The sequence below is a fragment of the Eleutherodactylus coqui genome, chromosome 3, assembly GCF_035609145.1.
Source record: "Eleutherodactylus coqui strain aEleCoq1 chromosome 3, aEleCoq1.hap1, whole genome shotgun sequence".
Taxonomy (NCBI): domain Eukaryota; kingdom Metazoa; phylum Chordata; class Amphibia; order Anura; family Eleutherodactylidae; genus Eleutherodactylus; species Eleutherodactylus coqui.
The window spans coordinates 227,062,145-227,132,983 of record NC_089839.1 but is presented as its reverse complement, the minus strand read 5'-3'; the positions used below and the strand labels follow the sequence as shown (position 1 = coordinate 227,132,983).

The 70,839-nt window shown below is 44.7% G+C and overlaps 1 protein-coding gene and 1 pseudogene across 1 annotated transcript; one reads left to right on the top strand and one right to left on the bottom strand.

The window, feature by feature from the left end:
* Positions 1-43,326: 43,326 nt before the first annotated feature.
* On the bottom strand, positions 43,327-44,779 carry LOC136620277 (palmitoyl-protein thioesterase ABHD10, mitochondrial pseudogene; annotated as a pseudogene).
* Positions 44,780-52,345: 7,566 nt separating this feature from the next.
* On the top strand, positions 52,346-62,957 carry LOC136620276 (thioredoxin reductase 3-like). Its single transcript, XM_066594978.1, has 6 exons — positions 52,346-52,408; positions 56,833-56,910; positions 58,328-58,388; positions 58,702-58,811; positions 60,036-60,143; positions 62,910-62,957. The coding sequence occupies exons 1-6, from the start codon at positions 52,346-52,348 to the stop codon at positions 62,955-62,957; spliced, it is 468 nt and encodes a 155-aa protein (XP_066451075.1).
* Positions 62,958-70,839: the final 7,882 nt, after the last annotated feature.

The following is a 70,839-nucleotide window of genomic DNA, read 5'->3' as shown; positions in this document are numbered from 1 at the left end:
AGGTATCACTATATTAGAATGACTCCTACTATCCTCTGTAGATTAGGAAAATTATTCAGTTAGCATTTTAAAGGGAGTCTGTCGGCTGGAACAAGCTGTCCAGACCACAGGCATCATGTTATAGGACAGGAGCAGCTGAGCAGACTCGTACTGAATCCTTCCCCATAAAACCACATATAACTTGTATTTTATTCATTTATCTGTTCTTCCTGAGATGCAGTCCAGTGGCTGGAGCTATCGGTGATTGACAGTTGTTTGTGTATGACTATATGCAGGGGTAGCTGTCAATCACTGATGGGACCGCCCACTGGACTGTTCAGCTCAGAATGGTCAGAGAAATGAAGGAAGCACAAGTTATACTGAATCTTTCCCCATAAAACTATATATCACTGCTCAGCAGCTCCTGCTCCATAACATCATGGCTGCAGAAGGGACAGCCACGTCCAGTGTCAGAGGGTTACAAGGAGTCTAACGACACAGGCTCTTCATTTATATACTGTATGCCTGGTACTTAAGGCAACAGGTTCTATAGTTGCATCCTGTACATGGTATGGGGTCATAGGCTGTATATCGTATGCAGCAGGAGCTGGCTGTGCCTGAAAGCCATCCTCCAGCCGGACCACTACAACTCTGAAAACGCAGATCCCTATGGTTAACCCCTTATATGCCACAATCAATGTTGATTGCAGCATGTAAATGGTTCACAGGAGCAGTGCACTCTCTCTCTGTGCCTACTTGGGACCACCATGATGTCATCATGAATACCATTGCCTGGCAACCATGGCATATGATTAACATTGGCAAAGCCGGGTCTATAAGCTAGTTAATTTGGTACCAGTGTTTACCTGTTGTTCCTACAGAAAATTTCATGAAGTCGTGGTTACTTCAGAGGAATCAAGGAATAAAATACGTATACACATAAAGGACCGTTAGACTCGATGCAGGCTGCATGTACCGATGTTCCTCTGTAGAATGTGCCACCCCTCCAACTCTCCTCACTTTTTACCTTTTAAAGGTAACGCCCTTTTTTTAATTCAAATTTACCCCCAGACTGGAGGATGCAGCCCCTTAGTGTGGCATGGTCCATCCTTGCAGTCAATGGCTGCTTCCTTATGTAGTTTACAGCCTTTCAGTATATACACATATTCCCAGTATCTACACATGGAGGTGTGAGGTAGATTCTCCTCTGTATAAACACATAGAGGGGAGGTAAATTCTCAGTATACAAATAATTTCCCTAGGCTTTATGGTTTCTGAGAAAAGAACTGTTATGTGTCGTGGATTTTCAATTGAATATTTAGGTAGCAACCCCTTTTCCTATTAAAACGTAAAGAATGGTCATAGCAAACTTCATGTCTGTGTGGTACAGATGTTTGCTATTAGTGACATTACATAGGCAGGTGCTTACTTTTTCACTTAAAATTGAATAATCAAGTTGTGACTCCTTTTGTTTAAGTCCTAAATAGGAAAGTAATGGTGCCAATTTTCAAGTTTGTATGACACAGGGATATAATGATAATACAATGCAGTATAAGATTGTGGGTTCAGGTACCCTACACGTATATTGAAAAAACTTTTTTGCCAATGTAAAAAATAAACATGTTTTGAATTGCCACATCTGTAATGACCTGTACAATAAGGTGAACACTGCAGTCTGCATGGCAGAAGCGAATGGGGAACCACCTAAACGGAGCCAAAATGATTACTTTGTCTCTCAGAACACAATAAAAGTGAAATACAAAGCCATGTGTGCCCCAAAACACTGTCAATAAAAATAACACAAAAAAAACCCAAAAAACCACTGTGCTATGTCCATGGGAAAATTAAGCTACACCCTTAAGCGTGAAAGAAGGAATGGGTGGTGAGCTTCTAATGTAAGAATTTTGGCAGCGTTACTTGGCTTACGTGAATGGAATAAAAACTTGTAATGAAGATCATAAATTTATGCCAATAGAAATGTTAATTTAAAAGTTATCAGAAAGGGGATTATCAAGTTTTAGGGAGTACCTATCAGACCATAATCCCACATTTCTGGAGGCATGGACAGAGTGCTAATAGTAATATTAGAATAAAGTTACAGCGCACGATGGTTGGAGACAAACATAAAAAAAAAAAATATGGCCTGCAAAAATCCAGTGAAGACAGTCCCACCCACATACAATGCTTAAAACAACCCACCTTCATAAGTAAAGAAGGGTGGGCTCCAAACACCACCCCCTTGATGAAGACCAGTGCAGGAAGCATGGTCCCTGGAGTAGAGACTGCCCCCCCTCCCTTCCTCTGCTCATTCATGAAGAGAAGGAATAAGGGGTCACGCCCAAAATAACCTCTACCAGAGATGAGCACATGCCCGAGCCAGTCATGCCTGCCTCCATAACCTCCATCTTGTTTTGCTCCATGAAGATAATGATGAATGAGTATAACAAGATTTTTATCTGCTGTGCCCCTAGAAACCTATGGCCAGAGTAAATGTATGGTGCCATTCTGTGACCTTTCTGGGTGAGAATGGAGCTGAATATTCCGTAATAACATGACAACTACCACCTTTTTCACGCAGAACAGCCCAGTTTGTGAGAGCTACTGGACAAGGTAGGAAGCATCACTTTATCATACCACAGCAATGCAACTTGGGAAACAAAAAAGTCACTCATCAATTCCTGTATCCACCTAACTGTCCGATACCAAAATTGGGACAGGATATGATGAGAAAACTACAGGCCCAAGTGTCCTTTGAACGAGGGGGACAGATGCCTTTACAACTTAAAACGATGTTCCAACTCCCACACACATCCTTTCACTCACAGTGCCTCAGCAGAAAGAATGGAGATTGTTTGCTGTCATTCATGAGCCAGATCACTCAAGTCCCACCCCGGACCTAGTAAGCTGCTAGGAGTATGGGTGGAAAATGATCTACCAGGACTAGCTCAGAATTGTAGGACAGCTTGTGGCTGCTGCTTCTACAGTGATCTCTGTTGCTACTGATCTCCAGTCTGCTGTAGCTATTTGCAACTTGTGTACCTTCCAGGTTCTCTGTTACCTACTCTTACACTCAATCTCTGTTCCTGTTTGGTATGACCCGTTCTGGTGTTAGGGTCGAGACAGGGTTAGTCAGGGCCCAGGTTCTAGCTCTGGGCCGTTCTTGTTAAGACTATGACCCAGCTCTCTGTTAGGCAGGGATTTCATATTCCTCACCAGTGCAGGGCTAGCTCAGTCCTAGTTTCCATCTTGTACCAAGCTAGAAGAAACCTAGAAGAATAGAGTATCGCCCAGTCCAGGATCACAGAGCAGTGAATCAAGCTGTGGTTACTTGCATCAAACAGTGCCCAATCCGTACACACTGCTTGGACTGATACCAGGAGAAGCTACTCACTTTATTGTGCTGAATTTGAAAGATGCTTTCTTCACCGCCATGCTGACAAAGGACGGTCAGCTTGTCTTTGCCTTCCAATGGGAAGATTTAAGAACTAGAGAAAAGTACCGTTTGCCCCAAGAGGTCAAGAACTCACCCGTACTGTTTGGTGAAGCGCTTGCTATTGACCTAACAAGAATTCCCAGCCAGGCAATGTATTGCTACAGTATGTTGAGGACCTCCTGATAACTGAATCTACCTCTGAACGAAGTCTACAGAACACCTAAGACAGTACTTTGTCATCTCTATGAAGCCAGATACAAAGTCTCAAGGAAGAAGTCAGATCTTTCAAGCAACTGTCACATACCTGAGATTTCATATCTCACAAGGGAAGGGACAACTAAGAGTTGAAAGTAGTCTGTCTACAATATCCCTGTTCCAACCACCAGAAGAAAAAGTCAGAGAATTCCTTGGAGTTGCTGGATTCTGCAGAATATGGATACCTGGCCTTGCTGAAATGGCCAAACCCTTTTATGAAGTCACAAAGGGAGGTGAAGATGCTTCTTCTGCTGGAAGCAGGAACATACAAGGGCCTATGACAACATCAAGCAAGCTCCTCTAAAAGCACCCTCACTGGCCTTGCCTAATCTGGAGAAACCACTTCTGTATGTTCATGAGAAGAAACTGGTGATTGGCATTCTCACCCATTATAAGGGGAACAGATAGGGCAATCTGCCATAAAGACCGGGATCGTCGAACAGTGTGTTGTCTTCCTGGCGCTCGAGTTTGACACATTGCGGATCGGATTGACAGATTACTGGGAGGAGCTGGTGAGGATCCAGCGGTCATGGTGCATGTTGGCACCAATGAACAAATTAGAGGTCAATGGAGGGCCCTCAAAAATGATTTCAGGGATCTAGGGTCCAAGCTTACGGCGAGGACCTCCACGTTCGTTTTCTCGAAAATACTACCTGCACCTAAAGCCACACTAGAAAGGCAGCAGGATCTTAGAGAGGGGAACAAATGGCTTTGAAGTTGGTGTATGAAGGAGGGATTTGGGTTCTTGGAGAACTGGGCTGACTTTGCTGTTGGCTACAGGCTCTACCATAGGGACGGGCTCCATCTTAATGGGGAGGGTGCAGCTGTGCTGGGTGAGAAGATGGGTAGAGGAGTGTTTTAAACTAGGGACTGGGGGGAGGGCAAAATGAGAAATAGTGGGGTAGCCAGTGTAGCTAGCGACCTGGGTCTAAGCAAGGGGAAGGGGGGTCAAGCAGGGGATGGGGTTAGTACAGTTAGAACTGTTAGATCAGCCATTCATACGAATAGCAACAAAACGAATTTAAAGAACAAAAAAAAAACGATATAAATTGTATGACCATGAATGCAAGAAGTCTGATCGGTAAAGTGGGTGAGCTTGAAGCGAGAATGAATGATGAAAATTATTATATAGTCGGAAACATTATGAATAACGGAAACATTGCTGGATGATAAGTGCGATTGGATGGCGAATTTACAAGGGTACAATCTCTTCAGAAAAGACCGACGGAACCAGAAAGGGGGAGGGATATGTCTGTACGTTAAATCGTACTTAAAGCTAAGACTACGGGAGGATATAGGGGTAAGAGAAGAACGGGTGGAATCTCTGTGGGTAGAAATAAAGGGAGAAAAAAAATAACAAAATCTTGATAGGGGTTTTCTAAAGACCACCAAAAGTAGCAGAAGAAACTGAAAACTTACTATTAAGGCAGATAGAAGAGGTGTCAAACCGCAATGAAGTAATTATCATGCGGGACTTTAATTATCCAGCTATAACATGGGAGAACAAAACCTGCAAATCTCATAGGGGTGATAAGTTCTTGAGAGTAATTCAAGGTAATTACCTGAACCAACTTGTGCAGGAACCAACGAGAGGGAGGGCCATTCTGGACCTAGTACTAACTAACAAACCGGACCGAATAAAGGGGCACAGGTTGATCGGCACTTGGGGAACAGTGACCACAATATAATCAACTTCCAGCTGTCATTCAATAAGAAGCCTTATCAGGGAGCGACAAATAAACTAAACTTTGGTAAAGCAAAATTTGATCAGCTTAGATCTACTATCGGTAACATTAAATGGGACAACACCCTTAAAAATATCAGTACAGAGGATAAATGGGAAAAGTTTAAAAGGATCCTAATCACCTCATGTGAGCAGTTGACTCCCTTTAAAAATAAAAGAACTTCGATTAAAAGGAAACCAATGTGGCTCGACAAGAGGGGCAATAAACGAAAAAAAGAAAGCGTTCAAACTACTAAAGCAAAAGGGCAGCGAAGAAGCGCTAAAATCGTACAGGGAATCGTACAGGGAAAAAAACAAAATATGCAAAGATAGGATCAAAATTGCCAAGGAGGAGGCAGAAAGACTGATCGCCAAAGAGAGCAAAAACAACCCGAAACTATTTTTCAACTATATTAACAGCAAAAGGATTTGCAGGGAGAGCACTGCCCCTTTAACAAATGATGCAGGAGAAATCATTGACGATGATGGAGGGAAAGCAAATCTATTAAATAGTTTCTTTTCAAGCGTATTCACAAACGAAAAGTAAATGCCACACGAGATGCAGGGGAATAAAAGGAACCCCTCACAAAATATGTCATACCTAACGCAAGAGGAAGTGCGGAACCGATTGAAGAAGATTAAAATCGATAAATCGCCAGGCCCAGATGGAATACACCCAAGGATACTAAGGGAACTAAGTGAGGAGATAGCTAGGCCGCTATATCTAATATTTCTAGACACCATCAAGACTGGTGTTGTACCATTGGATTGGCGCATTGCCAACGTAGTTCCAATTTACAAAAAAGGGGACCAAAAGTGAGCCTGGTAACTACAGGCCGGTAAGTCTCACTTTAGTAACGGGAAAAATTTACAAGGGGTTTCTGAGAGACGCCATCGACGAGTACCTCAAGAAGAACAACGGAATAACTCCTCACCAGCATGGATTCATGAAGGTCGCTCATGTCAGACAAATCTGATCAGTTTCTACGATGAAGTAAGCTCTAGGCTGGACCTGGGAGAATCTATTGATCTTTGATATCTGGACTTCTCTAAAGCATTTGACACCGTGCCTCATAATAGGCTAATATACAAAATGAGACCGCTCGGATTGAGCTGGGGGTACTAGTGGATTGTAGACTAAACTGGAGTAACCAATGCCAGTCAGCTGCTGCAAAGGCAAATAAAGTCTTGGGGTGCATTAAAAGAAGTATAGGGCGAAGGACGAGAACATTATCCTTCCATTATATAAGGCACTAGTCAGGCCCCACATGGAATACTGCGCACAGTTCTGGTCACCGGTGCTCAGGAAAGATGTTACAGTATTGAAGGGGGTTCAAAGAAGAGCAACTAAACTAATAAACGGAATGAGGGATTGGAATACCCAGAGGCTATCCAAATTGGGATTATTTACTCTAGAAAAAAGACGGCTAAGGGGTGATCAAATAATTATGTATAAATACATGAGGGGACAATACAATGATCTTTCCCATGATCTGCTTATACCCAGGACTATGACGGTAACGAGGGCATCCGCTACGTTTAGAGGAAAGCAGGTTTCATCACCAACATAGAAAGGGGTTCTTTACTAAAAGAGCAGTTAGACTGTGGAACTCTCTGCCTGAGGAAGTGGTGATGGCAAAATCAATAGAGGACTTTAAAAGGGGACTTGATATCTTTCTGGAGAGGAAGGATATTATAGGTTATAACTCTTAGGTTAATTGTTAATCCGGGTATACAGGCAGGTAGAAACTATTAGGGGTTGATCCAGGGAACAGTCTGATTGCCATTAGGGAGTCGGGAAGGAATTTTTTCCCCAAAAGGGTAATTTGGCTTCTGCTCTTGGGGTTTTTTGCCTTCCTCTGGATCAACAACACAGGAGGATAGACAGGCTGAACTAGATGGACATTGTCTTCATTCAGCCTTACGAACTATGTTACTATGTTACCCAGATGATGGGATCATGGCATCAACTTGTTGTTCTCCAAGAAACTTGATAATGTAGCCATGGGATGGCCTCCCTCCCTGATAAGACTGGCAGCAACAGTGGCCTTGGTTACGGAAACTGACAAGCTAACCCTGGATCAAGATCTTACAGTATGGGTGCCACCTTCTCTCCGAACTCTGATGGATGCCAAAGGCCACCACTGGCTAACAGATGCTCGCATGATCAAGTATCAAGGCCTCCTATGTGAAAACCCAAGACTAAAATTGGAAGTATGTACTACTCTAAATCCAGCAACTCTGTTGCCCACCAGAAATGAAACCCATGACTTTAACTGCTGTGGATGATGGATTAAGTCTTTAGCAGCCATTCTGATCTACGGGTCACACCTCTTGAATCCTCTGAGGTCAAATAGTACACAGATGGTAGCAGCTTCATGCATGAAGGCATATGCTATGTTGAATATGCTGTGGTCACCCTACAGACTACTACAAAAGCAGAATCGCTGCGCCAGGGAACTTCTGCTCAACAGCCAGAACTTATTGCATTTATCAGAGCCCTGCAGCTGGGGTGAAAGTCAATATCTTCACTGAATCAAAATTTGCCTTCCCCACACTCCATGTTCATGGGGCTCTGAGAAGAGAAAAAGAGTCTGATCCCTTCAGCGGGTCAAGAAGTGAAGCACACTCCTTTCATTTCGGAACTGTCAGAAGAGGCGTGGGTCATTCACTGTGAAGAAAAACAGAAAGGAGACTCACTCGTTGCACAGGGAAACCGAGGCAGATGCTGATGCCAAGCGAGCTGCCACTCTCCTGAAATGCCGAAAGTTCTGTCAAGCTACAAGCCTTTTTCCTGGTTCCCCTCAGCAACTGGAACTCCTGCTACAATTGAAGTGAACAGGAATGGCTAAAGATGGAAGATGGAAAATACACTCCTGAGGGCTGCTTCATCCTCTTGGATGGAAGAAGTGTGGTCCCAACAGCATTAGCAACGGAGATCGTCAAGAAAGTGCATGAGGACACGCTATAGGTCTACCACTATAGAAGATCTAATCCAAAATGTGCTGTATATCCCAGGAGGAGGCGGGAGCTCAGAGCACTGTTCCCGACTCTTCCAACTTCCTCCCCCTGCAGAGAGGGACGCCGTATATCGTCTGGGCGTAAAAACCCAGCCGATATACGGTCGTCTGAATGCACCCTAAGGCTGTTAGAGCCTTTTGTATAATCACTCTGGTTTTTGGGATGATGAATGCACTACGGTCTGTGCGCACATAGAATGACCATTTCCTGAGGAGATCCTGAGTTGTTCTATCAAGTATCATATTTCAATGGGACTTTGAATGCAGCGATGCTAAAAAAAAATAATTTCTGAAAAACAGGGTTTTCATTGTTCAAAAGTGGATAAGAAACCTAAATAGTTTTTTCCCCCTCTGTGTTGGGATGATTATGACATTACCAAAATTGTCACTTATGCTGCATAAGTTTAAAAAAAAATGTAAAGAACAGAGCTAATGCTTTCTTCCCCTCCCCCTCCCTCTAAAAAAAGCTACATACATTATATGTACCCAACAATGGTACCAATAAAAACTACAGCTCACCACACAAAAAAGCAAGGCCTCATATGGCCGTGTCTACGGCAAAATAAAAACATTGTGACTTTTGAAAAGTGGAGATTGAAAATACCCCAAAAAACATTTACGCACTTGGGTCTAAAATAGGCTGTTATCACTAAAGGGTTAAAGAGAATCTGTTGTGCGACGATTTTGTATGTTACATCAACATTACTATCCTGCAGCCAAGTGGAAGCCATCTAAACAAATGTCTTTTTTTTTTTTATATAGCCAAATGGCCCCAGTTACTTCTGCAAATCGATCTTGGATATTTTCTGTGTCGTGTTTGAATGACACTGGAAGAGTCATAGTTTCTGCAGAGGAGTTGCAGCAATCCAGACTGACAAATCCCTAAAAGAGGGACTGCATACTAAATGTACTGATGCCGGTGAAATTCTGCGCATGCGCTGTCAGCTTTGTATCCACGCAAGTGCAGAAATTTCTTTATACTGCTTCTGGCGTCAAGTGCGGTGAAGCAGCCTTCAGGCGTAAGTTGTCATCTTGTGTGCTGCCAGCTTTCTTACGCATGAGAGGTCAGTGAGGCTAGGCGGAGTACAAGAAAAAATATTAGAGCTTATGCTGCCACAAACCCGGACAGCACATGTGCCGCCAATAATAGTTTTAGGGATGCAGCAGGCCAGAGTGCCGGGACTCCTCTCCAGAAAATATGACTTTTCAGGTTTATTAGCATACAGCGCAGGAAATACTCAAGATCGATTTGCAAAGGCAATTGGAGTCATTTGGTGATTTAGAAAACTAAAAAGCAGTTGGTTCAGATGGCTTCCACTTGCCTGCAGGGTAGTAATGTTGGTTTGTGTGAGTTAAGTCAAGACAGGTATACACAAAGCTTCCTCACATGGGGGGGGGGGGGAAGAATAGCACCAATCTTACACCCCTGATCACCCTAAACTAGGAGAGATGCACCTACTCTCCTCCTCTACAGTCTGTAGTCTACATGGATAATGGAGTGGAATAACACCTGACTGCAGAATCAAACGGCGTAGGCTATTTGTAGTTTGTCATCATGGAGACGCACAGACCTTTAGAGGAGCTTTATGCACGAAGTAGTACATTTTTAACTAAGACATAAAGGAAATGAAGCAACTTTGCCGTTATTACGAGATGCAATGGAGAAATAATGGTTGCAAAAGTCTACTTACGTAAACGGACTATAAACTTCATACAACGCCTTAAAGCTGCTGGCCAGGGTTAGAAAAACATGGCTGTTTTCTTCCAAACACAGTACCACCCCTGTCCATGGGTTATGCCAGGTATTGCAGCTTCGATCCCATTCGATTCAATGAAGCCGAGCTACACTACCACACACAACCCTATGGACAAGGGTGGCGCTGTGTTTGGAAGAAAGCCGCTTTGTTTTGTTCTTGCTGGATAGCATCTTAAGGCCACGACTGTCCTTCAGCCAGGTAACAGTTTTTCCTGCCATATCCTATTTGGCTATGGATGCCTGTTACTGTAATAGAAAAGTCAGGGCTTCCCTTCAGTGCCCAGTATACCACCCCACTTCGTTACCTTCACAATAGGATGTGTATTACAGGGCTATCATTTGCATTCATGTCCATATATACTATAGATCTCATTACAGGCTGCTACTATGATCATTCATGGGAGACTCCACATTGGAAAGACAGGAGGTTGTGTAGCAGCACTGTGGGGGAGGAAGGGAGGGCTGAAGGTTCATAGCTTTCTAAGTGGCTGTGCATCTTTTCTACCTCATCCTGCTGAGTTCTCCTTTTTTGTGAGTGTTGCTGGATTATGCTTCTTCTACTTTAGCCATTTATTGAATGGCTGTGATTGGTTCATCGAGTGCTGGCTTTGATTGGCTAAGGCGTTGCTCCTGAACCAATCAGAGCAATCACATGCTGGAGGCAGGGAATTCAAGCCCTATCACCAACAAGAGATGCTCCGTCGGCATTGAGGCCTGCTGGAGCACTGCAGCCTAGCAGTAGAGACCCGAACGGCAACTGCTAAGTGTGTATTAGTTTTGTTTTTTGTCATGTAGTGTACCTAGGGCTTATTTTTGGGTAGGGCTTGTATTGCAGTGCTTTCCCGAAAATGAGGGTAGGCCTTATTATCAGGAAAATGCGGTAGTAATAATGTAAGATTATGTAAGGATCATCTGAACATGAAGTGTAATATGCTGCTGTACTCCAAGCACTGAGGATCAGCAGGAGTGTGCAATAATGAGCAATATCCAACTGTGGACAGTTTTACAATAGTTATAGTCTTGTACATGGAGGGCGGTATTATAGAAGTTGCATTGTTGCACATTTATGACCAATCCTGACAATAAGTCACTAATAGAGATGAGCGAGCACCAAAATGCTCGGGTGCTCATTGCTCGAGTCGAACTTTCTGCGATGCTCGAGGGTTCGTTTCGAGTAACGAACCCCATTGAAGTCAATGGGCGACTCGAGCATTTTTGTATATCGCCGATGCTCGCTAAGGTTTTCATTGGTGAAAATCTGCAAAACCCAAGAAAGTGATGGAAACGACACAGAAACGGATAGGGCAGGTGAGGGGCAACATGCTGGGCTGCATTTCAGGTTCCCAGGTCCCACTATTAAGCCACAATAGCGGCAAGAGTGGGCTTCCCCCCCCCCCCCCTAACAATTTTTACTTCGGACAAACCCTCATTAGCAAGGCACACCTTACCTAAGCACCACACTACCTCCAACTAAGCACAAGCACTGCCTGTGGGACACACCGCTGCCTCTTCTCCTGGGTTACATGCTGCCCAACCCCCTCGCACGACCCAGCGTCCACAGCGCACACCAAAGTGTCCCTGCGCAGCCTTCAGCTGCCCTCATGCCACACGCTGGCTGCATAGCCACACCACCCTCATGTCTATTTATAAGTGTGTCCGCGATCAGGAGGAACCGGAGGCACACACTGCAGAGGGTTGGCAGGGCCAGGTAGCGACCCTCTTTAAATGGGGCAGGGCGATAGCCCACAATGCTGTACAGAAGCAATAAGAAATCCAATCCTGTGCCACCTCCGTCAGGAGCTGCAAACGTGGGCATAGCAATGGGGAATCCATGTGCCACACAGTATTCATTCTGTCAAGGTGTCGCATAGCTCAATCGACACTGCAAGGGGAAAGCCGTCTGCGCTCTGCCCCCTACCCAAGTCAGTCAGTGTCTTTGTGCCAGACAGGTCAAACACCGCGATGGGAACTAAGTTTGCACCAACAGCATAGTTGGGTCCTAGGAAACCCAAGACATGAACAAAAAATTGATCTGAGCGGCCAAACATGGCAGACTTGCACCGCGCCCACGACATAGGCCTCGGCCCACAGCTTCAGCAATCCTACGCAGGAAGCGGACTTTCACTGCACCCAGGACATAGGCCTCTGCACAAACCCTCAGCAATCGCTGACCTACAGCGGACTCCAATGCTAGCGTAGCTGTGCACGTCTCATTAGCGCTGTATTGCTCCTGTAGTTTGTCCCAATGCAGTGCCCCGGATAGTAGAGCTAACGTCAGATTAAATACAGGTGGGCTTCGGCCCACACTGCATGCCCCAGTCAGACTGTTTTTTTTTATAAATAGTCACAGGCAGGTACAACTCCGCAATGGGAATTCCGTGTGCACCCACAGCATGGGTGGCTCCCTGGAACCCACCGGCGGTACATAAATACATCCCATTGCAGTGCCGTGGACAGCAGAGCTAACGTCAGATTAAATACAGGTGGGCTTCGGCCCACACTGCATGCCCCAGTCAGACTGGGGTTCTTTATAAGTAGACACAGGCAGGTACAACTCGGTGTGGACCGACAGCATGGGTGGGTCCCAGGAAGCCACCGGCATTACATAAAGAAATCCCATTGCATTGCCCCGCACAGCTGAGGTAACGTCAGATTAAATACAGGTGGGCTTCGGCCCACACTGTATGCCCCAGTCAGACTGGGTTTTTTTATAAGTATACACAGGCAGGTACAACTCCCTAATGTGAAGTCCGTGTGGACCCACAGGATGGGTGGCTCCCTGGAACCCACCGGCGGTACATAAATATATCCTATTGCAGTGCCCTGGACAGCAGAGCTAACGTCAGATTAAATACAGGTGGGCTTCGGCCCGCAGTGCATGCCCTAGTCAGACTGGGTTATTTTTTTTCTTGGGCCATGTTCGTGGAACACCGCGATGGGAACACTTAGTGCACCCATAGTATGAACCGACCCCTGTAATAATCCTGTAGCTAAGGTATACGCACACCCCACTAACAATTATGTTGCAGAAGTCTAGGGAGACCCTATTAACACTTCTGTAATTACAGTAAAGACGGACCCCAGTAACATTTCAGTAGCTGCAGTATAGGCAGAGCACAGTATCAGTTACATTTCAGTAGTAACGGTATCGACAGACCCCTGTAACATTTCAGTTGTATAAGTATAGACAGACCCCAGTAACAGTTCAGTAGTATAAGTCTAGACAGACCCCAGTAACATTTCAGTTGCAGCAGTGTAGACAACCCCAGTAACATTTCAGTTCCAGCAGTGCGGACAGACCCCAGTAACATTTCAGTAGTATCATTAGGGACAGGCCCCAGTAACATTTCATTTACAGCAGTATTGACAGACCCCAGGAACATTTCAGTTCCAGCAGTGCGGACAGACCCCAGTAACATTTCAGTAGTAGTAACAGTATAGACACACCCCTTTAACATTTCCGTTGCAGCAGTGTAGGCTGAGCCCAGTAACATTTCATGTGCAGCAGTATTGACAGAGTGCAGTAACTTTTCAGTAGTAATAACAGTATAGACAGACCCCAGTAACATTTACGTTGAAGCAGTATGGGCAAAGCTGCAGATTCACATTTCCTTTTCAGCAGTGTAGGGAGAGCATATTTTTTAACATTTCAGTAGTGGCAGTATACTCAGACCCCAGTAACATTAATGTAGAAGCAGTATGGACAAAGCAGCAGATTCACAATTCCCTTGCAGCTGTGTAGGGAGAGTACAGCATTTGTAACATTTCAGTAGTAGCAGTATAGTCAGACCCCAGTAACATTAACGTAGAAGCAGTATGGACAAAACAGCAGATTCACAATTCCCTTGCAGCTGTGTAGGGAGAGTACAGCATTTGTAACATTTCAGTAGTAGCAGTATAGTCAGACCCCAGTAACATTAACATAGAAGCAGTATGGACAAAGCAGCAGAAAAACATTTCCCTGGCAGCAGTGTAGGGAGAGCATATTATTTGTAGCATTTCAGTAGTAGCAGTATAGACAGGCCCCAGTAACATTTACGTAGAAGCAGTATGGGCAAAGCAGCAGAAAAACATTTCCCTGGCAGCAGTGTAGGGAGAGCATAGTATTTGCAACATTTCAGTAGTTGCCGTATAGACAGGCCCCAGTAACATTTACATAGAAGCAGTATGGGCAAAGCAGCAGAAAAACATTTCCCTGGCAGCAGTGTAGGGAGAGCATAGTATTTGCAACATTTCAGTAGTAGCAGTATAGACAGGCCCCAGTAACATTTACGTAGAAGCAGTATGGTCAAAGCAGCAGAAAAACATTTCCCTGGCAGCAGTGTAGGGAGAGCATAGTATTTGCAACATTTCAGTAGTAGCAGTATAGACAGGCCCCAGTAACATTTACGTAGAAGCAGTATGGTCAAAGCAGCAGAAAAACATTTCCCTGGCAGCAGTGTAGGGAGAGCATAGTATTTGCAACATTTCAATAGTAGCAGTATAGACAGACCCCAGTAACATTTACGTAGAAGCAGTATGGTTAAAGCAGCAGAAAAACATTTCCCTGGCAGCAGTATAGGGAGAGCATAGTATTTGCAACATTTCAGTAGTAGCAGTATAGACAGACCCCAGTAACATTTACGTAGAAGCAGTATGGTCAAAGCAGCAGAAAAACATTTCCCTGGCAGCAGTGTAGGGAGAGAATAGTATTTGCAACATTTCAGTAGTAGCAATATAGACAGGCCCCAGTAACATTTACGTAGAAGCAGTATGGGCAGAGCCCAGTATTAGTAAAATTACAGTAGTAACAGTATACACCAACCAAGGTAACATTTCAGGAGCAGAAGTATCGGCAGACCGAAGTAACATTTCTGTTGCTGAAGTATAGTCAGACCCCTGTAGCATTACTGTGGCAGAAGTATAGGTAGGCAGAACAGAGTTACATTTCTGTAGCAAAAGTGTAGGCCAACCCCAGACACAGTGGTGTACCATGAGTGCAGGCGAAGCCCATAAAAATTACTTGGATTACATTGTAGGCGAGGGCCCGAAAAATTGGTGTACAACAGTACAAATGTACCCCACAAAAAATTGCCCATGCCCAACCCAGAGGGCAGGTGAAACCCATTAATCGCTTTGCGTACTGTGGCTTAATTTTTAACTAGGCCTGGAGGCAGCCCAGTCAAAATAAAAATTGGTTCAGGTGGAAGTTTCAATGCTTTAATGAGAATTTAAACAGATAAATATTATTTAGAAAAGTTATATGAGCCTTTTGGCCCACAGAAAAATTGTCCGTTCACGGTGATTACGTGAGGTTTCAGGAGGAGGAGCCGGAGGAGGAGGACGAATATCATACACAGATTGACAAAGGTCTTTAGGTAGCGCTGCTGTCCGCTGGTGGAAAAGAGAAGTCTGGAGAAATCCAGGCTTTGTTCATCTTTATGAGTGTAAGCCTGTCGGCACTGTCAATGGACAGGCGGGTACGCTTGTCCGTGATGATTCCCCCAGCTGCACTAAACACCCTCTCTGACAAGACGCTAGCCGCAGGGCAAGCCAACACCTCCAGGGCATACAGCGCGAGTTCGGGCCACGTGTCCAGATTTGACATCCAGTAGTTGTACGGAGCAGAGGCGTCATGGAGGACGGTGGTACGATCGGCTACGTACTCCCTCACCATCTTCTTACTGTGCTCCCTCCGACTCAGCCTGGACTGGGGAGGTGTGACACAGTCTTGCTGGGGAGCCATAAAGCTGGCAAAGGCCTTGGAGAGTGTTCCCCTGCCTGCACTGAACATGCTGCCTGATCTCCGCGCCTCCCCTTCTACTTGGCCCTCGAAACTGCGCCTTCTGCCACTAGCGCTGTCAGATGGGAAGTTTACCATCAGTTTGTCCACCAGGGCCCTGTGGTATTGCATCACTCTCAAACCCCTTTCCTCTTCGGGAATGAGAGTGGAAAGGTTATCCTTATACCGTGGGTCAAGCAGTGTGTACACCCAGTAATCCGTAGTGGCTAGAATGAGTCTAACGCGAGGGTCACGAGAAAGGCATGCTAGCATAATGTCAGCCATGTGTGCCAGGGTACCTGGACACAACATATGGCTGTCCTCACTAGGAAGATCACTTTGAGGATCCTCCTCCTCCTCCTCAGGCCATACACGCCGAATGGATGAGAGGCAAGCAGCATTGGGTACCCTCTGCAGTGGGCCCAGCTTTCTCTTCCTCCTCAGGCTGCTCCCCCTCCTCCTCCTCCTCCACGCGCTGAGATATAGACATGAGAGTGCTCTGACTATCCAGCAACATACTGTCTTCCCCCGCCTCCGTTTCCGACCGCAAAGCATCAGCCTTTATGCTTTGCAGGGAACTTCTCAACAGGCATAGCAGAGAAATGGTGACGCTAATGATTGCAGCATCGCCGCTCACCATCAGGGTAGACTCCTCAAAGTTTCCAAGGACCTAGCAGATATCTGCCATCCAGGCCCACTCCTCTGTAAAGAATTGAGGAGGCTGACTCCCACTGCGCCGCCCATGTTGGAGTTGGTATTCCACTATAGCTCTACACTGCTCATTCAGCCGGGACAACATGCGGAGCGTAGAGTTCCACCGTGTGGGCATGTCGCAAAGCAGTCGGTGCACTGGCAGATTAAACCGATGTTGCAGGGTCCACAGGGTGGCAGCGTCCGTGTTGGACTTGCAGAAATGTGCGCTGACCCGGCGCACCTTGCCGAGGAGGTCTGACAAGTGTGGGTAGCCTTTCAGAAACCGCTGAACCACCAAGTTAAAGACGTGGGCCAGGCATGGCACGTGCGTGAGGCTGCCGAGCTGCAGAGCCGCCGAGCCGCCACCAGGTTACGGCCATTGTCACACACGACCATGCCCAGTTGCAGGCTCAGTGGCGAAAGCCAGCGGTCGGTCTGCTCTGTCAGACCGTGCAACAGTTCGTGGGCCGTGTGCCTCTTCTCTCCTAAGCTGAGTAGTTTCAGCACGGCCTGCTGACGCTTGCCCACCGCTGTGCTGCCGCGCCGCGCGACACCGACTGCTGGCGACGTGCTGCTGCTGACACGTCTTGATTGCGAGGTAGAGGTTGCGTTGGAGGAGAAGGAAGGTTTAGTGGAGGTGGCATACACCGCCGCAGAAACCAGCAACGATCTGGGGCCCGCAATTCTGGGGGTGGGAAGGACATGAGCGGTCCCAGGCTCTGACTCGGTCCCAGCCTCCACTAAATTCACCCAATGTGCCATCAGGGAGATATAGTTGCCCTGCCCGCCTGTGCTTGTCCCATGTCCGTTGTTAAGTGGACCTTGCCAGTAACTGAGTTGGTGAGGGCGCGTACAATGTTGCGTGAGACGTGGTCGTGCAGGGCTGCGACGGCACACCATGAAAAATAGTGGCGACTGGGGACAGAGTAGCGCAGGGCTGCCGCCGCCATCATGTTTTTGAAAGCCTCAGTTACCACAAGCCTGTAGGGGAGCATCTCCAGGCTGATGAATTTGGCTATGTGGACATTTAAAGCTTGAGCGTGCGGGTGCATGGGGGCGTATTTGCGCTTGGGCTCCAACGATTCTCTTAGCAACAGCTGGACGCTGCGGTGAGAGACATTGCTGGATGGGGCTGAGGAGAGCGGAGGTGAGGGTGTGGGTCCAGGTCAGGAGACAGTCGTGCCTGTGTCGTGAGAGGTGGGTTGGATCTCAGTGGCCGGTTTGTGCCCAGGGGGAGAGGCAGTGGCGCAAGCCGGAGGCGGTGAACGGCCTTCGTCCCACCTTGTGGGGTGCTTGGCCATCATATGCCTGCGCATGCTGGTGGTGGTGAGGCTGGTGGTGGTGGCTCCCCGGCTGATCTTGGCACGACAAAGGTTCCACACCACTGTTCGCCGGTCGTCCGCGGTCTCAGTGAAAAACTGCCACACCTTGGAGCACATTGGCCTCTGCAGGGTGGCTTGGCGTGAGGGGGTGCTTTGGGAAACAGCTGGTGGATTATTCGCTCTGGCCCTGCCTCTACCCCTGGCCACCCCACTGCCTCTTCCAACCTGTCCTGCGGCTGCAATTGCCTCCCCCCCTGAAGATGTGTCCTCAGTAGGCTTATCACACCAGAAGGGGTCAGTCACCTCATCGTCCAGCGGCCCTTCCTCCGAATCCTCTGTGCGCTCCTCCCTCGGACTTTCCGCCCTTACTACTACCTGAGTGATAGACAACTGTGTCTCATCTTCATCGTCCTCCTCAGCCACTGAAAGCTCTTGAGACAGTTGCCGGAAGTCCCCAGCCTCATCCCCTGGACCCCGGGAACTTTCCAAAGGTTGGGCATCGGTCACGACAAACTCCTCCGGTGGGAGAGGAACCATTGTTGCCCAATCTGGGCAGGGGCCCGAGAACAGTTCCTGGGAGTCAGCCTGCTCCTCAGAATGTGTCATTTTCATGAAGTGAGGAAGCTGGGAGGAAGGAGGAGCAGCAGCCAGAGGATTCAGAGTTGCAGCAGTGGACAGCGTAGAAGACAGGGTGGTCGATAGATTGCTGGATGCACTTTCTGCCATCCATGACAGGACCTGCTCACACTGCTCGGTTTTTAATAAAGGTCTACGACGTGGGCCCAAAAATTGTGATATGAAGCTGGGGACCCCAGAAACTGTCCTCTCTCCTACTCCCGCAGCAGCCGGCTGTGATTCGCCTGGACCAGGAACTCGGCCTATACCCACACCCTAACTTGGAACTCCGCGTCCTCGCCCGCGTCCCCGTCCTCTACCCCTACCCCTCAGCATGCTAGATTAAGCAGAGACAGAGCGGTAAAAATGTTTGGATGGACGTGAAGTCCCACAGGCCACGCAGGCAAATGCACTGGGTGACCGCCAGCCGTAAAAAGGATTTTTTTTTTTAAATGTCCTTTTTTTTTGATGCAATGTAGGCTGAGGCTATACAGTGTGTATTGCACTTTCAATCTATGGGTGTCAGACACACCGTGCACTTGTGTAAAAAATTTGAGGTTTCTTGGCGTAGACTTGGAGGCAGACAGCGCAGACGTTGCACTAACTCCAGACACAAAATATTTAAATGAAGGCTGCACTTAGGCCTTGCTGTGCACCAGCAGTTTGGATGGACGTGAAGTCCCACAGGCCACGCAGGCAAATGCACTGGGTGACCGTCAGCCGTAAAAAGGATTTATTTTTAAAATTTCCTTTTTTTTCGATGCAATGCAGGCTGAGGCTATGCAATCTATAGGCATCTGACACACAGTACACTTCTGAGACAGCACACGTGTAACACAGAGCGGTGTAAAAAATTTGTGGTTTCTTGGCGTAGACGTAGAGGCAGACAGTGCTGACGTTACACTAACTGCGGACCAAAAATGTTTACATGAAGGTTGCACGCTGGCTCTGCTGTGCAATACTGAGGTACTACAACTCCCAGCAACCACGGAGTTCAATGCACACAGTCACAGGTAGCCCTAAGAAGGACCGTTGGGGTTCTTGTAGAAAGGATTCTACACTACCACTGTCCCTGCCTGACCAATACTGCCCCTATACTCAAGTACAGCCTGCAGCCTGAAAATGCTATAGCCTGCACGCCCGATATACATTAAAAAAAAAATGTGCAAAACTGCTCACAGCAGCCACTACAGTAATGCACTAGGTGAGCTGTGGCCCTAAGAAGGACCGTTGTGGTTCTTGAAGACGCTAACACTGTCCCTATAGCAGCAGCAGCACTGTCCCTGATCTCTCTTAGTGTGTGTCTGTGGCGAGCCGCGGGCGGGGCTGATTTAAATACTCGGGGGTCACTTGATCTCGCCAGCCTCTCACTGCAGGGGGGTGGGATAGGGCTGGAACTTCACAGGAGGAAGTTGTAATGCCTTCCCTGTGTTTCTACTGGCCAGAGAAGGGCACAAATTTCTCAGGGAAGGAAATGTAATTGAGTCGAGTGCCGCGTGGTGCTCGTCTCGACTAACGAGCGTCTCGAACACCCTAATACTCGAACGAGTATCAAGCTCGGACGAGTGCGCTCACTCATCTCTAGTCACTAACAATTTTTTTTAGAAATGGAAAACCACTTTGGGGTCGCTTTTATCAGTGCGTTATATACTGTGTATTACATAACAAGGTGTGTTCTTGCTAAGGCTCAGACCGCATTCTTTTTAAGTCTTTTGTTGGCAGTATTCATTGTTAGGATTCCTAGCATATGGGCGTACAGTTGCATTTATTTCCCATAGGGTACCACTGTAGTACAATCTGTGGCACTTCCCTCTATCGGTGAATAAAACGTACGCCGACAACTACTAACTTGATGGAGGTCAAAAGTAAGTCTCTATTAAATGAATGAAATTCTAGGGATACGTTAGGTTAGACGCCGGGAGCTTTTCCTAGTGAAGCCGCCAAATGTTAACTCACACGCATCATGTGTTCCGTCTAACGATCACGGTAAAACCTTCTCTTGGTTGGGCAGGGGATGTAACTGCATGCAGTGTATTTATACTTGGATGCATTTGGAGTTGTTCTATAAACTACTTAAAAACTACGGAACACGCAAACGACTCCCGCAGAGTGACATAAATCGGAGAAAACAAAACCGCCCTGAAGATGACGGGAGAGAAGCTGCACACTGCTGGCACTGGCTGTCATTCTAATGACTGGTAATTACCCCGGTATATATGTATGTATACGGATCTATTCAGTGCAGGTTCTGTGCAGCAGTGTAAACATCTCTCTACAAAATTACAACATCAAGAAGATGTGAGCAGGAACAATGGAGAGAAGATTAGTGAGATGAGCATTCAGATTAGAGCTCCTTCCCACACACAGGTGCGCCACCAGCTCAGACAGAATGACTGATTCATGGCCGCCATTAGTGCTGCTGAAGGCAAGGAGCCTTATGCTTAACACTAAGGAACTGATGGCAGACACTGTAAAATGTATAAAGAGCAACTCTGCTCGCTACTCACTACATGAGCCAGAAATCTGTCCTCGGTGACAAGTTACTGACCCCTGAATGTCAATTCCATAATCCTCAGGGCAGAGCGGAGATATCATAGTCACTGTTCCCCGGGGAAGATTTTGCTGCTGAATAGTTTACTCTGTATGATCGGCCAAATGGGGGAAGGTTGATGAGAACTGCTCAGAACAATTCTTGGATTAAAAAGTAAATTTTTGACATCCATAGACAGGAAGGATATTTACACTAATATAATGCCAAACCTATGTAGAAGAATATAACTACTATAATACTGCCCCCTAAGCACAAGAATAGAACTACTATAATACTGCTCTCTATGTGCAAGAATAGTGTAGTGGCCCAGCGGGTGCTACAGAGCACTCACCACACATTTGTCCTGTCTATGTGCCATAAAAGGATATAGAAGGTGCCATCTGTAGGAGAGACCCTGTGTCTCCCCGTATTCTCTAAGCCTAGAGCTTAACACTGATGTCAGCTGGTCTCTAATTGGCTGACAGTGAGGTTCAATTTCACTGGTGCAGAGCCCAAGGGTGGTAAAGCTACAACACCAGTCCCTATGTAAGAGTGGGAGGAGGCAGACTCCTCAACCAGGTGTGAGAGAGGGGAGGTTGCAGTTCAGTCGTATCAGAAAGGAGGAGTTACCCATACTAGAGCAAGCCAGCAGTTCAGCACATTCCTTTTGAAGGTCGAGCGAGGTGTAAACCCGTTCCCTTTGCACCCCATAGCGGAGGAAAGAAGAACCTTTCTGAGGTCCATCTTCATCAAACAGTGAGTCATAGCTACCCGGTGAATTCAAAGCCAGGATTAGTCATTCAGCCACTTGTCCCTTTGCTTCATCTACAATCCACTTTGATACAAATCAATCCTACATCTAAAAACAGCTAGTGGGTAAATTGTCTAAAGAAAGCAGTTCAGGAATAAAGGAAAGGAGAGAGCGTTGAAGTCAGGTCTTTATCTAAATCAATATCTCTGTATCTTCTCATCATGTGCAATTGCCTGCCTGTACTGTATCTTTGTGTATCTGTTCCAAGTGCTTATTCACAGTATTGTAAACCAAGTTGTACTTCAAATAACAAAGTTAAACACTCTCAGATTGCTAAACTATTACTGACTCGACTCTGTTATTTCTTCAGCATACCACCCTGAGGGTCCAGACGGAGTGTTGGCATCACTATGACAAAACTAGGCCTCTGGCCATACATACTACGGTAAGTTCTTTGGAGCGTTGCAACCCCTAAATCTTGGCATCCTACGAACAGGATAGTTCCTTCTGTGCCTTAAAATTACAAAATTCTAAATGTTGGTTGTGGGAGACAACTCCGCTGGCAACCTGCCAGCCATCAAAGACCCTGCAGATGTTGCTACGCCCAGTCATTGCAGAATCAGCCCCTGTAGCTACTAGCAACTCTAGCTTTGAGCTAACCATGCCCTATTTCCTAGGAGCGCCATGGCTACCCAAGTACAGTGGGAAGCGTCATACCCTTAAAGAATTTAGGGGGGAAATGGGAGCAGTATTCCAATTGTATTCATTTGCAATGGAACAAAAGGTAGAAATTCTCATGGGCCAGCTAGATGGTCCCACTGCCAGAGAGGTTAAAATATGGCTGCGTGAACACAAAAAGACTTGAAGACATAATGGACAGGCTGCAGACTATCTTTGACAAACACTTTCAGAAATAAAGAAACCTTTCTTTAATAAGAAACAGAGAGTTGGGGAGACTCTAAGGGAGTATGAACTGTCCCTACAGGAGGACATGAAGGCTGTAATAAGGGCCGGCCCTAAAGAGGCCGCTGGTGCAGGCCAGGCTCTTAATTTATTGAGGGCTCATTAACAGAGACTCTCAGAAGCCAGTTGAAAATGCTGTCTGTGCAGCATCCCGATAGTACATTTTTACAATTCAAAGAACTGGCCATTACTATTCTGGGTACGGAGCCTCAGGCCGCTGAGGGGGAGGAGCTTAAGACAGGGATGAACTTGTTGAGTTACGAAAGCTTGTCCCGCCCCCACAAGCATGATGTTTATAGACAGTCTGAGCAATCCAGCGATGACATGACTGCCCCGCTGCTGGAAATGCGGAAACAGATGAGCTAGCTAACTCGCAGCGTTGCCGCGGTGTGCCAGAAAGTCAGCGAGCTCGAAAGCCCATGTCTGATGCCTCAGCTGTTACTACCCGAATGCCGGTTACCACCGGGACCGCATCGGCCGGCCGGAGGTTATCCACACCCCTCACGGCAATTTTGTGTACATTGCCACTAATTTGAACATGAGATCAACACGTAACCGTTTAAACGGACAACCCCTGGGCAGAAGGACCGTACCCTGGGAGGGCAAACAATAGGTCCACACCTCTCAAAGGTCATTTCTAAATATGTAGGCCCTCGTCCAGAAATTATGTTATATGTGGATGGTATGCCCTTGCCTGCTCTAATTGATACCGGATCACAAGTCACTACTATCTGCAAACATGACTTTGAGAAGTACTGGGCCCCAGAAGTTCTCAGTTGTCCACTAAGCAATTGATTAATGTTGTGGCGAGTAACGGCTTACCCATACCCATAGTGAGGTTTTGGAAACCCACCATTAGGCCGCCTGCACACGGGCGGAAATCCCGCCGCGGGATTTCCCCCACTGAAAGTTTGCATAGGAGCGCATTACAATACGCACTCCTATGCAGACGGCCGCGGTTTGGCCGCGCGAAATCTCGCGCGGCAAACAAACCGCGGCATGTCCTATTTTTGTGCGGGGCACGCACTCACCCGGCCGCCGGCTCCGGTCTGCGCATGCGCCAGCTGTGCGGCAGCCGGCACATGAAAGAGCCGGGGCTGCCAGGCGCGGGAGAGTACGCGCTCGTCCCTGCAGGCTCTCGGGTCGGGTCCCGCGGCGAGAATTCTCGCTGCCGGATCCGACCCGCTCGTGTGCAGGCGGCCTTATAGATGGGAAAGCAGAGCTACACCAGCTAGGGATACTGGTGGTAGATATACCAGATAAGAATTCACCAATCATCACGTTGGGGATGGACATACTAAAAAAACTACGCAGAAATGCTTGAAGTGCTGCAAAGTAATGTGCCCACAGCGTCCCAGGCCCAGCGAGCTGTGTTAAAGACCACCATAAAAAGTTTTGACAGCTCAGCAGCGGTTTGCAAGGTCATGTGGGGAGAGCCCGCGTGAAAGACATCAGACTGGTTCTAATTCCCCTGGAATCTGAATTTTCTTTTGGTGCCAGACACGTCCAGGTGTACATGGTCGTGCATATGAGGCTATAGTGGAGCCCATCCCAATAGACAGTCACCCATATCTGATAGCTACCCAGAGCCTGGCTACTGTAACCGATGGGAAAGTGCTAATTTGCCTCATTAATATTGGGAATGTCCCTGCACAATTAAATAAGTATACCGCCGTGGCACAGGTGTATCTGCTTGCTCCAGATGAAGTGTTTGACAGTGAGTTGCAGGGAGCTCAGTCCGTACAGGAAGGTCCCACTAAGTCTCCCTCATGGCTCCCTGAGTTACATATTGGAGATGCCCAGACATCCCTTGATCAGGTGCAACGAATAAAAAAAAAAGTGGCTATTGAAAAAAAATACACTTTTAGCCAGCATAGCTTTGATTTTGGCTAGGTCAAGGACCTCTGTTACTCTATCCCCACCAATGACCATGTGCCGATTAAGGAGAGATACAGGCCTATCACACCTTCCTCCTATCAACAAGTCAAAAATATGATCCAAGAGATGAAAGACAATCATATTATCCGGGAGAGCCATAGTCTCTAGGCCGCTCCCATAGTACTGGTGAAAAAGGATAGAGGCTTCTGTGTGGATTATAGGAAGCTTAATAGTGTGACACATAAAGATGCTTACCCTCTACCCCGCATTGAGGAGTCTCTGACAGCCTTGGGTTCTTCTGTGCATTTTTCCACTCTGGATCTGACCAGTGGATATTGGCAGATGCCCATGAGTGAAGCAGGTAGGGAAAAAACTGCTTTCACCACTCCTATGGGGCTATTTGAGTTTAACTGCATGCCTTTCGGCCTCTGCAATGCCGCAGGTACTTTCCAACACGTGATGGAAAGGTGTCTAGGCCATAATAATTTTGAATCCGTCCTGTTATACTTAGATGACGTGATTATATATTCTAAGACCTATGAGGAACATACCCGACACCTCAAAGAAGTGTTTCAGACCTGCATTGATCACAGCTTAAAAATAAAGCCATCTAAATGTCACATAGCGCACTTTAGTTTGCAGTATGTCTGACACATTGTCAGTGCCAATGGGGTATACCCAGATCCTGATAAAGTGAATGCTGTTAAAAATTGGCCTACTCCTAAGACCTTAAAATATATCAGGAGCTTTCTAGGATTTGTAGGGTATTACAGACGTTTCATCCCCAAGTTTGCACAGATTGCGGCCCCACTACAAGAAGTTTTGCAGGGGCACCCAAAAGAGGTTTTCAAGTGACCCATTATCATAAATTGGGAAAAGAGCAAGAGCAGGCCTTCCAGGTATTAAAAGAAAAATTAACCACTCCCCCCATCTTTGCTTATCCTAATTATGCGCTCCCGTTCAACCTGTTTACAGGTGCTAGTTTTTAAGGGCCTAGTCGCAGTGCTTAGCTAAGTACAAGGGGGCAAAGAAAGGGTAGTCACATATGCCAGTCGCTCATTAAAAGGCGATGAGAGAAACAACAAAAAATACAGCTCCTTCAAATTGGAACTCCTCACCCTAGTCTGGGCTGTTACTGAAAAATGTAAGGATTATCTTGCTGCTGCCACTTTTACCGACTATACGGATAATAATCCAGTTGCGCACCTGAACTCTGCAAAACCAGGGGCACTGGAACAAAGATGAGTGTCCCGCTTAGCCAACTTCACCCTCCAAGTTAAATATCACACTGGAAAAAGTAATACAAATGCTGACGCTCTCTTCTGATTACCTACCACGTTAGACAATTCCCCTGAAGATGACACTTGGGAAGACATTGAGATGCCAGACTTTACCCTACGGCAAGCCTATTAGAACTGTCAAACTGTTTCTTCCAATTGCCCATCAGAAACTGAGGACACTTCAAAAAAAAGATTTTTGCTGCAGCAAGACGTTTGGACCTTTGGGGATTTGCAAGAACATTTGCTCACAGGAGCCATCCCAAAAAGCTTACTACGCAAATCAATGGACCCTGAGATGCAGCGATTGTGGAGACGGAGAGATTGTTTCTCAAGAAAAATATCATCTACAAAGGTTCCTTTGACCCCGCATCTGGCCACCGTCTACACCAAATAGTAATTCCCCACAGAGATGCCAATCAGGTCCTACTTTCATACTATGATCAGTCCAGACACTTCGGAGTCCATAAAACAAAGGCTGTGATTCGACAACGCTTTTATTGGATCGATATGAAAGATGATACTGAGAAATGGTGTCAGGACTGTACAGTCTGCAAAATCAAAAGAAGAGCCCAAAATGATTAAAAAGCCAAGTTACACCCCATTGTCACAACCTAGCCTTTGGAAATTCTCACGATTGACCACCTAAAGATTGAACCCAGTAAGTCCGGGCATAGTTATGTACTCCAATTGACCACTATACCAAATTTACAGTTGCCATCCCTGTCAAAGATCTCACCACCAGAGCCACTGCTGCCAACGTTTGGAAGCATTTCATCCTCAGCTACCGATGCCCCGACAAAATATTATCTGACAGAGGACCAGCTTTCGAATCACAACTGGTCCAGGAATTATGTGATACCTATAATTGCAAGAAACTTCGTACCACCACTTATCACCCACAAGGAAATGCACTCAGTGAGAAGGCCAATCAGACCATCCTAGAGTTGCTCAGAACTATCCCAGACAAACAAAGAGATTATTGACCCACTCTACTGCCCAAGCTAATCTACACCTATAACAATATCCCACATTGTTCTACAGGATACACCCCACATTACTTAATGTTCGGCCGCCAAGGAAAGTTACCCACTGATCTTAAACTAGGAATTCAAGTCACAGATGACAATAACCCCCTACCTACATCAGATTTGATACAAGACCATCAAAGGAGACTCAAGGAAGCCCAAGGAATTGTCAACACCCGCTTGGAAGAAACAAAAGGTACAAAAGGAGATCGAGTCTGGCTAAAAAAGGAACACCGTACCGGAAAATTAGACACCCGATGGGAGCACACCCCCTATACAGTCATCACAGCCATAGCCCTGGAAAAAGGACTCTATCGCATAGCGCATCCAAGTTGTCCACCATAACCGCCTTAAAATTTGCCTTGCTCAACCCACTTCACCTACAGATTTAGACACAGAAAAAGAAGAAATCCCCAAATCTCTTCCCAAATCAGCCGCAGAATGTCTTTCTCCATTAAATCTGGAAAACCAAGTGCTCTGGTATTTGAATCCATTCTCTCATCTAGTATATCAAGCACCATCACCCAATTCTATAGAAGCATCACCACATCCTTCATCTTCATCTCCCTCATCAAGTTCTTCCACGTCATCTACCTCGTCCAATTCTACACCAGCTTCCCCAGCATCATCACCAACTCCAAGAAGAAGATTACCTGCATTACCCATTGCACTCAGAAGATCTACCAGGACCACACATGGTCAACTCCCTTCAAGATTCCTTGAATATATTTTGTTATACAAATGTCAGTTTATCAATCTTATGGATTTGGAAAATACCTTTATTTATTGCAACATTTGCTGCAACCAAGCTCATTACCCTGAGAGACTACTCAATGTGTCCTACAGTTCCAAGTTATAAGTTATTGTAACGATTAAGACATGTGCCTCAAGAGACTACTTGAAGTTTACTACTAGTTTTGTTGTTTGTTGTTGATGCTGACATTTCTTCTGCCCTCTTTCCAGAGACGCTTGTATTTGTGCGCCGCACCATCACATTGTGGACTTGTTATGCTTTTATGGACTCTCGCACATCCTAGCGGCTGTTATGCCGTCAACAGAAGGTTTGCCAAGAATCAAGCTGTTGTTACTGCATGTTTTTTTCCAGAATATACATGCCAAACTTTGCACAGGACTCTAAAGTAATGTTGTGTCGTGATTGTTGCCTAACCTCATATTCCCTTCCTCACAGGTTGTCTACCAGTACATTTCTCTCATGTCTTTATTGCATTGAATGTTTATGCATTTTTCTCTGTGCCTTTGTGGAGTAGAGCTATGTAAGTGCCCTATAGCAAGCTGGGAGCTACGATTCCATCCTAACCCAACCAAACTACTAAAACTACCAAAATCTCAACTTAGATACCGTCACGCATATCTGGTAGACGCACCTTTCCACCCCAGGCAGCTCAGTACAGTCGAGGGCGGCTGATTTTTTTTTTTACGTAGGGGGGAGCTTAAGTGGCCTAGCAGGTCCTGCAGAACACTCATTGCACACTTGTCCTGTCACACCTGCCCATGTGCCATCCATGGATATAGAAGGTGCCATCTGTAGGAGAGCCCTGTGTCTCCCCGTCTTCTCTTAGCCTAAAGCTTAAAACTGATGTCAGCTGGTCTCTCATTGGCTGACAGGTTCAATTTCACTGGTGCAGAGCCTATGGACGGTAAAGCTACAACATAAGTCCCTATGCAAGAATGGGAGGAGTCCAGAAAGTGCGGGAAAGGAACAGAGGAGATAAAAGGAAGAGTCAGTGAGCAGTTAGGCAGACTCAGCCAGGTGTGAGAGAGGAGAGATTGCAGTTCAGTTGTGTTGGAAAGGAGGAGGTACCAGTACTAGAGAAAGCCAGCAGTTCAGTACGTTCCCTTCGAAGGTCGAGTGAGGTGTAAACCAGTTCACTTTCCATCCCACACTGGAGGAAAGAAGAACCTTTCTGAGGTCCATCTTCATCAAACAGTGAGTCATAGCTACCCGGTGAATTCAAAGCCAGGATTAGCCGTTCAGCCACTTGTCCCTCTGCTTCATCTACACTCCACTTTGGTACAAATCATTCCTTCATCTAAAACAGCTAGTGGGGAAATTGTCTAAAGAAAGTAGGTCAGGAATAAAAGGAAAGGAGAGAGCGTTGAAGTCAGGTCTTTATCCAAATCAATATCTCTGTATCTTCTCATCGTGTGCAATTGCCTGCCTAGTACTGCATCTGTGTATCCGTTCCAAGTGCTTATCTACAGTATTATAAACCAAGTTGTACTTCAAATAACAAAGTTAGTAAATCTGTACACTCCCAGATTGCTAAACTATTACTGGACTCGACTCTATTTCTTCGGCATACCACCCGAGGGTCCAGATGGAGTGTTGGCGTCACCGTGACAAAACTAGGCCTCTGCCCATAAGTGTTACTTTAAGTTCTTTGGGACGTTGCAATAGAATTACTATAATACTGCTCCCTATGTACAAGAATATAACTACTATAATACTGCCCCGTATGTACAAGAATAGAACTACTATAATATTGCCCCTCTATGTACAAGAATATGACCACTATAATTCTGCCTTCTATAAATAATACATATTCTAATACATTGTCAGTAACATCCCACCCCCAAAAGTTGTAAGAATGGGATGAAACGTTCTATGTGTGATTTTAATGCTGATATAAGTAAGAGATTACAATATCAGAGGAAAAGCTACATTTATTGCGGAAAGCTGACCACTTGAAGGTAGGCTCTAGTACCCTGTTGTACCGCCTCTAGCTTGGATACAATATGTGATACGTGTGGGCATAGAGGCTCTAGTAGCCTGTTGAGCAGCTTCTTGCTTGGATACAAGATGTGATACAGATGGGCATGGAGGCTCTAGTATCCTCTTGTACCACCTCTAGCTTGGTTAAAAGATTTGAAACGGGCAGGAATGGAGGCTTTAGTATCCTGTTGGGCTGCCTCTAGTGTGAATACAAGATGTGATATGGGGGAGGCATGGAGGCTCTAGTACCCTGTTGGACCGCCTCTAGCTTTGATACAAGATGTGATACAGATGGGCATGGAGGCTCTAGTATCCTATTTATACCGCCTCTAGCTTGGTTAAAAGATGTGATACGGGCAGGAATGGAGGCTCTAGTACCCTGTTGGGCCGCCTCTAGCTTGTATGCAAGATCTAATATGGGTGGGCATTAAAGCATACAGGTTCCGTATGGTATCCTGCGGCATATTGCTCCACATTTGCTATAATTGAGCTTATAAACCATGCAGACTCACAGGCTGTCAAAGTTGGTATCCAAGATTGTCCCATACATGTTCTATTGGTGATAAATCTGGTGACCAGGCAGCCATGGAAGTGTGACAATATTGTGGGGACATTCCTGTGACCCCTTGTGTGTGCGGCTGAGCATTATCCTGCTGGAAAATGCCTCTTGAAAGCCATGAGAGGAACACATGTGGCTGCAGGATGTCCTGAACATATCGCTGAGTTGTCACTGTCCCTCGTACCACTACCATGGGTGACCGACTGTCATATGCGAAGGCCCCCCAGACCATTACACCAGCAGTGGGAGCAAGATTGAGGGCTCACCCCTAGATCTCGAGAGATGAACATGACAGACACAAGGGCCTGTAACGACGAAGCAGTTGGAGCTTTTCATGCTTGTTGAACGATCAGATGATCCTTTCTACTGGTGGTCTGTCGAGGGTGTCCTGGGCCTGGTCGCCTTGCGTACCCTCATACATCCACTGGTCCCAACACCTCTTAACAGTCTGGACAGAACGGCCCAGGTGGCAGCAATTCAATGATACGACTATGCAGCTTCTCGCGATCCAGTACTGTGCCCCCTCTCAAACTTTGGTAACTGGGTTAAATCTCTTCTCTGCGTCGTAGAGGCGTCTAGTGGTCAACAAGCAATACACAAGTGGAGGAAGAGGTCACTACACACAAGGAGCCTCTGAGATCCTTTTATAGGCCAAGTGGGGAACCACTTTTAGGGCCTCAGGTGGCAAGACCGTTCATCTAATCACACCACAACTCTAATCATTTGTTTATCTGCCTGAGATGTAAATGCTTGCCGAGTTTTGCAGCAAAACAACAACTTATTCTAGGGGCAGGATTGTTTTGGACCAAGAGGGTATAATAGTACCGCATATCTACCTTATGATTCCATTGTCTAACACCAGGTTCCACAGAGCAGTATCTCTGCAGTATTGCTCTAGTGGATGTGATCCCACCCCCAAACACATGAAGGATGCCTTTTTTATATATATATATATATATATATATATATATATATATATATATTATATTTCCGGACCCTCAGAAATCAGTCAGTACCTGCTATGTTTACTAACAGGTGATAACTTTCTTATGGAGGATTGCACCATTTCTTGTAGACAGCTGTAGCTGCTGTAATACTCTGCTGCCCTCTGCTGGTGAATACAGATATTAGATTTACACTATAAGAAACCAAAGATATCGTATTTCCTTCTAATACATCAGAAATCCCCATATCGAGTTGTTTATGTCTTTACTTCAGACATCAGGTGGATTCATGTGTGCAGTCCTGTCTCTGGAGATTTATGCTTTCACAATAATTGCTGGTATATATCACAGAAAGCGCCAACGGAACAAAGTCTCCAGTGCCACGAAAAACCCAATTAAAACAATCCATCTTTGAAGCTGCAAAGAAGGGAGCATTTTTGCCCAAAACATGTAGCTTTTCTCTTCGTGGCGTACATCACATGCCATACATACATTTATTAACCTTCAAATAAAGATGGAGTTATTCAATTGGATGTTCTGCTGTGCTAAGCACTTTTGTATTTTAAAGGGGTTGTTCAGTTGTAAACTATTGATGGCCTATCCGCAAGACAGGTTATCAGTAGTAGATCAACAGGAGTCCATTTCCCAAAACCTTCGCCAATCAGTGGTTTGCTGGGCTAATGCAGTCTTTCACTGAGCTGATTTCTGCAGGAAGCAGACAGCACCATTCTTATTGCAGTGGCCAGGCTTAGTATTGCAGTAAAAGTTCTCATTGAAGAGAATAGCCTGTAGCACCAAATGTGGCCACCGCAGTGAGAATGGAGCTGTCTGCTTTCTACAGAAACCAGCACAGTGCACAAGCACGCCAGCCCAGAGAACAGCTGATTGGTGAGGGTCCCTGGCACTGGAACTTTGCCAATCTACTGTTGATAACTTATCCTGAAGATAGGCCATCAATAATTATAACTGAACAACCCCCTTAAGGTCAATAATTAAATGCTCTTAATTCATCCTTGCAGCTCATCTGCATAAGCTCCCCCTCCATGACCTTATGCATGTGAGCTGACTTGCACAACCAGTCAAAAGTTTTAGAATATCTCAACTTTTCCAGTTATTTTTTAGATTAACACAGTTTAAGTCCAGCAAATAGCATGAAATGGTTCAAAAGTAAGTTGAAAACCTAGAAATATTAAGAAATTTTAACCTGAAACGCAACAATAGTCTGAATTTATGATTTTCAAGGAACACATCAAGGACAGAAAAAATTATGATTTGAAATTGGATGCAAACTATTACTACTGGTGTCTCAACGTTTGTAGATTACTTTCAACCCAATCTGATTATATATATCCAGTGTTGGAAAATAATGCATTACAGAACCCTCTAGGGCAGGATTTGGATAGTTTGCTCTTCTGGAGAGAGAACATCGATATCATAATGGCAAGAAAAAGGCAATTAACCAAAGCAGACAATTATACCCCTTAGAAGTGCAGGTCTGTCCTACAGACAACTTGCCAGGAAAGCCAAGGTGGCAGTCAGTACAGTTTCCTATACCATCAAAGGCACTTGGAAACTGAAGGACGCTCTGACAGGAAGAGGTCCGGCAGACCAAAGGTCACTACGGCATCAGATGACAAGATTTTGAGAGTCAACCGTTTGGTGATCGGCGCCTCACAGCACAAAATCTTCAAGCACAGTTTAATGCAGAAAAAAATAAGTTTCCATTTGAAAAATTCTCTCTACAGGTCTAACAGGCAGAGTATCAGAAAGTAAGCCACTGCAAAATAAAAAAAGACTTGCCTGGGCCAAGTAGCACTTCCAGTGGATTAGTGGAGAGTGGAAGAAGGTCTTGTGGACTGATGAATCAAAATGTGACATCCTTGGTACATCACGGAGGGTTTTTGTATGCTGCTGAGTAGGTGAAAAGACAGTTTCTGAGTGTGTGACCAGGGGCGTAACTATAGGGGATGCAGGGGATGCGGTTGCACCCGGGCCCAGGAGCCTCAGGGGGCCCATAAGGCCTCTCTTCTCCACATAGGGAGCCCAGTACTATGACTGAAGCATTATAGTCGGGGGCCCCATTACAGATTTTGCATTGCGGCCTAGAAGCTTCAAGTTACGCCTTTGTGTATGACACCAACTGTCAAACATAGAGGAGTAAGCGTGATGGTCTGGGGCTTTTTTGCTGGATCCAGAGTTGGCAACTTGCACAGGGTGACTGGCACACTAGAAAAAAAGGCTATCACAGCATTTTGATATGCCATGCAATACCCTCTGGTGTTCGCCTAGTTGGTCAGGGGTTCATATTACACCAAGACAATGATCCAAAATATTCTTCTAGGTTATGACAAAACTACTTAAGGCCCCCTCTCCGTGGCCAAGGCGAAATATCGCTAGCAATATTCCGCCGCAGGGGAGGAGGGGGAAGCTTTTTCAGGTCTCCGAGGTGAGCCTATCTGACAGTTACACTTACCGCGGAGAATCGCGGCAAATCGCGGCATGCTGTAATTTAAATCCAGCAAGTGGAGAATCACTATGATTCTCCGCTCATTTACGCTGGCGCTCCGCTTTCCATAGCAACGCTATGGAAAACTTCACACTGCGTGATCCGCCAGCAATTTATCGCCAGCGGATCATCGCCCGTGGACAGGCAGCCTAAGATGACAGGAAGGAGCTGATAGGCTTTAAAGAATAGAATGGCCTGCACAGTCTCCAGACTTAAACCCTGTTCAGCTTGTTTGGGATGAACTGGACAGAAGGGTGAAAACAGAGTAACCTACAAGTGCAGCACTTGTGTGTGAATGTCTGTAACAATGTTGGGAAGATGTTTCTGAACAATATCTGAATGCAATTGTAGGAAGAATGCCTCAACGGTGTAAAGCTGTTATATCAGCCAGAGGGGCGACTGTGAAGAGTCACACATCTGGATGTAATTGAATGAAACAAAGTTACTCCGTTATTTTTATTAATCTGAAGGCCCAATGCACACGGCCGAATTTCCATTGCGGAATCAGGAGCGAGCATCCACCTCTGGATTCCGCAGCAAATACCTGCCATAGCATACAATGTAAAGCAGGTTTTCATGTCAATGAGCGGAAATCAATTGCGATTTTCAGCTTACTGGGTGAAAATTGCAGCATGCTCTATTTTGAGCCAGATTCTGTGCGGACGGCTTCCATTGAAGTCAATGGAAGTCCTTCGACCCGTGGCTCTTCCGCAATCATCAGAATCATCCATGTCATCGCCTAGCGATGGCGAGGCATTATCTGTACTGTGCATGTGCACCAGCCAGCACATCTGCAGCACAGATGAAAAGAATCTGGACAGGTATGCAGGGGTCACCGGCCGCGCACAGGGTCTGATTCTGCTTCGGGATCCCACATGCGGATTCCGACCTGGCCTTTTGCATTGTTTGTTTGCTCCTGTCAGTATAATGAAAACAAAGGTTTGGTACCGTGCTAGCCAGTAGAGCAAAATGTGATTGTTCCCAGCAAGAGAAATGAAGCAATCTTGTAGATGTGATACCTTTTAATCGCTAACAAAAATACATGATGTAATAGCGAGCTTGTGATCCTCTCGGGTTCTTCTTCAGGCTAAAAATGGAATAGATCTGAAGAGGCATGAATATTTATACATACTTATAACATACATACTTATGATATGGCACAGACATGAATGTGATTAGTTTGCACTTGAAAGGGGGTCAAAATGGGGGTAAAATCATACGCCGTGATAAGCCCCACCCCCTGACATGTTGGCACTTTGCAGTAAATAAGTGGGTTTTGGGTTGCAGTTTGGGCACTCGGTCTCTGAAAGGTACGCCATCACTGTCCTATACCATCTCTGACTTTACTTCTGCTTTTGACACACACACCCCCCCCCCAAAATACTTTTTTTATTGCTTTTCACTTCTTCTGCAAACCTCAATTTATTATCAGCTTTATCTTTTCTGACACTTGCCCTACAGTTTTTGCAGACTGCATTATATTTTTCTTTAGATATTTCCCCCCTCTCCACTTTCCATTTGCTAAACAAAATTTTCTTCTATTTTAGCATGCATTTAACCCATTAGGCTACTCTCACACATGCGCTTGGCAAAACGCTGCAATTTCGATCATGACGTTTTGCCGCGATTTTACTTTTGTTCGTGGATGGCGGGTTTTAGTGCACTCCATCATTGTAATGGGTGATGAGATGCATGAATTGTGGCAAACGCGGCGGTAATCGCGATAAAAAGCGCAAGTGTGACAGTGGTCTTAAGGACGCAGCCCTTTTTTTCCCCATTTTCTGTTTTTCCTCCTCCCTTTAAAAAAAAAATCATAACTCTTATTTATCCTTCAACCTAGAATAGCAAAATGATGCTTGTGGCAGCCTGTAACCGCATGAGGGTGGCAGACATGAGTAGCGACTTTGCAGGTTTCCAGACATCGGATGTGAACAATCGTGTTCTGTGAGTTGGTGTGAGCTGTGTCCTGTCCTGCTGTAAATTATTTGTCATCCAGTGATAAGTAGGTCCCTAGGCTCCAGCACGGGGTCGTCCTTATCGGGGCGATCAGCCTGCTTGCAGGCAGGTTTTCATGTGGTGGTTGTCCTGTTAGAGTAGGGATATGTTATGTCTGCCCGTGATACCAGTTTGCAGTCCTAACTTGGTGTTCAGTATACATTTTGTGTGTGCTTATGGCGTTTGTGTGAATGTCGTCTTGCGTCCGTGCTGAGTATTGGTGCCCTGGTGGTGCATGGACGTAACATAGGGACTGGTAACGATTGTGCTTTGAAAATCGCATTTCACAATATTTCCAATCCTTTTATGACATTTCTGTTATTGGATCCTTCCTACTCTCTTTCTGAGTCCATTAAAATCTGCCTTTCTGAAATCCAACCTTGAAGTCTGAGTTCTCTCAGGTCTTCCTTTTCTTGTTATCCAAAATTCAAGGGTAGCATGATCACTGCCTCCTAAGGTCCCAGCCACTCTTGCTTCCTCAACTATTTCCTCCCTGTTAGTAAGAATTAGGTCCAAGATAGAAGATTCCTCTTCATTTCTACCTTTTGGAATATAGAGTCAGCAAGAGCAGATAAGAATTTGTTGGGCTCATTACGTTTGCCTGAGTTTCCCAACAAATGTCTGGATAGTTAAAATCTCCAATGATCACTATCTTGTACTTTTTTGAGAACTTGGCAATCTGATGTAGAAAGAGTTCATCCATATCTTCTGCTTGTCCAGGCGGCCTATAGTAAATGCCTACAATAGTGTCCTTTCTGTCGTTCTCTCCTTTTGTTCTTACCCAAACTCCAGAACTACCATGCTCTGAAGCTTGAGTCTCTGTGGAGATATATGTTTTCCTAACATTCAACACAACACCTCCTCCCCTTTTATTAGGTCTGTTTCTTATAAATAAGTTGTATCCTTCAGGCCTTGTATTCCAATCACGTGTATCCTCCCACCAGGTTTCCATGATGCCTATGACATCATATTTCTCTCCCTGTGTTAGGAGCTCCAATTCTCCTTGTTTGTTTCCCCTGCTCTGTGCATTTATGTAAAAACATCTTAGTTTGTGATCGGTGTCTCTTGCGCCTTTACTTTCCTTCTGAATTTATTGTCTTTGTTCTTTCTTTCCACTTCTAGTATTATTTTTTATTAGGTGTACTATGGATGCATTATTACCTATCAGGAGCACTATGTGACACTATTACCTATTGGGCACATTTGGGGGTGCTGTTATGTATTAGTGGCATTATTACCTATTGGGCGCACTATGGGGCACTATTATCTATTAGATGGGGGTGCTATTACCTATTAGGCAGACCGTGACCTATTAGGCACACTATAGGGATGCTGTTACCTATTAGGAGAACTATGAGGGCACTATTACCTAATACACACGCTATGGGTGCACTGTTACTCATTAGGGGCACTATCACCTAATGTACGCATTATGCGTGCACTGTTATCTATTACATGCACTGTGAGGGTACTGCTACCTATTAGGGACACTATGTACAGTAGTTGGGGCAGATTGAGCAGCACTAGGCACAGAATTAAGGGTAGCAGCAGCATGGAAAGTTTGTGTAGAAAAAGGAAGGGAAGCTGCTGAGGTGTATGAGGAGCCTAAGATGTCTTTGTTACAAACCTTTTACAGACAAGTCGTGGGTGGAAGAAGTTGTTGTGGCGGTCTGGTCCAGGTGAAAAGATGGTAAAAGCAAATTACTCCAGTCAGAGAGGGAGTCACCTGTGATCATTGGATATAATGATACTGTAATCGCTTACACAGTCTGCAGAGGGCCTCTGTAGACCTGGTATCTACCACTATATGGTCACTGCATGTGGTAATGGTAATATTGGTCTTTTGTATAGCAGTTTTCATTGAGTAACAGTTTGGTGGCATTTTGCAAACACTGTGTGGTGGTAATATGAGCTCATAGTGTTGTAGTATTATTTGGGCCTTTTTTGATGATATTATTGATAATAACTGGTCTTCTAAGAGTTATTTTTATTCAGTAACTGTATTTTTGGTCACTATGTACTGGTAATGGTAATGTTCATGATGTAGTGGTATTATTTGCGGGGGTGCCCCTAGCCTTAAGCGAATAACGAAATGGCGCCCCCGTCGTCACACCACCCATCCCAAAAATGCATTACTTCACTGATGACAAAGAAAAAAAAAGACAAGATAAATAGCCATAATATCCCCTGAAGAATCAATCATACTTTCTTCTGCAATAGTATTCATACTGTCCCCTGTAATATTAGCCATAATCCCCCTGTAGTAGTAATAATACTGTCCCCTGTAGTAGCCGTAATGTTCCCTGTAATAGTAGCGATATAGTTTGCGGGAATCCAAACTATATTGTTCCGTATTCCTTAAAGGTTTCTTCATACGAGCGCATGCGCAAATATGCTCGTCGCTACAGAGCGTATTTGTGTATGAACCAGTCTAAAGTTATTTATTTTTAACAGTTAAACTTAGCACTATTGCTCATGGAAAAAAGCAGAAAGATAGGGCTGAACCTATGTATGCATACATACAAGAAAGATAGGGAAGGGTTATTTTTTTGCGCGCATAGTAATATTGCGCGAGAATCACGCTACTGAAAACAAAACCATTGAAATGAATGGCTTCGTTTTGTCATGTTTTACGGGCGTGATTTTCATGCCAGCAAAATTTCACGCAATCACGGTTATCTGTTTAAGCCCTTAGGCCAGTCTCACAACCAGATTTGAATTGCGAATTCCACGTGTGCTTGATCTACAGTAATACACAGTTCAATAAAATGCATAGAATGACACAGTTCTGCTCACATTAGCATATCAAAATTGATTAATTCACACGCGGAAAACATAGCGCATCATGTTCTATTTTAACAATGATATCCGCGACATAGAGCCCATTGTGCTATATGGTCATGGATATAACCGTAGTCCAAACGCAATTACATTGTGTATGGGTTGCGGGTATCGGCGACATCGCTAAACACCGGAGCGGGAAAATCTAAACAAAAAATAGGTGTACTGTGTTTGATTGCCTGCGTGAGTACGCAGTCGTGTGCAGTACAATTTTGTGGCTGTACACAGAGTCACAGCCGGGCTCACAGCTGGAATCTGCTACAGGCCTCCGCAAGCAGATTCCACTTACGGCTGTGTGCGCCCGGCCTTACTCTGATCATGCTGGTTACTGTCAGAATTAGTTGATAGCTGCCAGGCATGGCACGGTCTCGGCTCCTGAGCCTGCTCCATACAAATTTCACAAGCACAGGACGCCTATATGCATTCGACGTCCTGAAGTGGTTAAACGGTACCACTGAAAAATACAAATTGTCCCACCAAAAACAAGCCCTCATGTTGCAGGAAAAATAAAAAGGTTATGTTTTTTTGGAAAGTGGGGAGGAAATAGGAAAAAGGGCAGCAGTGGGAAGGGGTTAAAATAACTTTATAGCAGGTAACGCCGTGTAGGCGCACGTAACACATTGTGAGGCTTTCTGCTCTGTATTACGTGCGGCTCCTTTCAGAGCACTTGTATGATCAGTTTTCTATGCTGGCTTTAATGATATATAAAGTGCCGGAGGGCTTCTTCTCGCACCTGGTACATAACAACCTGCAGCGGAGCCTGTGAATGCAGCAGCTCCACGCAGCTCGGTACGAGGCACAATGTAGAGACGCTCTTGTAACAACTCCGCAGATAATAACAGGCGGCCTGACAGGTGCAGGTTATGTCAGGAGGCTTTCATCACTGCTGAGAGGGTATAATGTACAGGAATTAACCCTTCACAGGTTATTACACACTGGCAGATGTAGCAGAGCTGACCGAGTTGGGGAACATCTGGAATACACTTCTTTAGAGTTCATCTTGGTTACATTGTAATTAAGTCTATACAGTCCACATAAGGCTCTTATATCACACTGGTGGGCTCAGTGCAAAATGTCATATGTGAGTGCAACCAGCCCAACAGATGCCCCCCACATATTCTGCCATACACATGACTCCGGGGTGCATTTCACAGAGACGTCCTTATAAGAAAAAGTTTTCAAACAGTTCAAGGACCACTTCCTTTATTTGTCGGGAAAATACATTTTTGCAACTTTCTGATACTTTGTGTAAATTAGCTGGGCTAATTGATTGTTTTCCAATAGTGTTCAACATTGCTTATCCCAACTTGTGTAACTGAGTTAGCAATAAAGGGGGCGCCGTACCTCAAGCGACAAATTGTAATTTGGCGACTCTGCTCTATCACTGTCATAACACTATGCTCTTCGTCATTCCGTTACTACGTTTGATTTGATTCTTCTGTCATTTACGTAGCAACTTCAGTTCTTTTATGGGGTGGGGGTGCTGGTCCCACACCCAACCTTTCTCCTTTCTCATCGGCAATAGCGACGTTCCAGCAGAAGCCATGTGTAAGTTTTATTGATTTTAAAGAAAGCATTAGACAGCCTCCACCAAACGCCTGATGGAAGATCACCAACTCCTACGACATACCCAACCAGTTCATTAACCCATTAACATTTTTTTATGCACTGCACTCCAACTTTAGTTGCTGCATTCGAACCATTGCAGGAGCTATAGATTTCTTCAACATCAACAGAGGTGACCAACAAGGCTGCATGCTGTCGCCATTCATTTTCAACCTAGCGCTCAACCACATCATGAATCAAGCAATTGGCCCGAATGTAAGATATGGTATTAAAGTAAATGTAAGATACTTTGTGTATCAATTCCTCAGAACTCTGTTTGCTCTCAGTGAAGAAGATTCTTGTCTATATTCAGAACCCCTAATGATCTCACAGAGGTCGGCGTTTTAATCAGACCCGAGGGAACCTTTCTGACTTTCTTCATGGAAACCATCAGTTTTCAGCATCCAGTAGCAACTGCAGGACATTACATCCTTGCACTAAGCCTGTATGCAGTGGCAGCTACGGGCAGCCAAACTTTTATCATTTAAAGGGATTCCCCATTAAAGACATCCATCTACTACCCACATAATAGGGGATTAATGTCTAATCTCTGGGGGTTCGACTGCTGGGACCCCAAGTGATTCCAAGACTGGCCCACTGCCCCGTGGAATAGATGGAAATCAGGAGTGGGCTGGGCCAGAGGGACAAGAAGACCCATGTTTTTTTTTTGTACACTCCTGCTTCTATCGCAGCCCACTAACTTCATAGACTCATAGAATGCTATTACAGCGTCCCATAGGGAGACCCCGCACACCTGACATACGTGGGGAGCTGGGAGGGTAAAGTGATGGCTTGTCATGGCTGCACTTACCAAACTCTTTCCCAGAGGGAACACATGCAGCCAAGGCCAGAGTATCACTGCAGGCCACTGGGGACACCCTTAGGATAGGGAGATGCCCAATAAACAAGATAACAGGGGTTGTAGTTGTCATGGGTGACGCCACCATTCCTTCACACATCGGTATGACCCTCGGCAAAGAATAAACGCAGCCACACAAGTCCTTGAGTACCACGGGTCTCCCGGAACGGTTAGAGCCCGGCATGAACTTTACTTTAGAAAAACATCAAACAGATAATATAAGTCTTTACAGTGCAGGTGAGAAAAAAGATTTGAGGTCAGGGAGGAAACTCAGGATGACACCGGGCCTGCAGTCTACGTTATCTGCCAAAAACCAATCCTGGAACGGGAACACTCCGGAGGATGAAAGGGGTAGGATCACTCCACAGATACTCAGGCATCAATTATTAACTTGAAGTACCTCCACCCAGCCTTGGAGATGCGTGGGTGTGACAATTAAAGGGTGTACCTCTACGCAGTGATCCTGGCTCTGAACAGCTGCGTAGGAAAACTTAGAGAATTGATTAGTACCTCTGCACTGGCTTGGAGAAGAAGTAGTTACTTTAAAATGCTCTCTTTTACTGTTGGGGGCTCACTCCATTCACATGCAGAACACAAGCAGCCAGGAAATCTCTTCTCCTCTTCCATCTTCACCACAAGGAGGCTGAAGGTGCCTCCATGTGGCTCTGTGTTAGGTGGAGCTCAGGTGGCAGACAAGATGGAACATTCTTCTCGCTCTCAATCACTCCTATTTATACCTTCTCTCATACCACATGACATGACACACTTGATACATTTACATGCAGGCTTTGGATTTTATTAAACATTTAACCCTTCAAGCGCTGCAGTTGTGCAACACTCACACTGGAAATGACAAGACAGGCTTGCACAGTGCATCCACATAAGGCAAACATGTATGACATTTATGGAGGGGACCAGGATGATGTGCTGGGCCACTACACTATGAATTTGGGTCAGGCTGCGACATTTCTTTGTAAAATGTGCCTGTAATATGTTTATCTGAAACTAGCCATATAGAAAAATATGGTTCTTTGTTCTGCTGCTGTGTGAACATACCTTAGGCCTCATGTCTATGGGCAAGTCGGATTCCACATGCGGGAGCCCACAGTAGAATCTGACCCTGCCTGTGGCCGAGGATCATGCTTACTTTTCTGGGTGTTCACTATGGATGTCTGTGGAAGCGCGGGCCAGCACACATGTGCAGTAGAGATTTTTTAAATCTCCTGCTTTCCCGCAGAATCTGTGGCTTATCCGCAATTCAATTGTATTGAAGTCAATAGAAGCCATCCGTGCAGGAACCGCAGCAAAAAAGAGTATGCTGCGATTTGTTTTCCGTACCAGAAGGTCGGCAAAACAAATCCACATGCTTTAATTAAGCTGTGGACGCCCATTTCTCGCTATGGGCGGCTTGAATTGCGGATCGTCTGCGCAAAGGTGCACTGCGTGTATTATGAAATTCAAATTTGCCCGTGGACATTGGCCATTAGGGTGGGCTGCTATTCATAGGACAGTGTTATGTGCTTGCACCCCAGGCTAACATTTGTCAGCCAGGCCCTGATGGAGATTGACAAGCGCATTAATCTGAGTCTGTCCCTTAGAAGTGAATGGGGCATGTGCACTGACAATGCATTCATTTGGAGAATTCGGGTGTGCAGGTCCCTGGATTGCGGGGGGTCTCAGTGGTTGTGAGAAAGTACAGGTTCATAAAAAAATAAAGAATCTGTCTCAAAATGGCCGCTAGATACAAAATGGAGCATTATAAGATGTAAATAAGCTTGTGCGTAGTGAAACAATAAATTTGCAAAAATACCTTTACTGCATGACTTTCGGTGCAATGTCTAATGATTTGTTTTTGGTTTTTTTTCTTCTTTCTATTCATCCGAAAACATTTGCCTGGTACAGCCGCTATCAGAAAAAAAACTCCCCCATGTCCTGAGCTTTGGGAAAAGAGCAAATTGTGCTGATAAGAGGGACTCCCTGACCGGTCGGTGTACGGGGGAGATACACTATGGCGTCTGCAGCGCTCGGCAGTCACCGCAATTGGGTGCTGCGGCTGTGCAAGCAGGGAGCGGCCATACTGCAACCCAGAGTCCCCGCACAGCGCACAGATTGCAGGATGAAGTCCTCTGTACAGTACCTAGCACGTAAAGATTTGCCTAAATTGGCTTACCAGAAACTAAAAGGTAAAAGTCCTGGAGTCATTTTCTTGCCTGGTTTTGCATCAGATATGAATGGTCAGAAAGCTGTGGCACTAGAAGACTTCTGCAAATCTCTTTAAACATTACATGCCATCGTGTTTTTACTGATCTCTCAGTTCTGTACAGTTTGAGAAAGCTATTCACATTGCTGTGGGAAGTAGAAAGGGGAATATTTGGGCCGTATAAAATAATATAGGAAATACTGAAGTGAAATAGTAAAAAAGGAGGTTTCTGTTTCACATAAACATACAGTAACTACCTGCTATTTGTGCAAACATCTATTATGCAATGCTCAAAAGGAACATCACCTGGAAGTAAAGCTGTTTGTTATGGTGTATATTATTGGGAGTTACCCTAAAGTGGTAAGTTTATCAATTAAATCATCAATTGTGTACACAAGAAGTTTGATGTCATCTTTTTCACTCATCCGATGTAGGCCATGCTTGCGCAGAATGACATCTACATCAGTACTGAGTACCTGCTCTGCAATCTGCAAGGACACGTGCCATGGCACATCTTCATCTTTCATGCAATGAATGAGTCGTACAGGAGAAGTTATAGGTATAGGGCTATTTAACAAACAGTGGTTTTCAGCTTCCTTGATAACAGCATAAGGTATAGCATATTGGCCCTGGACGTGATAATGCTGGGCCAAGAAAAGAATGGCATGGTCCCAACACACAGGGCAGTGGATGAAGAGGGCTTTTATACTATACCTTATGCTGTTATCAAGGAAGCTGAAAACCACTGTTTGTTAAATAGCCCTATACCTATAACTTCTCCTGTACGACTCATTCATGGCATGAAAGATGAAGATGTGCCATGGCACGTGTCCTTGCAGATTGCAGAGCAGGTACTCAGTACTGATGTAGATGTCATTCTGCGCAAGCATGGCCTACATCGGATGAGTGAAAAAGATGACATCAAACTTCTTGTGTACACAATTGATGATTTAATTGATAAACTTACCACTTTAGGGTAACTCCCAATAATATACACCATAACAAACAGCTTTACTTCCAGGTGATGTTCCTTTTGAGCATTGCATAATAGATGTTTGCACAAATAGCAGGTAGTTACTGTATGTTTATGTGAAACAGAAACCTCCTTTTTTACTATTTCACTTCAGTATTTCCTATATTATTTTATACGGCCCAAATATTCCCCTTTCTACTTCCCACAGCAATGTGAATAGCTTTCTCAAACTGTACAGAACTGAGAGATCAGTAAAAACACTATGGCATGTAATGTTTAAAGAGATTTGCAGAAGTCTTCTAGTGCCACAGCTTTCTGACCATTCATATCTGATGCAAAACCAGGCAAGAAAATGACTCCAGGACTTTTACCTTTTAGTTTCTGGTAAGCCAATTTAGGCAAATCTTTACGTGCTAGGTACTGTACAGAGGACTTCATCCTGCAATCTGTGCGCTGTGCGGGGACTCTGGGTTGCAGTATGGCCGCTCCCTGCTTGCACAGCCGCAGCACCCAATTGCGGTGACCGCCGAGCGCTGCAGACGCCATAGTGTCTCTCCCCCGTACACCGACCGGCCAGGGAGTCCCTCTTATCAGCACGATTTGCTCTTTTCCCAAAGCTCAGGACATGGGGGAGTTTTTTTTCTGATAGCGGCTGTACCAGGCAAATGTTCTCGGATGAATAGAAAGAAGAAAAAAAACAAAACAAATCATTAGACATTGCACCGAAAGTCATGCAGTAAAGTTATTTTTGCAAATTTATTGTTTCACTACGCACAAGCTTATTTACATCTTATAATGCTCCATTTTGTATCTAGCGGCCATTTTGAGACAGATTCTTTATTTTTTTATGAACCTGTACTTTCTCAGTTGGACCCCCCAGTGATCAGACATTTATCCCACATCCTGTAGATAGATCTGCTTTCATATTAGATTACTTTACAATCTTCTGCCTGAAATGTCTGGATTATCAGATGCCATATGACAGGAATCTTACAGAAGTTACTGTATTGCTCTGGATCTGTACAAATCAGTGGAAGAGGGATGAAAGTTTCATCAGTGCTTGAAGTATATCCACATATACTGTTATATCCACCTTCATAGGAAATAGCACAATGAACACAGTAGAAGTGTTGTTTGTTCTCATTTAGTTAATGGTTAATTCTTTGGTAGTGGCATACACCTGGGGCCTAAACATATGTTAATCATTAGCATCATTACATACTGGCCAATCATGCGTTGTTTTAATGTTGGGGGTCCTGCATGTAATGACTGTGTCATGTTCAACTATATCTGTTTTGTATTCATTAGATAAATCAGAAAGGTATTGGGGACTAACAGATAACACCAGTCAGTTCAAATACATTATCATGCATGAAGCTTCTCATTCTAACCAATTTGGAGCAGTTCAGTGAAATCTTCTGGAATATGATTTATTCCCATAACAAAGTACAACAGGGTACTAGAGCCTCCATGCATGCCTGTATCACAACTTGTATCCAAGCTAGAGACCGTACAACAGAGTACTGGAGCCTCCCTTCAAGGGGTTGGTTTTCCACAATAAATGACTTTGATATTGTAATCACTTACTTTTATCAACGTTACAATCAGAGAAATTCTTCATTCCATCCGACAACTTCTAGGGAAGGAATACTACTGACATTGAGTGTGTGTGTATATATATATATACTGCTTCTAAGGGAGGAATGTTAATGTCAATGAGTGTATTGGGTTTCAGGACGGCTCTTATAATGTCCCCATCATCCACTGATGCTGTAATCAAGTGCCGGAATTTAAGATAAGGATATGATCTGTTAGCACCTGGGGGTGGCAGAGCGTTTAGGCGGGAGCCTCAGTGACTTGGAAAGATGACTTTCCATAAGGACGAGGAGAGGATGTTTGTTAAACAAGACAGTAACAGCTTTCATATTTACAATTTGCTAAATGGGGTTGAGTATTCGGGAAAATGTTGTGCCAATTTTCGTTCTGCTCAAAGTAGCGAGATGATATAAGGAGCACCTGCACTGGCGATGGCTCCGGATTATGAGAATCCTCCATCAATCCTCCATAACTTGAAAATCAGCACAAACAGATTTTTTTTACACTTGGTAAAATAATTTGCAAACAAAATGGAGCTTGATGGCATAAATGAAAATTAACATTAAAATTAATTTTTCACTATATCTTTATGGTAGTCAGAGCTCCAAACCCGTTGCAGGGACCTAAAGATAATTACAAGTCTGTCCGCCTGCAGCCACCACTAGAGGGAGCTGAGGAGCTTATTGTAGTCTTTGTACAGAGTGAGGCCTCTTTCACACGAGCATAATTGGCCGCCGTTTTCACGGCCAGCCTATATACGGTATGATCTGATGCATTAGGTTCCAATGCATCAGATCACAGGGTTGTATTCCAGCGGCGTGAAAGCGCTCGGCTGGGCCAATATAGTGCCAAGCGCTTTTTTAACCCCGGCCTGCAAAGATAGTCCTGGAACTATCTTTCGGGCCGGAATACATCGGCCACTGCATGGGCTCCTATGGGAGCCAATGACAGCGGCCGGAGGAGGGAGGTGGGAGGGAGTTTAGCAGCGTGACTTCTATACTCCCTCCCTCTTCTCTCCTCCTCTCTCCTCCCCTCCAGCAGTTTGCAATCGGAGGGGGCTTCACCCCGCCCCTCCCATTTCTGGCTGTGGACAAGAGGGCAGGAGCTTATCTCCGCCCCTGTCCTTTCCCCTCCCATTGCACACAGCCAGATGGGAGGAGGGAGGAAGTGAGCCAGAGAGGGGGAGGGGAGGACCAACGGCATTGCGGGCTTGGCATGTATGCGCCGGGGCCCATGCTTTCTGAATGGGCACACAAACGTTAAATTTGTGCGCCCATTCACGTGTTTTTACGGCGCCGGCGGACGCACGTAAAAACGTCTACAGCCGTGTGAAAGAGCCCTGAGGCAAATGTCTAGACACACCTATTTAATTGGTTTAATATTGAGAAAATTGACTTCCAATGTGTGAAAGTAATAATCAGGAGGGAGGCTGCATTTTTTGGTGGAGGAATTTTGAACTCCGCAATATTGAATTCAGTTCAGATTTTTCAGATGGGAAGGGGGTTATGTAATGTCAGTCTTGGCTAGAATTTCCTCAGAAACACACAGGAATTGTCAGTTTTGCACTATCTTCACTTGTTTAGGAGTTAACTGAGAACAAAATTGGTAAATTGTGTCTGACATTCAGGGCCATCTTCCATTGACAAATCATTTACCGTTGAGAAGTCCCTCCTGATGTTACAGGACACCATATTCCCATCTGTGCTCGATAAGAGCAGTGAGTTCCCACGTTACTTTCCACAAGATGGCGCACTCTGTACTGTGCTGTGGCTATATGCAGATGGCTGGATGCGCAATTTCCTGAGAATTGGATTGGATGTAGAGGTCCAGTAGAATAGCTGCCAAGGTCGCTGGACTTAACACCTTTGGACTCTTATTTCTGGGTCATTTAAAGTCCCTTGTGTATGCAGAAAAAAACCGATGTGATTCACCTGAAACTGCAGTTCTTCAGCGTTTCACAATTACTACTAAACGTCTATTCATGTGCATCCGGTGAAAGTTTGCCCTCATTTAATTCCTAAACAAGTAAATATAGCACAAAACTGACACTTCCAGTGTGTTTCTGAGTCAATTCTAGCCAAGACTGATATATCACATAACCACCTTCCCATTGAAAAACCTGAACTGAATTCAATATGGAGGGGTTCAAAATGGCCACCGAAAAAGTCTCCTTCACCAAAACATGCAGCCTTCCTCACGATTAATACTTTCACACATTGTAAGTCAATTTTCACACTATTACACCAGTTAAACAGCTGTTTCCAGACTTTTGCCTCCCCCTGTATGATCAGGATTCTGTGAGCTCCCCTAGTGGTGGCTAGAATGTTATTATGTATCCCTGTATCTATGCAAGGTATTATTTCTGTAACAGAAATACTGAGCTCTGACCACCATAAAGATATATTAAGAAGCTAATCAGCAGAGAGAGCTGGACCTAACGACACAGAATAGAGTTACAAGGTGGAGGTTCACGTTAAAGTTTATAAGGGAATTGTATTGTAAGCAATTTTCCAATTATGTTTTTTTTTTATACAGGGTTAAATTAATTTCCTGCTGGAGACATTGATGATATACTGATAGCTGACATATGGGTGTGATTTGCTGTATGTATTGCTGTGGCCCATTTTAGTCTAGGGCTACACGGTGACTTTTGCTCTGTAGCCCTGCGATCTCCTAATCTAAGTAAATGAGGGCTGTGTGCAGTTTACAAGTTGCTACAACCTGCAAATTGCAAAAAATGCAGCAAGATTTAATTTTTTTGCGATCAGTGGCTGCTGGTGACTTACAGGTTACAGCGTGACCCGCACTGACTTCTACTAGACTACGCCCTGTTCAGACCTCTAGGCCCAGTGCAGTAATAGCAGCCATATTACCAGGACTATCTTTGTGTATAACGACTTGAAGACCAGGCAGCAAAGCCTGTATTCCGCTTGGAGGGGTTAAAATGCGCCCGTATGAAGGAGACCCTAGGCTGCCTTCACACTGGCAAGATTTTGCATTGTGAGACGCACAAATACGAACCCCATTTTTTTGAATGGGGTCATGCACATGAGCGATGTATTTCTGCATGGCACCGCGATGCAGGAAACAAAACGCAACATGTTCCATCTTGTGTGTGTTCTCGCATCACAGCGCCCATTGTTTTCAAAGGGGCTGGCGGCAGCATCATGCCACGTTGTAGGTACCCGCGATGCGAAGTCTGCCAATGAAAACAATGGGAGAAACTCCACAATCCTCCTGCCGCGGCTGACAGCCACAGCAGAGGATTGCTTCTTTCCCCAAGTGATGTGAAGCCATTTCTTGACATGGGTGAGAAAATCGCGCAAGACTTGTGAGTTGTGAGATGCACAAATCTCACGCAAATATGAACCCCACTCTTTTGAATGGGGTCATACACATGAGCAATGTTTTCCTGCTATGCTATACGAAACACAAATCGTGGCATGTTCTTTCAGGCTGCATGATCTCGCATCGCAGCCCTATTGTCTTCAAAGCGAACCCTCATTGGTTGGTATCCAAGCTGGTAAAAGGGTTTTTTCCACGCATGGAGTGCAAGGCTTGCAGATTCATGGAGAGGGGCCCCACATTTACAAGTGCTGTGACAAAAAAAACTGTTAGGGAAATTCAATCGTTCTGTTAATGTGCTGTGAGGCTCCAAATCAGAGGTGGCTATGGCGGCTGCCGTGAGAAAGCAGTGACACAGACAGGTCTCTGTGCAAAGCAATCTACCTTTATTACATATGTCACAACTTATATAGTAATGTAACGCAGGACGGGCTTTATGCCTGATGAACTTGTTTTTACATAAGCATACATTGTTGGTTAGAAATGTTATCTAAGATTGAACAGTAACTTGTGTTTTCACATTCCAATGTTACATTCCGTTGTTAAATCCAGCTAAACAGGATATGCGATTAGTAAATTTTGCTGAGTTGTACTGCAAGCAGTATGCCCAGAAAATCCTGCTTAGCTGTGTCAAGAAGTGGTAGACAAGACAAAATCATATTCAGGCCTGAGACCTTCACAAGACCTATGACATCCGGTACTTATGGCCCAATATCATGCTCGCTCGTGTGAAGTTAGCCTTAGGGCTCCTTAACATGATCAGCGTTTATACGTACGCCAGTACACACCATATGAATGAATGTTTGACCTGATCGAGTCCCAATCCTAATTAGCGTTCACACAGGGCACGGCTGCGTGTATGTTAAAAAAAAAAACAGCTAAAGCAATGGCAACCAATAATTGGAATAAAATGCTCGGAATGACAATTAATGCCTAATTACAGCACTGTATGCAGGGTAACTCCCTCCCCCTCCCTTTTTTCCAGCTGTCATACAAGTCTATGGGAGCTTGCTGCGTAATAACGGCAAAAGATAGGACAAGACCTATGTTTTCACGTGAAAAGATAGACAGAAAAGATCGAGTAGGTCCTATTATTTCTTGTGCGATTATTTTGTTTGAATGAAACAATTGAAATCCAATGCATTGCATGGTCGATCTTATGTGCGGACATACCTGCGCAAATACGGTTGTCTGAATAACCGCTTACACAGTAGATATGATTTTCTGTAGAAAGCGCAATACCTTGTGTGCCCACTAGAGGAGGCCATCTCCTTCCTTTTCACCCCCGGAGGTTTCTCGACTTCTTGCCGTCGTACGCAGAACTGAACATGATTATATTAATAAGTAATGATGCTGGAGGATAATTAAATTATCTGGGGTGATAGGAGCACCCGGTACAGCGCGTCACGAGGAGGAGCGCACATCCTTATTAGTCCAACCTGGCAACTTATTTACTCTGCCGCCAGCTGATGGAATCACAAGGACTCGCTTAATATCATCTAGAATGTAGAACGTAATGCCGCTTGTTGCTTCTAATTCCTGCAAACAGTTCCATCCCCAAGAGATTAAACACTTACAAACGTTGCAGTTTCCATGGCAACACAGGAGCCGTATTGGCTTAAAAATTAAAATATTTAGACTTGTTTTATTACCATTTTACGTTATTGTAATCCGGTTATGGAAGAGCAGAAAACAACGTAAAAATAGAGCGGAATCTGCGCCGTCTACGACATTCGTTAAATGCTTGTTTGTCACGCCGGGAGGTCATTATCGGTCTCATTCCAAAAATTACATCTAAATGGTTCCTAAAATGTGACAACTGGCGGCTACAAGGGTAAGTGCGAAACGCGCCAAACCTAAAGCAACCCCACTAAAGCCATCCTGCCTTCTATTATACATGTCCCCACCACATACTACTATCGGCAGGTTGTGGCACTCTCTGGACCGTATGTCAGTATATTGGCATAGTGCGGCTCTTGGTGGGTATACTGTGACATTTTGTGGAGACTCTATGGCCTCATACACAGATTTGAATTGCCGAATCCACAATCAGCACTCGTCCGGGTGATCTGCTGTTCAAGTCACCCATAGGAAAACATGGAGCATCCTCAGCTTCACGCACACATGCGGATTTAATTAGCGGTTTCCGCGAGCAGAAAATAAATCGCACTAAGCTCCATTTCACCGTGATTATGCTGAATTTAGCGAATGCATTGCGGATTTGTAGGCGGATAATTCTCAGGATGCTTTTTTCCTGCTCAGAAAAAACATTGAATCTGAGATCTCCTGTAAGTATCTAAAATTCATTTACGCAATGAATCGACAGTCATCTGTGGAAAAAGCAGCAATGCGGGACAGCAAACTCTGGTGCAGGAGCTGGTATTAAAACATCCAAAGATGTGTCTTTATTGGCTCACATATCATTAAAAGATAGCAATGTTTCGGCTACCCACTGTAGCCTTTGTCAAGCTAGACGGTCATCCGTGGCAGGAATCCACGCGTGCCATGTGTATGAGGCCTTGTCTCCGTTGTGTGGGGACTGTATGAATACATGGGCAATCTGTGGCACATTCTGGGCACTGTTTGGCAATATATTAAACAATGTGGCTCTTCATTAGCAAAGTATGGCAGTCTGACACTGCAGGCACGCTATGGCGCTATGTGGGCACCTCTTATATGGAACTGTAGGATTACGTGAGCGCATTGTGGCACTTTCTGGGTACTATATGAGCGCAATTTGGTTCTTCATGAGTATAGCACTCTTTGGCACTGCAGTGTAACTGTGGATTAAATATGACTCTCTGGGCATTATTTTGAAATATATGTGTGTGACTGGATTCTATGTGAGCTAAGATGGCGTTCTCTGCGCAGTGTGTGGCTTTATGTGGCAACTGTTTGACAACAGGTAAAATATCTAATATATCATCTTAAAATAGTGTGTTCTCTCATGTCTGTCAGCAGCTCAGGCCCGGAGAAGCTCATCAGAGACCCCACACTATAGACGTCTCCTCAGCCTTCTCTTCCTCACACGCCTTCCCGTCGCTTTCAGATCACGTGACCCGACTTCTGCCTGTTCATCATTATTAGACATTTTTGGCGCACCCTCGTGATCTCGGAGTGACATCACAGTAGGAGGTTGCTGGGCGGGCAGAGAGCGAGGTACCACAGGGTAGGGACAGAACTACGGTAGCAGCCAGCACCATCATGCTGCCGACTGGCAGGGAAGCTCTGCGGAGCTGCGTCCAGGAGCTGCTGGAGAAGAATGTGGTGATGGTGTTCAGCAAGAGCTGCTGCCCATACTGTTACAGTCCTAGCGGCAGGAGGTGTGTCCCAGCCCTTCCCCACCTCCTCAGTGCAGATACTGATGTGGAGTGGATGAAGGAGCTGCCATGCTATCAGTCACATGACCACCGCAGGTCCTTCATCATGCCCCAATTATGAGGCTGTTGCCCTTTAAATCAGGCTGTCTTAGTGTCATAAGTTCAACCGGTGGGCACTGAGCTCTTGGCAACGCTGATTGTGACCACCACCCCCTGCCTGCCCTTCTTGGGTACTATTGTATCTTGTCTGCACCATTAGTATGGGTGGAGAGCTAGTGATGGGCTGTATCCGCTCTGTGTACGCACACAATCTACTGATTGGCTGTTGGAAGGTCCTAGCAGTGTGGGGACTATAAACTCTCCCTAAGGAGAAAAGATAGCGTTTCTGACCCCCGTTCCAGGCCTCTCACTAGCAAAGCCAGACTCCTACTGTACACTGATGAAGGGCAAAAACCCTGAAACAGTTGTATGTACATGGAGTCTGGCTTTGCTTTTAATTTCTGGTCATTGTAACAAGGCTTGTATAAAAAGTCTGACTTTGGCTTGAAGGAATGCTGCCTTTTAATAGGTGGCACTGTGGAGGATTTATTCCATCTCCCTTATTTGCAAATTTGCTATATCAAAATGCCACAAAACGTGTAAATTTAGTGAATAATTTTTGTTACATTTGTAGTGAAATAACATTTTCCTCACAGAAACGCAATCTGACACCTCTTGTGAAGACTGCCTATCATCATTATTTTGGTATGAAGATAGGGGACCAGGATAAGTCATCGTCTGCACATATATGTTGCAACTCTTGTTCAGTTAAACTAGGAGAATGTTTTTGTTTTTTTCAGCCTATCTATAGCTTTTGCTGTGCCTATGGTTTGGCGGGAGCCTACAAACCATGCAGATGACTGCTATTTCTGCTTGACTCCGCATATAAAGGCAGGATTTTCAATGAAGAAAACAGGAACAGTTCAAAACCCAAATCTTCCATCTGCTATTTGACCTATTCCACATTTAGATAGTTTACCAGTTCCTACTCCACACCAACATTATGAGCTTGAAGTAGAAAATGAAGAATGTGTGGAAAAAGAAGAACCCAACAAGCCTTTCACATCCCATGACCCTGACATTGAGGTAAAAGATGATACACCGCACAGACTGAGTCAAGAGGAAGAGAGTGATCTCATTCGAGACCTTGACTTGTCAAAGGAGAAGGTGGAACTTCTAGGGTCAAGACTACAGCAATGGAATCTTCTCCAATGTGATGTCAGGGTCTCACAGTACAGAGAGCGTCAGAGGAATATGCTTCCTTTTTTTGTGAAGAAAACCAATCTGGTTGTTTGCTGCAATGTTAATGGCTTGATGAAATGTTTGAATTTGAACCATGATCCAATTGAATGGAGGCTATTCATAGACTCCTCCAAGCTTCGTTTGAAAGCTGTATTACTTCACAATGGCAACCGTCTTTCTTCTATTCCTGCTGGCCATGCAGTTCATATGAAGGAGACTTATACAAACATGACAGCCCTCCCCGATTCGATCAAATATGCTGAACACAAGTGGAAAATCTGTGGCGACCTAAAAGTCATCGCCGTACTCTTAGGATTGCAACTGGGGTACACTAAATACTGTTGCTTTTTATGTATATGGAACAGTAGGGATAGGAAATCACATTGCATTCAAACGGACTGGGCTGTAAGAAATCTGGACTGTACCGAGAAAAATGTTGTTGATGAGCCTCTTGTAGACCTAAAAGATGATGTTCTTCCACCCTTCATATAAATCTGGGTTTAATGAAAAATTTTGTCAAAGGTATGAACCAGGAAGGACAGGCATTTAAGTGCTTAAGAGACAAATTTCCTAGATTGAGTGATGCAAAGGTTAAGGAAGGTATTCTTGTTTTTGTATTTTTGACAACTTGTAAAGGATCCTGCGTTTGAGCAAGCTTTGGAGGGAAAAGAAAGCCTTAAAGGGAGTTATTCATGGATTCTTAGGCAACAAAAGAGATGATAACTACACTCAGCTGGTGACAGAACTTCTGGAAAAATACTATCAAGTCGGATGCAACATGTCCCTAAAAATCCATTTTCTCCACTCCCACCTAGATTTTTTCCCTCCTAGTTGTGGAGCTGTAAGTAATGAACATGGAGAAAGATTCCACAAGGATATTTCTGTAATGGAACACAGATATCAGGGCCGTTGAAATGAAGCAATGCTTGCGGATTACTGCTGGTCTGTGTGGAGGGATGCTCTGGAACTCACTTACAAAGAGGGAAGCCAAAAGAAAACGATCTCATGAAGTCACCACATGATTCTCTTCACACCGAATCACCTGCCAGGAATTCTTCCATCAGTTTAGAACTCTTAGAATGTAACTGTCATTAAAAAAAATTCAAATGCACTTTCAATGTTGTTAGCATATGTAATTACAATGTATCCTTTTCTCCTAATCCGTTAAAATAACATACTTTCACCTATTGTATATCACAGAAACTAGGGCTAATAAAAATTCTTTTTCTCACCCCAAAATTAGTAAGATTTGACTCATGAAGTTAAGGAAACATTCCAAAATCATTTTTTGGTTGGCCAGTGTAATTCGTAGTATTCCTAAGAATGATAATCGACCAAAAGTTTAGTTTTTGCATGTCCGTTTACCATAGTATCTTTGAGCCTCACATATAGAACTGATCCCTTACGGCATCATATAGAAGTCATAATTTTGTATCTAGGAGCTTTAGGCAAGTGACATTTATCGCTGTATGGCTCCTCTGTACTGCAATCCATTTATTCCTAAAAGCAACCCTCAAGGGGAAAATACAGTCAGATGTGCGATATGTCTGTATGAAAGTCACCCATGAGTCAAAAGCCAATGAAAACAAAATGGACCTATTACCAGGAAAAAAAAAAAACACAACCCTTTATATGGGGCAGCGGCATCAGCTGTGGATGTTCCCTACGAGGATGTTCCCTCGTGAAAAGCCGCAATGTAATACTACATTTATCTGTAGCTTCCCCAGCAAAGTCAACTGAGATATCAGAGTCATATAAAGGGACTGTCTGTCAAGAAACCTTTACACCAATATACAAGATATTTAATGGAACCTACACCGCCCAACATTATACAAAATCAAAAAGGGCAAAGTCCGCGCAGGTCTGCCCTACGATCAAGTTCCTAGAAAGTCTGGCTCATAAGTAACCATTTTGGTAGCACTGCTGCGCTTCAGTCTGCTCATGTTTGCAGTGTGCTGTTCTATCTGCGTTCTGGCTAGTTGTACTTGTGCATCTAAAGTCTTTTTGTTTCCAGCTGGGCTGCCTGTACCCCAGAGAGGGAGGAGACAGAATTAGACCCTGCAGAGGCAGAAGCTGAAATGTAAGATATGTATCACGGCCGCCCAGCCCCCCAGCCGAACAATTACCGGTCTGTAATAGAGACTGGCACCTGCAGTAAACCTCAATCACTGCTTGTAGACCAGGGGAACGTATAGGAAGATGGGCTCTAGCACACCATCCTGCAAGTATGGCATCAAGAAACTTCCCTCGAAAGCCATCAACAGAATATATGGGTCCTCGAGTCGCCCCTTCTGTCAAGCTGCTAAGTCTCTTCAGAAAAATTCCTTGTTGTCCATCTCTAGAAGAGCTGGGTGATTGGCAGGATGGCTGTCGTTGTAGCTACTTGTGGTTGTCACCCAGCTCCTCCAGATGCCAGATTGGCAAGGCTGCCCAGATGAGTGATACATAACTAAGTAGATAGGAAGTTCTGAGTTCCGGAGAGGATCCCTTCATTCAGGACCCTCCTCTATTAGCCCAAACAGATAATGGCTACATTGAGCTTTCCTCACTTCACCAGCACCTCCATGAGTTACACAGACGGCCTATTAATTTTTTAGTGTGGGTTTGTAATACTCAATTTCTCCTATGGGGGTGCTGCAGGGAAACAGAAAACGTGTACTGATGGCCAGTGGAGCCAGTAGTTGGTCACCCAAAGATCTGTACATTGGACAATCCATTTTTAGGCTATGTTCACACTTTTGTTTTGCTCTGGTTTAGACATGCACAAAAAAGAAATAAAAATAGTTTTTTTTTGTTTTTTTTAAATGCATGGATTTTATGGAAATGCATGCAATTTTAATAAGTGTTTTTTTTAATGTCTTTATTGCTATCATTTCAAAAATCTACAAACAATTTGCAGCCTTAAGACCTATTCAAACGGTTGTATGCAACTCCAGTCTGTGAAAAATGCACCATTATCACTGCATGTGTATGTTGCATGCCTTTCTTCTTTTTTTTGTACACGTTTAAAAAAAAAAAAAGAGCACATGTCTGCTTAAGGCAACTTAAAAGAAGGTCATAGCTGATAGAAAGGATATCCCCTGCTCCTAGGATTGGTGCTACTACATAACAACACTATCGGATCTGAGCCGAGTGGAGAAGTTAAAGGGCCACCAAACCTACAAAAAGGTGCAGTAATGTTATAAGAGAAGCTGATAGAAAAACATGGCTGCTTCCAAACACAGTGCCACCCTTCTTTGTGGGTTGTCTAGTATTGCAGCTCAGCTCCCATTCACTTCAACTGAGCTACAATACCACACACAACCCTACAGACAAGGGTGGTGCTGTGTTTGGATGAAAGCGGCCATGTTTTTTTATCCCTGGACAACCCCGTTAATATGTTTCTTAGCACTCAAGATGAGGGGGCAGCCACTTCCAGTCACTCATCCTATGGAAGAAAAGGCTGATACAGGGAGCAATGGTTTGCATAGAAAACCTCTTTTTTTTGTAGTGCCTGTCTGAGGGGGAAAGATTAAGTTAAGGGGAGCCTAGTTATCTGCTTATCTCTGTTCATTTATGCCTATATTTGGCAGAGCTGAATAGGTACAATAAGGGGTACAAGAGAAAACAGCTTATCTCAATAACTTAAAAGGATTGTACAGGATGAAGGTGCCTTTACATGGGCCTATAGTCGCCCGAATAATACCGACAAACACAGGATCCATAGGTTGGCTGTCAGGCACTTAGGTGTCCAGCAGTTGTTCAATGTAAAAAGGTATCTTTAGAAAAATATGGCTTCTTTCTTCCAAAGACAGTACCATACCTGCCCACAGGTTGTGTGAGATACTACCGCTCTGTACCAGTCACTTCAGTAAAGCCAAGCTGCAATATCAAGCCAACCAATACACAGGCGTTGCACCGTTTCTTCCAATTCTGTACAACCCCTTATGCCTCTTTCACACGGGTGACAGCGATTTTTGCAATGCAAAAATTGCGTCTTTGTTCCCGCAGATCACCCAGTACACATTGCAGTGGTTCCATTTGGCATTGCAGGCACTTTTCTCAAAGGCACTTTTGGGTTTTGCTTTCCTGTTCAGATATGGAAGCCGCAAACCAGCACCGAAAGGACCCCACTGACTATACTGGGGGTTATATGGTTTTAAGCATTTTACAGGACAGAGTAGTGCACCATGCTGCACCATCTCATCTGGCGTAACAGAACTCCACAACAGACGTCCCGGAAGAGCCCTTACCTAGTTATGAAGCAAGATTTGGGAAGGGGTCGGAAGCTCCGCTGGCACATTTCTCGTCTGCTGGTAGGTGACTTAAAGGGGTTGTTTCACCTCTAGTCTATTGGTCAACAAGCTCCACATAAGCGGAAGAAGAGGTCACTACACACAAGGAGCCTTTGAGGGGGGAACCACTTTTAGGGCTTCAGGTGGCAAGACCGTTCATCTAATCACCACAACTCTAATTCTATGTGTCTCTGCCTGAGATGTAACTGCATGCCGAGTTTTGCAACAAGACGACAACTTCTTCCAGGAACTGGATTTTTGTATAGTATGTGTATAGTTATTAATGCTTTTTTTCCCCTTCATTCCTCCAGGTAAAAGAACTCTTTACCACGCTGGGAAAAGACTATTTTGCTCTAGAGCTGGATCAGTGCGGTGAGAAGATTAGATGATTACATCCCCCATAATTATCCTAGCTCATTTTGTAGCTGTTAATGTTTGACGCGTTTCACGCACAGTTCGCTTTCCAGTATAGAAAGTGCTGACTCGCTGCGCAGTATAATATGTTGTGACACTAGTCCTTGTTGCTCAAGCTAGCGGGGTATTAATAACTCAGCTGCTGAGAAAATGAGCGCCATTTATTAACAACCGTGGGATGCTGGGACCGTACTGTTCAGCCCCTTCCTCACTCATAAGGGAGACACTGATTTATTGTTATTGACTGCATTTCTTTTTCCCCACCACCTAGATGGCGGCAGCAGTATCCAGGAAGTGCTGCATGAAATGACCGGGCAGAAGACTGTCCCCAATGTCTTTGTGAACAAGACCCACGTGGGCGGTTGCGACAAAACCCTACAGGTGACTTTCACAATCTTTGTATACCTGCAAACTGAAGACTTTATTGTTCCAATGCCGCATGCAGATAGCAGGCGATTGGTCCGGTGGATGGGGCAGACCATTTCTCGAACCCTGAGTCGCCCTTTTCCAACACCTGCCCTCTCTCTACAAGTGACATGGAGAAGTTCCCCATGTCATCGCATCCTCAGTCCAAGTCTCGCATGTACACCGTTATGTCAGAAACCAGCGCATGTGGGCAGTCTCTTCCTTTCCTACTGCCTAGCAGGACAGATGTACTGCGCATGCGTCAGTTTTGGATGTCCGAGTGCAAATGCGAGACTTAGACTGTGGCTGTGACATGGAGAACGTCTCCACATCACTTGCAGAGAGGGGGACGGTGTTGGAGTGACGCAGGGTTCCAGAGACTGTCCGGTCCACCCTCCTGGAATTTGTATGCAGATCTGGCAGAGTATTCGCCCTTTTACGCCTGCTGAGAATCTCATGATCCTTGTTTGCCCATCAGAATGAGCTGGTGACGTCATCACGTTTACAATCCTGCAGTCCTCGGGCACTTATCGTTCAGGGTTTCATATGTGAAATACTGCATAATAAGCCCACGGGCCGATGCTGTTTTTTTGTGGCGGCTGAAACTGAACGGCGAGCGATAACCTCGCGATTCTCCTTCAGTCATTGGCTGCATTTAAGCAAAATGATTAGCACTTAGTTTTGTTCATCTGAATGATTTTCTCACTGATAATCGTTCTGTCTGAACGTGTTGCAAGTCTTTAGATTGCTGGTATGCTCAGCACAGTGAGAAAAACCTGTTTATCAGTGTTTTAAACGGTGGATTAATGTGTGAAAAAGTTCTGACAAGCTCCCTTAATTGTGTTGGCACAAGATTTTAGCGTACCTGTGCAACACTCTAGCTCTGCCGGACTAAATACAATGGCAGCATCTCGGGAATTGTATTATGTGGTGTGCAGGAACTTGATACATTTTGCTTTATTTAGACTTATCTTCAAACTGCGAGATGTTGTTTTTATGATACTTTATAAATGTCCCTCTTTTTGATTATTGCATTTGTAGAAGGTGTGCGCTCACCAATGCATGGAACCTGCTAAAAAGTGCTTGTACAAAAAAGGCGGTTAAAACGTTATGTGCGTCCAGTGATGCAGTATTTGAAAAGTAAATGCAAAGCAGGACGATTGACGAGCTTCTTCACTAATGGTGTGTTCTGCTCTGCAGGCTCATTGGGACGGGACTCTGCAGGAGCTGCTGGATAATAACTCGGTCACCCACGATTATAACCTTATCGTCATCCGTGGCGACTCAGGCAGTCTGGCATGCTCCAAGGTATTGTCAGTTGTTATGTCTCTTCTCCACCCCTCCCCCCCACACACTCCTTTCTCCTTGACTGTCTTCTGTCAGCAGATGAGGAAGTGATGACGGCAGGTGGCGGTGCAAATGATATTATCCATTACCTCCCATTCTCTATGTGCTTTCTTCATTTTTCCTGCCCAGATGTAGGACTTCGCATTTCTCCTTGTTAAATACCATTCTGTTAGTCACTGCCCACAGTTCAAGCTTTTCTAGATCTTTTTGAATACTCTCTCTCTCCCCTAGTGTTAGCTATCCCTCCTAGCTTTGTGTCATCAGCAAATTTGATTAGTTTCCCATCAATTTCCACCTCCAGATCATTTATAAAAATGATGAACAACACTGGGCCTAGGACAGAGCCTTGTGGTACCCCACTTGATACATTCTTCCACTTGGATGTGCAGCCATTTATGACCACTCTTGGAGTACGTTCACTCAACCGGTTGTGAATCCACCTAACAATTGCCTTGTCAATCCCATATTTGGTCATTTTTTCAATAAGTATGGTATGAGATACTTTGTCAAATGCTTTACTAAAGTCAATATATACTAGATCCACCGCATTTCCCTGATCAACACAGTCAGTGATACTGTAATAGAAGGAAATTAGATTAGTCTGGCATGACTTGTTTGTTACAAACCCATGCTGGCTCTGGTTAATTACTTCATTTCCCTCCAAGTACTTGCATACTTGCTGTTTAATAATTTGTTCAAAGAGCTTGTTCAAAGGCTCACAGGTATAGAAGTCAGGCTCACAGATCGGTAGTTTCCTGGATCCACCTTCTTCCCTTTTTTGAAGATGGGGACAACATTTGCCCTTTTCCAATCTTTTGGGACTTCTCCTGTTCTCCAGGAATTTTCAACGATTATGGCAAGTGGTTCAGCAATTACCTCTGCTGCTTCCTTTTGTATCCTAGGATGTAATTCATCTGGACCTTGAAACTTGAATTCATTTAAGTTAGCTAAGTGTTCCCTCACTATCTCTCGGCCTATAGATAGCCTGCATTCTTTTATTCCTCCAATAGCACAGGGAAGATCAGTTGATGTTCCATCTACTTTCTGAGGGAAAACGGATACAAAATAGGAATTTAAAAGTTCAACATTTTCAACATTATTCTTAACCCATTCATCATTTTCATCTTGTAAGCATCCAATAGCATCATTAATTTTTCTTTTGCTTTTGACATACACCCTAAATCCTTTTTTCTTGCTTTTAGCCTCTGTTGCAAGCCTCAATTCATTATCAGCTTTAGCTTTTCTGACACTTGCCCTACAGTTTCTGCAGACGCATTATATTCTTCTTTAGATATTCCCCCCTCTTTCCATTTGATAAACATATTTCTCTTCCTTTTCAACCAACTCACCATTTTAATCTTGTAAGCATGTCTGACTTTTCTTCTGCTTTTGACACCCCCCCAATTCTTTTTTTATTGCTTTTGACTTCTTTTGCAAGCCTCAATTTATTATCAGCAAGTGTCAGCTTTACCTTTTCTGACACTTGCCCTACAGTTTTTGCAGACTATATTATATTTTTCTTTAGATATTCCCACCCTCCGCACTTTCCATTTGCTAAACAAAAATTTCTTCCATTTTAACATGTATTTAACCCATTAGGCTATTCTCACACATGCGCTTAGCAAAACGCTGCGATTTCGATTTTACTTTTGTTCATGGACAGTGGGTTTTTAGTGCACTCCATCATTGTAATGGGTGATGAGATGCACGAATTGTGGCAAATACGTTCAAAACTCCGGGGTAATTGCGATAAAAAGCGCATGTCTGACAGCGGTCTTAAGGATGCAGCCCTTAACCCCCCCCCCCCATTTTCTGTTTTTCTTCCCATTTAAAAAAATCATAACTCTTTTATTTATCCATCAACCTAGAATAGCAGAATGATGCTTGCAGCAGACATCAGGTGTGAACAGTTCTGTTCTGTGAGTTGGTGTGAGCTGCGTCCTGTCTTGCTGTGGATAGTTTGACATCCAGGGATAGGTACGTCCCTAGGTTCCAGCACAGGGTTGTCCTTATCGGGGCGATCAGCCTGCTTGCAGGCAGGTTTTCATGTGGTGGTTGCCCTGTTAGAGTAGGAATATGTTATGTCTGCCCGTGAGACCAGTTCGCAGCCCTATCTTGGTTTTCAGTATGCATTTTGTGTGTGCTTATGGCGTTTGTGTGAATGCCGTCTTGCGTCCGTGCTGAGGCTTGGTGCCCTGGTGGTGCGTGGATATAACATAGGAATTGGCAATGGTTGTGCTTTGATAATCTCATTTCACAATATTGGTTCCTTCCTGCTCTCTTTCTGAGTCCATTAAAATCTGCCTTGATGAAATCCAACCTTGAGGCCCGAGTTTTCTCAGGTCTTTCTCCCCTTTTTATGCAGAATTCAAGGATCGCATGATCACTGCCTCCTAAGGTTTGAGCCACCCGTACTTCCATTTCCTCCCTGTTGGTAAAAATTAGGTCCAAGATAGCAGATCCCCTTCATTCCTACCTTATTGAATATAGAGTCGGCAAGAGCGGATAAGAATTTGTTGGATCCATTACTTTTGCCTAAAAGATTCCCAACAAATGTCTGGATAGTTAAAATCTCCCATGATCACTATGTCAGGCTTTTTTTTGAGAGCTTGACCATCTGATGTGGAAAGCATTCATTAATATCTTCTGCTTGTCCAGGTGGCCTATAGTAAATGCCTACAATGGTGTCCTTTCTGTTGTTCTCTCCTTGTATTCTTACTCAAACAGTTTCTACAGAACTACCACGCTCTGAAGCTTGAGTCTCTGTTGAGATGAATGTTTTTCTAACATACAGCGCAACATCTCCTCCTCTTTTTTTAGGTTTGCTTCTTATAAATAAGTTGTATCCTTCAAGCCTTGTATTCCAATCATGTGTATCATCCCACCAAGTTTCCGTGATGCCTATGACATCATATTTCTCTTCCTGTGTTAGGAGCTCCAATTCTCCTTGTTTGTTTCCCATGTTCTGTGCATTTGTGTAAGAACATTTTAGTTTGTGATCAGTGTCTCTTGCTCCTCTACTTTCCTTCTGAATTTTTTGTCTTTGTTTTTTCTTTCCACTTCTAATAGTGAGGTTCTCAAATGTATTATTTAGCTGTATATTTTTACCTGGCTTTTCACTTCCCTTCCCATATTGTTCCACAATACGAGATTATTAACGCTTCCCTTGGACATTGCACCACCTTCCTTCCTCTGCTGCATTCTTGCACGATTACAAGGAGGAGGCCGATTACATGTCTCTAAATCTGAAGTGTTTAAAGCAGATTTCACTATAATTTTTTAATTGACCGTGTGCCCAGAACATTAACCCCTTAATGACCGGCCTATTTTGTGCCTTAGGGGCCAAGTGATTTTCATAGTCATGTTACATGAGCCATAACTCTGTGACATCGCCGTATGAGGGCTTATGAAAGGGAAAGCTGCACGCAGAACAGGCTGCTTTAACCCCTTCCTGCCCCAGGATATAAATTTACATCCTGGCTGAGAAGGGGTTCCTGTAAATGGATATAAAAGTACGTCCTAAAAATGGCATGAGCGCAAAATTTGAGCACACACCATTTGCAGTGGGAGCCGAGTGTGATTAACAGCTAGCCTCCGGCTGCAAGAGCTCGAATTGGGGAGAACGCGGTTAACTTTGTCTGACTTCATCAACCCTCTGCCACATAATCGCGAAGGGCCGATGAGTTGCCATGGCCTGTGATCGCAACGATAAGCAATAATGCACTGCAATACAGAAGTATTGTAATGTATTAGTGTGATCATAGGTTCATGTCCCCTATAGGGACATGAAAAATATATAAATATATAATTTTAAAAACCTGTTTCTTATTGCATTCGTAATGACCTGTACAATAAATTGAACACTTTTTATCCTGCATGGCAAACATTACTTAAAGAATAGAAAAAGAAAAGCCAAAATGCATTTACTACTTTTTTTGGAGGCAAAATTATTAAGAAATCAATTTGTACCCCAAAAATATCTACAAGTGAATTCTTCCAGAGTTGTGTGTTAATCTCTTCCTAAGCCGCTTGTTGTGGTTCTTTCGTACATATAAACAATGCGCTGCAGTGTTTCATTAGTGGGATTAGTGATGTTAATTAGCAGAAAACCGCCTCGTTTCATGGAGAGTCCAGATAGCTGCCGTGCACCAACAGCACCTTTTCTCTGCCACGGGTTTTGGAAAGCAGTTTTAATACTTTTGACATCCTGAGAAGTGGAAACAGCCCAGCTCGCTATGCTGTTTTCATTACCTTCTATGGGGGCTACGGATATGGCATAGCAAAACCTACTTGGCTTCTTCCATGCATTCCATATGCCGCATTCAGCTGGGGGTCTTGGCTTGAGGTGGGATCCGGATCGATCAGCCTTTTATAGCTATTCCAGCTTTTTCATGGTCTGTGAAGTTTCAAATGAGTACATCTTTAACCCCTTCAAGACCCAGGATTTGTTTTTATCCCTTTTCATTATTTCACCAATGCCTTTCAAAAGCCATAAACAGGAGAGGAGAACCCTCAGATCCGGGCAGTGTAACCCCTTGCATGCTAGAATCAGTAGCAACTGCAGCATGTGAGCAAATGGCAGGGGGAGGGGGCTTTTTCTATCACCCATCTGCACCCCCCAATGTAATCGCAAGGTACCAACCATGGCAGCTGGTAGCTTGATAAAGGCCTCTGCTGTGTAACTGCCTATTAGGCCCCGCCTCCTGCAGAGCCTAATAGGCTGCTGTTATAGGCTTAGTAGAATGCACTACAAAGGTAATGCAGTGCACTATCCTAAAGATCAAACAATCACATCTTTAATTCCCCTTCAGGGACTAAAAAATCAGTGTAAAAGAAAAAATAAGTTCCATAAAGTTTAACTTAAAGGGGAGGAAATAATCCAGCTAAAAAAACAGATTTCCCTCCACCATCCAAATGCCCATTTTAAAGGGCTAAAATGCCCATTTTTTGCATTTATTTTATTTTTGTATTGCCGCATTCATAATAACCAAAACAATAAAATTATCTCGGGGGTAAACGCCATAAAAATAATTTCAAAAAGAACGCCAGAATTTAATAATTATATTTATTTGTTTCCCTAAAAAAACAATTAAATAATCACACATACCTCAAATACATACCATTAAAAACAACTCTTCCTGCAACAAGCCCTCACAGAGCGCCGCTGCCGGAAGAGTAACAATGTGCTGTCTTAGAATACGGCGATGCAGAGTTGGTTGTTTTTGGGGGTTTTTTCTTTACAAATGTGTTGTGCAAAAGTTGTAAAAGAGTAAACAAATCTGTTTAAGGGTGCATTCACACGAACGTATATCGGCTCGGTTTTCACGCCGAGCCGATATACGTCGCCTCTCTCTGCAGGGGGGGAGGCTGGAAGAGCCAGGAGCAGTGCTCTGAGCTCCCGCCCCCTCTCTGCCTCCCCTCCGCCCCTCTGCACTATTTGCAATGAGGAGAGGCGGGACGGGGGCAGGGCTAATACTCTTAACTTAGCCCCGCCCCCATCCCACCTCCTTTCATTGCAAATAGTGCCGAGGGGCGGAGAGGGGGTGGAGAGGAGGCAGAGAGGGGGCGGGAGCTCAGTTCCTGCTCCTGGCTTTTCTATCCCCCCCGCGCAGATGAGGACGACGTATATTGGCTCGGTGTGAAAACCGAGCCGATATACATTCGTGTGAATGCACCCTAAACTTGTTAACGCAGTAATTGTTCTGATCCAGATAAAGTTATTACGTTTCTTTGGGGGGGTTTTTGTTTTTTTTTTGTCACCATTCTGGGGTACCTAATAAATATACAACTCATCTCAAAAGAAACCAATCTCCATACTGCTAGCTCATTGAGTTATATGGCTCTTGCAATAAGACTATGAAAATCGCTTGGTTCTTTAAGGCACAAAATAGGCCGTTCACTAAGGGAATATTCTGCTGAATTGCAGTATATTGTACTTTTCAATGTTACCTGTTAAGCCCTGCCTTCATTTGGCTCCAGCATGCCATGCTAACCCATCGAGGGCCCCCCTCCCGGCTGGCTGCTTAACCGCACAGTTACTTTTGCGATCAGGGCTGTCCACTTTTGACTTGTTTTGCTATTGCTGCCCTTGCCTACTCTCAGTTTGCACCATTCCTTTATAGTGACGATCTCTTCTCGTTGCCCTACTGTCCCGGGAAGACGCTGGTGATTGGAGCCTCCTATGTGGCTTTGGAATGTGCCGGTTTTCTTGCGGTATCAGCTTGGATGTCACGGTTCTTCAGTAAGAAATGCTCTTCTTTGGTTCTAGATTACAACCAATAGGGGTGCAATTTCATTTTAGCTGTATTGACAGCATTGAGGTAGACGTACAAGATCAAGACGGGATTAGTGGCAGAGGTTAAACTTTTATGCCAGCTGTCTATCATTTGCCACCTTGCTGAGATGCAGAATTAATTTGGCAAATCAATTCTTAAGGCTCTTTTTGACACAACAAGAATCACTCAAACATCGCCCAAAGCCGTCTTTTGAGCGATTTCTCGTTCTGTCTAAATGCAGAGACATCAGCTATTATCAGCAAAGCAGGCTGTTATCAGTCGGCTATGTTGATAAGATTCTCTGTGCCTGTGTCCTGCTGTGAATTCACAGCGGGACACTGGCAGTCAGCGCTGAAAAGAATACAGCTGTATGCTTATGCAAAATACTCAGAACTACAAATCCAAATTAATTCAGCACTTAAGGTTAAAGTCGTGGTCAGCTACTGCAGAGCCATAAAACTAAAGTTATAGGCTCATACAAGCTTAGTTTGCAAGTGTGTCACTTGTATTCCTTGCTGTTCCCATGCTGTCTGCTCACAAAGCCATGGCTGCATGCATCCCATAGACTACATAGGCCTTTCATGACTTCCAGTTCCCACACCAAGAAGTGAGGCAGCAGAGGAACCCAGCTCCGTCCTCACTGCTCCTGGAATAAGTATTTCAAAGCTGCTGGTCGCACTGCTCCCTCGGCTCACATACTGCTCTAATAACGGGACCCAACGGGGAGCAGTGAAGGATAACTATGCGGCGCTAATATCTGCAAACTATCAATGCCGCACAGTCTATTGCCGACATTTGACTGATACTGTATACCAAGTCTGGTTTGTTATTGGGAAGACCAGACTCCTAAACTGAGACCCCAGACCAACTCCTTTAGATCCTTAAATTTAATTCAGACTCCTGCTACTGAGATGTCAGATTAGACACTAAAGGTGCATTTAGAGACAACGGTTCTTGCTCAATAATCGTTGTGTGCATTTACACGGCAAGATGATCGCTCAAAATTTGCTCAAACGGCAGCTTAAGTGATAGTTTTGAGCGTTCACTTTGTATACGTGTGTAAATAAAGGCTTGCGCTGTATGCAGAAGCAGGACCGCTATCTTTTGCATACAGCTGTTGTCTTCTCAGAGCACTTAGCTGTATACCAGCTCTGAGCGGCGTATGCGGAACACAGCTGGAGCGCTGTCTTCTTCATACTCCGGCTGTGTTCTCCGAGCGGGATACCAGCTGAAACAATAGTATCAGCGGAAGCATGCGGCACTGATAAAGCTTATCATTTTCTTTCAGTTTGCTGAAAGACAACGATGAACGACTCGTTAATGAAAACTGCACGATGTTCGTGCAGTTAGACCCAACGATTCTCGCTCAAAAGACGGCTTTGAGCAATTTTTGAGCAAGAATCGTTGGGTTCAAATGGGCCTTAAAATTAATCAAACCCCAGGCAACAAGGAACACAAAGAATAGATAAGAGACAATGACTATAACCCCTTTGTGACCAGCCTATAAATGTGCCTTAAGGTCCAAGCGATTTTCATTTATCTTGCAAGAGCCATGTTGACAGGAAAAAAAAAAAAGTTATGGCTTTTGAAAAGTGGAGTTAAAAATTCCCACGAAAAAAAAAAATCGATGCATGCTTGGATCCAAAATGAGTCATGTCACTAAGGGGTTAATGGGAGAAGACTTCATACAAGAGGATGTATACTTCCTACCAGCCTGAAATGCTTTGTGATGTAGTACTATATATTGCCATTTTTATTGAGCTTTATTCATACAATTATATGGCTACACTGCCGCACAGATATGTATTTAAGGCTGTTAGTTTTGGGTATGGCGCCCCTTTAAGGCTCCTTCCATGAGGAGGAAGCTCGTTTCAGTTCTAATTGCTTTACAGCAGATTTTTCTTGCCTGTAAACCTCTTGCCAAGCTGCTTAATGCAAACATATGTTGTAAATCGTCAAATAAAATTAGCCCAGCCGGCGCCCCTCTCTCTCTTTTAAATGGCCGCCTGTTACTTTTCCTCTGCTGAGGCGTAACCACCTGTACATCATAAAAATCAGCAATCTCCGACTTAACTATCCAGTTGGGCATCAGATTCTTATTCCCTCCTCCTGGCACAGAAGTTCTAGGTTGCATCACGTTGTAGTAAAATGATGATGTTTGCACTTTCAGCAAGAAACTATTATTATTAATAAATTCTCCTTCGCCTTCTCCTTTTTTTTTCTTCTTTCTTTCCTTCTTTTTTTAGGCCTTTATAACCCTGGACATTGCAAAATCAGAGATCACTCAGAAGAGCTGCTGAAGTTAAGCCCTACTGTTGACCGTCCCCTTGCCTGATCTTCCTGTGGTCTGACCAGTGCGAGTCCTGAAAGCCATAGGCGTATCGGCAGGGGGTGCCAGGGTCACAACGGCGACCCGGCCCCTGCGCTTGAGGGAGCCCAGAAGCCGCCCTCCACCATATACTTTCACTTCCCCCTGCACTGTCGGCGGCCGCGTGCTTAGTGCAGTCCCGCCAACAGCAGGAGCCAGAGAGGACAGTAGGAGAAGGGAGGAGGAAGTAAGTTGAAGAGACGACAGGGGAAGAGGAGGGGGGAGGAGCAGAGAGGACAGAGACTCACCAGCACAGCACGGCATCCAGTGGACCAGGGATGATGAGGTCATCTTCCTGCTGCTTCTGTCCTGCTAACACAGCACCAAAGAAGTAGTCCTGGCACCGGGGTATGTATCTATCTATCCATCTGCTTGTCTGCCTGTATGTATGTCCTTCTCTTTGTCTGTCTGTCTGCCTATCTATCTATCTATCTATCTATCTCTCATATCTATCTATCTATCTATCTATCTATCTATTCCATCTATCTATCTATATATGTAATATCTATCTATCCCATCTAATCTATCTATCTACTAAAATATCTAATATCTATCTATCTATCTATCTATCTATCTAATATCTATCTACTAAAATATCTAATATCTATCTATCTAATATCTATCTCTCATATCTATCTATCTATCTTAGGCCTCATGCCCACTTGCACGCATGGATTTTACTGCTAAATCCCGCAGTGAAATCCGTACATGCCCGCGGACATAGAGAGGGAAAATACATTTTACTCACCTCTCTGGACACTGCGGGGCTCCCCTCTGTGCAGGCTGGATCTTCTTTCTTCCGGTCGGCGGACGTGCTCAGCCGCGTGCCGCGTGCATGCGCACCAAGATCTGAAAAAATATCCTGTTCTCCCGCATATCCACTGAGAAGGATATATGTGTATATATATATATATATATATATATATATATATATATATATATACCCTTGTAGGTAGAAAGGAAAACACTGGAATATATACATTTACATAGGTATAATTATGTGCCTTTCTTTTTATGTATACTAACTTTATTCTCATTTGTACTAACTCTATGAAAAAAAACGTAATACGTCGCCTTATACCAGATATGCCAAAGGCCTTGCCAGGCGAAGACAAAATGTATCTTGAACACAAGAAGAATCGGACAAGGCCACGTGTACTTGGCTGTTTTCCCAGAAGCCCATAGCAAGATAACAAATGTTCAACTATGCATCTGAATTTTAACTGTCTCAGGCCGGAAATCCGGACTTCCCATATATGGAGAATGCATGCTTGGCCGCTTTCTTAGAATTGAGTGGGTGATTCTTTGCACTGGAGTTAATTGAATACGTGATTTTCTGTACATAAGCCAGAGGCGCCATATCAAGATAACGACTGTTTTCACTGTCTCAGGCCGGAAATCCGGACTTCCCATATATGGTTATGAACCCATCACCCATTCCTGGTGATGAGACAAAGGGTATAAGATCTCATGTAATCTGTAATAAAGCACACAGCGCAGCCATGTCCCCGTGTGAGAAACGATACCAGACCTTCGTGTGGTGTTTTCTTCTTATCGCCGGCAGCGGGGCAAGTGGGGTGGGCCTGATTGGTGCTGTACTTAGAATTTTACCCTGACACCACGGCACAGCACAAAAACAGCTGCGGCTGTGCCGCGGATACGAACGGCTTCCATAGGCTTCAATGGAAGCTGCAGGAGCCGTCCGTGCGGCAGATCCGCAGGAAAATGGAGCATGCTGCGATTTCTTCCTGTGCGTGTGACCCGCACGCCGGAAGGAATCCCATCTGCATGCTTTTAGCTGCCCTACTGATGCTAATGCATCCCTATGGGCAGCAAGACGCACGGATCTCAGACATAGGTACGGGGCGAGGGGGAAAAAGGGCCCGGGGGGGCCCGAGCTGAACTTTTGCACCCTGGCCCCTAAGCCTTTAGGCACACCCCTGCTCAAAGCTGCCCAGAGTTGAAGTATAAACACATTGGTCGACATAAGAATGAATCTTGGGGATGAACGGTG

Excerpts from the sequence above, each read along its gene's own strand:
- LOC136620276 (XM_066594978.1), top strand. The coding sequence starts at position 52,346 with ATGCTGCCGACTGGCAGGGAAGCTCTGCGGAGCTGCGTCCAGGAGCTG. Across the intron at positions 52,409-56,832 it reads AGCTGCTGGAGAAGAATGTG|GATTGGTGCTACTACATAAC; the intron begins GTGATGGTGTTC and ends CCCTGCTCCTAG. Across the intron at positions 56,911-58,327 it reads GCCACCAAACCTACAAAAAG|GTAAAAGAACTCTTTACCAC; the intron begins GTGCAGTAATGT and ends TCATTCCTCCAG.